Source organism: Ascaphus truei, chromosome 7 (genome assembly GCF_040206685.1).
Source record: "Ascaphus truei isolate aAscTru1 chromosome 7, aAscTru1.hap1, whole genome shotgun sequence".
Classification (NCBI taxonomy): domain Eukaryota; kingdom Metazoa; phylum Chordata; class Amphibia; order Anura; family Ascaphidae; genus Ascaphus; species Ascaphus truei.
Window position 1 is genome coordinate 88698822 of NC_134489.1, and position 72089 is coordinate 88770910.

The 72089-nt window shown below is 41.2% G+C and overlaps 2 protein-coding genes across 6 annotated transcripts; one reads left to right on the forward strand and one right to left on the reverse strand.

Annotated features, from left to right (window-relative positions):
• Positions 1–8513: 8513 nt before the first annotated feature.
• On the reverse strand, positions 8514–42154 carry LOC142500006 (protein mono-ADP-ribosyltransferase PARP15-like). The gene is made up of 18 exons (XM_075610062.1): positions 42025–42154; positions 34934–35067; positions 34714–34834; positions 33398–33460; positions 31753–31929; positions 29243–29415; positions 28883–29003; positions 27174–27236; positions 26713–26889; positions 25731–25903; positions 25090–25210; positions 24488–24550; positions 24049–24225; positions 18755–18927; positions 17332–17359; positions 15359–15486; positions 13881–14055; positions 8514–10497 (listed from the first exon to the last, which is right to left on the reverse strand). Exons 3-18 carry the CDS (start codon positions 34826–34828, stop codon positions 10193–10195), a joined length of 2232 nt encoding a protein of 743 aa, XP_075466177.1. The 5' UTR covers positions 34829–34834; positions 34934–35067; positions 42025–42154; the 3' UTR covers positions 8514–10192.
• A 2224-nt stretch (positions 42155–44378) lies between these two features.
• NMI (N-myc and STAT interactor) lies at positions 44379–57182 on the forward strand. 5 transcript variants are annotated; one of them, XM_075609410.1, is made up of 10 exons: positions 44379–44612; positions 46754–46870; positions 47811–47880; positions 48206–48364; positions 51609–51725; positions 52055–52226; positions 52755–52864; positions 52951–53137; positions 54246–54352; positions 56422–57182. In XM_075609410.1, the coding sequence occupies exons 3-10, from the start codon at positions 47836–47838 to the stop codon at positions 56620–56622; spliced, it is 1098 nt and encodes a 365-aa protein (XP_075465525.1). In that variant the 5' UTR covers positions 44379–44612; positions 46754–46870; positions 47811–47835; the 3' UTR covers positions 56623–57182. The 5 variants fall into 5 exon arrangements, with proteins under 5 accessions (XP_075465525.1, XP_075465526.1, XP_075465524.1 ...); XM_075609411.1 differs by having other exon boundaries at positions 44379–44608; positions 46754–46890; XM_075609409.1 differs by having other exon boundaries at positions 44379–44608.
• Positions 57183–72089: the final 14907 nt, after the last annotated feature.

A 72089-nucleotide genomic window follows, 5' to 3' on the forward strand; every position in this document is an offset into this window, starting at 1 on the left:
GGTCTTAAGGGTTCAAATACCCACTACATAAATTAGTAGATAAGCTGTAAGGGGTACAGATAAGTAACCGCTCCCAGCACTGTGAGAGGGCAGTTACCAGTAAAATCCAAATGGCCAAAATAATAAATACTTTAATGATAAACCAAAACGGCGCATAGCTCGTGACGCATACTCAGTTCAAACGTAAAAACAATTAAAACACACATTAAGGGTGGCATCGCGTCGTCGTCGTGGAGGAGGAGTAACGGGTGAGATCGCTCTGATGCGGTGGGTGGGGAGCGGTTTGGCTTTGAATTGTGCATGTTCTGTGCTTTATGCTGTTTGCAATTCTAGCATTACTGATCGCGGGACCTATTGATAAGGATTGATCCCTGATATGTTTCCCTAACTTACAGCACTTGCCCATTGATTTTTATCCGTACCTGCACCCCACCCCGAGATAGGAGGCTATGACTACATCCTGACATAGATTTATACACTCTGTCTCACTATCTGCGATCAGAGTACCTAGTAAAGGGAATTATACCTAGTTATTGCGGATTTACCACAGATATCCCTCTATCGGGTGCCACCCTTAATGTGTGTTTTAATTGTTTTTACGTTTGAACTGAGTATGCGGTATCTCACAAGTTATATACATATTCACGTTGATATTGCTATATTAACTTCTGTCCGGTACCACTTAAGGCAGCTTCCCTGGCCAATTTTAAAGTTAATGATGTGTTGTAGTATGAAATACAAAATAACAAACTTAGTATTGCAACACAAACATACAACATTCTAAAATATAAGTAACATCAGTAACAGGCTAACTGACTCACATGATGTCACAGGTTTCCTGAATGTATGGCCACTATGTATGTGTGGAGATATGGAATCATGCTGCCTAGGATTTCTTATGATGGAACCTGGTTTATTTAATAAATACATAAGAATGTCTAAGACCACTATTGGCCAGACATTTCCCTTAAGTCATCGTCCCTTGCATGAGCAATTTCCACTCCCTCACACACTGACTCAGGAATCTGCACAACATACCTTTGACTGCTAAGCTTGAATTGAATGATAAAGGCTTTAGCATAAACATTTGGAATTGCACAATACAGTCAACATATTTCTGGGAATAGAATACACCCTTTACACTTGAATATGTGTCACAAATCTATATTTAATACATGAAATAACTGGAAAATTAGATCAAAGTGCAGGTAGAGAAATCCTGAAATCTTCCATTTGTATATCGCGAGGTTGAGCTTAATACTGGATGCCAAAAAGTCAAATAATTAGAAGAATCTTAACTTATTAGTGTACTGTAATTGACCTTCTTGGAAAGATTGTCACACTTGAAGTAAAGGTTTTCATTTTTATTGGTGTTTTGACTTTTTATCTCAGTCTCTTGTTTAATATGCTATGAAAATGTATTTCCAATTCATTTGTGTTAAACTTTTAATGAATTAGGTTTTAGTCATTGTTACAAGTGTAACCATGCTGTAAAATGGCTGCAGTCATCTCTCCTGCTGACAGTAAGGCCTGGTAAGTTATGGGCATGCCAGCAGTAATCATGGAGGTTTGCCCTCATACCCTGGTAAGGTGCCCTATGTATGGATGGGAGTGGCCACATACTCTGAATCCATGATTAGTGATGTCAGAGTTGTGCCAGCTCCCAGAGGATACATAAGGCACAGCACTGATCAAAAGTTAGTCTGGAAGGAGGAGTTAGAAGTAAGGAGTAAGCCTGCGTTGAGGCTGAAGAGTAGAAGGCTGATTAGTGCTGTAACTAATAGCCCAATAATGATAAAGAGACATTAGGCTACTCAAGCCTAGACTGTGACCAGGGACCTGGCACAGGGAAGATCTCCCTGAGGGGAGATAGGGAATCCACCAGATTGGGAAGCCATACCTTTCAAAGGGGAGCACCGTGATCATGAGTGGCTGAGAAGAATCACTGTTAGGGGCAGCTGGCCCACATCACCTTGCAATAAAGATGATCTTGTTAATTCATACCCTCGTGTGTAAGTGTGGAGTGATTACACAGAGGGGTGCACCACAGAGGAGTTCCTCACCAGGACCATCCACAAGCGGACGCTGGGATCCTGATGAGGTGGAGGTGCTGCACTGGATCTAGGTAGGACTCAAGCACACTACCTCAGCTGCCTGTCTGGGTTGGCAATCCCCACACAACATCATGCGGGAGACTCAGGAGTCCTGTTGCCAACGGGTGCACCACCAGACACTACACTGTAATGGGGACTGGTAAGACCACAGGGGCCAATGTGAGATTGGGTGGGTCAGCCCAGGTCAGAAAATCCGTTACATTTACAAACAAACCTATTTTAAGTTTTGCATGTAGCCCCTGCTACATGTGCATACTGTGAACAATGCAGAATTGGTCTGCTCCACCTATTACATGATGCAATTGGGAATGGGAGACACTGTCCCTTGTCTGCCTGGCAACACATGACAGGTGACAGTGTATGGGATTGGATGTCAGGAAGAACGTATGGAATGTTGGAGCAGGTGGTCAGTTTGATAGATACAGAGAAAGAGGGGGATAGAGAGAGACAGTCCAGGTGACAGTGAGAGGGGTGTCAAAGTGCAACAGGATGTCAGACATCCAGGAGGCCTATCCTGCAACCATTGAGTATCCTTTGTATGCTGTATTGCATGCACACACACACAGACACACACAAATGTGTAACCTGTAAGAGGCCTGCAACGTGACTGCACACCGTTTTGATACGAGCGCCAACGCAGTGCTGGCAAGAAGAGGAAGGAGGGAAAATCCTCACCCTGGCTCAGGAACCCGCTATAATGCCTGGGATCCATCATTACATATTTCTTTTCATAAACCCCTAACAGTTCCTGAACTCACTTCTATAAACACCTACTATAAAGGTAAAGGGGAGAGACTTTCTACAATAAATACAGTTTTATTTAAAAGAACTAGTGGAGAACATACTTTACTGTAAATACGTTTTCATACACCTCTCATATTCATGCCCCCTCCTTGGGACTTTTTTCCACTTCTACTTATATCATCCAATTACTGTGGCACCCTCTTAATTTCTGAACAATTAGGTTAATTCAAATCCCTATAAATCACGTTTGATACTGTATATAAACCCCATTGTTTTTATCTTTGGTTTACAGTATCTCTACTAGTAATAAATATGTCTGGCATATGTGCTGCTGGGATTCCACCCCAGAGGTGGCTGCTGCTGACATAATTGTAAAGTGCATTGAACTTGAAAGGTCCTTTATGGTATTTAATAGGACGCTGTCCACACATCTGTAAGGATTACACTTTTATTTGTGACAATACTGTACATCTCAGCAACACCTTCTGACTTTTTCTTCAGCTGTTCCTCCCACACCCGGCTCACACGGAGAAGCTTTCTGCACCAGAGTATGGTCACCAGATGTCCGTTTTTTTCCACACATACACTTTTTAGGGGCTGTGTCACCGTCCCGGCGGATTTCTGACAAACGTTGTTTTTGGCCGGGCACTCTCTCGCATGATGCTCATCTCGACGTGGGAAGAGCTTTCCAAGAAGCAGCACAGAGGGAATCCCTCCTAAGATACTGAACTTTTGTGCATGAACCAATAGAGATTCTTGAAAAGCAGGCATTTGTCTATCATTTTTAAACATATATGACTATATATTTATATATTCCTAGTGGTGTTGTTCATGTTTTATCAGTATCAGTATACGACTGGCACCCACTCTGTCCACCTTTACGACATCTAAAAACACACCTTTTTAACAAAGCATATCGGTAGCTCCGCTGGCTAATATTATACGTCTGAAATGCACTGACCTTGACCGCATGCAGACACACTTCCCATAACACTCTCCTACTGTCTCTGTAGATTCTCCCTAATTACTATTTAGATTATAACCTCTTCATGGCAGGATCCCCCTTCCTATTGTTACTGTCACGTCTGAAGCGCCTATTCCCATTATGTTATATTATTATGTCCTGTGTATTACTGCTGTGAAGCGCTATGTACATAAGTGGCGCTATATAAATAAAGATATACATACTGTACATACATACCGTAGAATACCTTTGCTCTCTTGGCAGTTACTTACGGCTCAGATATAATAGCGGATGCTCTTCGTCCTCAAGAAACAGAGAGAAGCGCTCTCAGACCCACTTCTTAAGCATCGGTTTGTAAAAAAAATGTTTTGTGAAGTCAGGGGCCACTAAGACAGGGAAATAATATCAGGGACCGCCATCATGGCTGTCCTCCCTTGGCACTAGCACATCCCTGAGGTATCTTGCATTAAACGGCAATGGATGGAAGGGAAGTAAACGTAATTATTCAACATTATAAAGCATTAGTAGAGGAGAAGGAGTGGCTCAGTGAGTAAAGACACTGACTGCCACTGAGTGTGAAGCAGGGGAGCCTGGTTCAATTCCCTATGTCGGCTCCTTGTGACCTTGGGCAAGTCACTTTCTCTCCCTGTGCCTCAGGCACCAAAAACATGTATTGTAAGCTTCACGGGGCAGGGACCTGTGCCTGCAAAATGTCTCTGTAAAGCGCTACGTAAAACTAGCAGTGCTATACAAGAACATGCTATTATTATAATTAGTAAGACCACACCTTGAATATGGAGTACAATTTTGGGCACCACTCCTTAGAAAATACATTATGGAACTAGAGAGAGTGCAGAGAGGAGCTGTAAGAAATTCAGATATATGTATGAATGATTACAGGACAATTATTGAAATGATGTCTTACAAAGATGAGATGTGTTTTAACACTGGAATGAGTTTGAAGGTTCTTTTAGAACTTATAATGTAAGATCTCTGTAGATGCAATTACATGTGAAGTATTTTAAGTAAAAGAGGTACAGTATGGTCAATCCTATTCTAACAACCAGAATTGACACAAAAGGTCATACTATGGTTTAAAGTTGCTTAAACTGCTCTGTTGACACTGAATGATTGTTGACAACTGTAGGTCCGAGCTGAGATAAGAGGCTGCGACAGACAGTTGCTATTTAACCTGATGATATGCTGAAGTAACAATTTTCTTATATGTTCACAAGGAGATCGCATGACATCAGTGGTATTGAGAATACTTAACTTTAAGTTAGCTGACTGGGTGGTTTTATCTGTATAAATAGACAGCAGTTAGCCTTAAAGAAAGGAGACCAGGAGGGAGAAAATGATAACACCATGAAGAGAAAGATTTTAATATCTGGAGAGGATACCAACAGAAAGCTACTATGTGCAACGATTCTTAAGAATATCATAATTTATTTGGAACGTCATCATGGCCAGTCTTACTATTTTTTTATATAAATAATTATTTTCAAAATAAATGTTTTGTTTTTGTGTGCAAAGACTAGAATGCTGTATTCTGTTATGCTGGAGTTAATCTATAGAAAAGACGTAAAAAGGACATGTAACAAGAGCCACTAAATTAATAAAGGGGATGGACAATCTGACTTATGAGGAGAGACTAGCTAAATTAGATTTATTTACATTATAAAAGAGACATCCAAGAGGGGATATGATAACTGTATACAAATATATTCAGGGTCAATACGATGAGCTTTCAAAAGAACTATTCATCCCACGGGCAGTACAAAGGACTCGGGGCCATCCCTTAAGGTTGGAGGACAGGAAATTTCACCAGCAACAAAGGAAATGGTTCTTTACAGTAAGGGCAGTTAAAATGTGGAATTCATTACCCATAGAGACTGTTATGGCAGATACAATAGATATCTTCAAAAAAAAAAGGTTAGACATCTTTTTTAGAAAGGAAAGGTATACAGGGATATACCAAATAAGTAAACATGGGAAGCATGTTGATCCAGGGAGTAATCTGATTGCCAATATCTGGAGTCAGGAAGATTTTTTTTATTTTTCCCCTTATGGGATATCATTGGATAATGTGTCACTGGGGTTTTTGTGTTTGCCTTCCTCTGGATCGATATACTGTAAGTATGGATATAGGATAAAGTATCTGTCGTCTAAATCTAGCATTCATTGAACTTTGATGGACGTATGTCTTTCTTCAACCTCATCTACTATGTAACTATGTAACTACTATATAACTATGTAACTACTATATAACTATGTAACTACTATGTAACTATGTAATATGCCTTTAGTATAGGTACCTGCTAAAATGGAGTTTACCGTGACAGGATTAGCAGGCTTAAATCATTTTGTTGTTGTTGTTGTTTTAATCAAAAGATGCAACTAAATGGCACCTTTATTATTAAACTTGGGATGAGAATGTAGAATTTCACTAATAGATTGCAAACCAATTGGGGAAGAGTGTAGGATTTGTGGTCCATAATGGGGAAAAATACCGAAGATATAAACTTCCACCAATAGTCTTATAGATTAGATAACAAGCATAAAGAAACCTTTAAACCTATGGCAGCCAAAAGAATATTGTACATTTTACAATTCCTTATTTTAATATTGAGATCAAGTAATACAGTTGCGGAAAAACAAGGTTATAAACAGTATGAATGGCAAACAAAATAAAAAGGCGTTAACATTCATTAGACAGACAAATTATTAATACTTAACGATAATAATTCAAAAGTCTACGTGGGGAGAAATATTCAGCCAAAACATTTCAAGGAACCGAGATCAGCAAAAATTGTCTTTAACCTGATGTGGTTTTATTTGTTGTATGCTTATATTAAATCCAAGCTTGCAAGATTGCATAAAATATAATAGTTTTCCATTTTCAGATTATCCCTAATACAGCCAAGTAAGTGATCTATTGGGGCAGCAGTAAATTGCTGCTAAAGTGCAGATATAGTGCATGATGCCAGGAAAACAACTAGAGATATCAGTGATTCTTTTATGTGAGAAGCCCTTTTCCATCTCTCTCCCCCAAAGTAAAATACAGGGGTGAGGGCGGAAGCTCTCTGCAGGTTAATTTAATTAGTCCCACCCACCCTTATTCTAGAATAAGTGAATAACTAGTTCAGGGGTGGCCAACTCCAGTCCTCAAGGGCCCCCAGCAGGAAAGGGTTTAAGGATGCCACCTAACCCAAGTACCTCAACAAAGAGGTGGATTCATGAAGCTCCAATAACTGGTATCTGAGCTTAATTGGCATTAATAACCATTCAAGTCAATGGCCGTTAATACCAAATCGGGGGTGGCCAACTCCAGTGTTCAAGAGCCACCAAGAGATGAGGTATTGGGGATATCCCTGCTTCAGCACAGATGGCTCAATCATTAACTCAGTCCTTTTGATTCAGTTATCTGTGCTGAAGCAGGAATATATTTAAGACCAGATGGTGCCCCTTGAGGAATGGTGTCGGAGAGGTGAAATACCATCTAAATAAAATATTGTATGAGTTCTCTAGGGCTTTAGTAGTACTTACAATATTATTTAAAATGCTCCATGTTTTAAACTAGCCATCTACATCCATATGTTCCCCAACATTTGTTTTCTTGAAATATGGCATAAAATGCTTTCTTTCTGGTTTCATTGAATCAAAAAACATGAATTTACTTACCGTGTGTGTCTCTGATTTAAAAAAAAACATCAATCATCCAGATTAAACCCACTAAACATATCAGTCTCCTAAATCCACTTTAGTTTTAAGTGGGGTCCCCCTTTATTACGCAGTTAACAGTTCTTAAAGTCAATACAAACACCAACTCTAATTAAGAAATATATATATATAAGAAAAATGGGGGAGCACAATGTGAGGGGGGGTAAATGGGTGGTGTGTCTTCTTTGACTGGTGATCAGTGTGGTGAAAACACCTCTACTGAAACAGCTCAGTGGTAGGTGGCAGGGGGTCTCTTTCTCCGCGTCCGGATGGAGAGCTGCAATTTCACCTCTTGCCTCTTGCTGTGAACTAAAAAACTGTCCATTGAGCATGAGGAACCCCTGTACAGGGCGAAAAGCGTAGCTCTCCACTTGGGACAGTTTTTTAGTTCACAGCAAGAGGCAAGAGGTGAAGTTGAAGCTCTCCATCCGGACGCGGAGAAAGAGACCCCCTGCCACCTACCACCGAGCTTCTCCCTGTGTTTTAGCATTCCCCCAGAAGCAAACAGTTGCTTTTGTTTTATCCCCATTTTTTATCTGTGCCACCACATTTAGTTTGTATATCACTGTTTGTTTTAAATAAAGTTTTACCCATCCATAGACCTTAGTGTCCCATAGTTCATTTTTCATCAGCAGCGAAGCGGATAAAGAAAAAGAAAATAGAAGCAGAAAGAAACTTCTACCAGTGTGTACTCATACTGGCCCGTGTGAGTATTCTGTTATATTTATATTTTTCCCCATTCCATCTCACCACCACCATTGGGTGACCATAAGGTCGAACCTTTCTATTTTATCTGCAATCGTATTGCAAGATACTTATAGATAAAATATCTGAAGTCCTGCTCCTACATTTGATATGGGAGATAACAAGATACCGTGATATGAGAACACTCACATTAGCCCGTGTGAGTGACATACTATACCAATAAATTGCAATAATATATTGCCTCACCACCCCCTCCTATACCGCAGTTGTTACTTACATACCCTGATCTAATCACCTTTTCATTTTCATGAGAGGAAAATCACGGAGGAACGTCTCCAAAGAAGAATATTGAAGAAACAGCGAGCAAAGAAGAACAGACGGAGGGAAGATCAACACCCTAAAAGAAGATTCGGAAGCTAAAGAAAGCTTGATGGGATTGAACTTACACAAGGCCGTGTAAGTTATTTACTCATATCTTTCCACCCTCATACACAAACCATTATATGCTCACCTCCCATTCACGAAGTCTATTACATACACTGATGTTTCAATAGAGGTGTTTTCACCACACTGATCACCAGTCAAAGAAGACACACCACCCACTTACCCCCCCTCACATTGTGCTCCCCCATTTTTCTTGTTTTCCATTGTCATTAAGGGTCCCGGATAGATCCTGTTGGGGGTCCGAGTCACACGAGGACATCTTAAGAACATTATCTTAAGGCTGTATTACATCCCTTTTTTTCTCCCTCCACATAATATTTTATGAGCACCTAAAGAGATAGCGCCCGGGTACTTTCTTTGCAAACTACAATTTAAGGTCCATGCAGCGTAATGCACTTGGGTTACAAAAATCGAAAAGACAGAATACAAAATTAGTGGCACTATGTCCATTACAGAGGAAAGGGACCTGGGAGTCATTTTTTCAGCAGACCTAAAAGTAGGCGAGCAATGTAACTATAATTTAGTTAGGGGATTGGGAGCAGAGGGTCCTTTAAAAAAAAAAAGTGACCCGGGCCCAAATCATTTCTATTACCGGCCCCGTCAATTTCCAATAACAATGTGTTATGTTCTTATTCAATCAAAATATATATTTTTTTTACTTTAAAAAAAGAAGCTATTTACAATACATTATTGCTATTTTTAAACAGATTAGGAAGATGTATAAAATACTCAATTTTATTAACATTTCCACTGCGTATCTCTTTCACTTTGGATCTGTAAACTATTAAGATGTTTTGAAACACTATCCACACTGTATTACTCTTCCACATCAGATATTTCAAGTGAAACAATGTACAGTATTGTTTAATATGGCATTCACAATTTGACCCAATTTACATCTGACGGGGGGTCTACGTAACATACCAATTGTGAAGCAAAAAGGCAGTAAAAAGTATCATTTTCATTTTGCGCCTCTTAGCGTCAGTATGTCAAGATACTTTGCTTCAATTCTGTCCCATGTATGTCTGCTTGTGATTTGAAGAGTTTTCATAGTGCCCGTTATGAAGAAGTAATGACACCTATGATTTGAATCCACTTGTATTCCTCAGCATTATACTGTATGTTGTCGCCATTTCTTCAGTGACAATATATCTGCCTGGTCTGAGGTTGCATTAACATCCTTGATTAAAAATCTGTGCCTAATGTACAAAGCTTAATTAACAAACTTGCTACATATCATGCAGCTTGGAGCATGAAATGTATCAATATAAACAGTTCTGTGTACTGATAGATAGAGCCCATGAGACCACTTATGCTTATTTTGAGACAAAAGATGCTCACACTTAATGAATGAGATAACGGATTTGGAGCATTATTGACCCTTATTTTTTGTTTTTTTACTCTTTTCAAGACTACAGTATAAAAGCAAAATCCCATTTGCTTCACACAAGGAAAATTGATAAGAAACGGCAGTGAGATTTCGCAGACATCGTTGAATTGTTCATGGCGTGGGATTGGGGATTTTGAAAGTGATCAAGTATTCAGGATATGCACCATCATCGCAGAAAACAACAAAAATAGAGGGATGCTGGACATTGTCCACCACACAGCCATAAAGGTCTGCATTAGGGTCCCCATCGATGTGTGGGGGTTCTTTATATCCTGGTTTTCCGGCGCAATACTTTCCTGTTATTACTGCCGCTTGGTAGACATATTTCTGTCCGTCTTGATCAGGAACAGAATACTGGTCCTGGCAAGAATAATGTGCTTTTTTAGCGAAGTATGTCCCATTTCCATATGCTGTAGCTGATGGAATTAAAAACAAAATACCAACCATTCTTTTAACACGCATTGCTGTATCTCTTTTGAACTATTTTTGGTACTAATGCTATAATTCATTAAACTCCGATGAGGGACGTCAGAGCTCAATCCGTAGTTTACTGTAATTGAATGGCAGTTAATTCTGGACTAGCTCCGATACCCTTTGTCAGAGCTCAGTGAATTTCCCACCCCAAAATTCTCCGTGAAGTTGTACATAAAACTTGGATATTGGTAACCTCATACATTAACCATTTCTATTTCTCTGTTTAAAAGAGGTTCACTACTTCAAAGGTTTAGGGTGAGAGAGATGCAGGCACAGGTAAGTCTTTCTACGCTGTATAATTCCATTTCATATTATTCAAGTTTCTCTTTTTTAAGGACTCTAGTGCCTTACATGCATTTTCAATAATTTCTCTTAAAGAGGCAATCCAAGTCTTTTTTTAATTTAATTTAATTTTTTTTAAATACAAAATTGAAGCATGGGGTCTCTGGAGCTGAACCCCACTAATTTCATCTCCTGGGACCCCCTGCTTCCACAGGTACTTGCCTCTGTACGGGGTGCCAGTAGTCACTCCAGGGTTCACATTGTGGCTGCTTTTCCAAGCTCCCGGGACCTGCGGACCAATAGGAAGCCGTTACATCATCAGGGCGGCTTCCTATTGGCCTATGTGAGGAAACTGAAAACTGCAGAGAGATACTGACACCCCCTTCGGATTTATGTACCTCCAGAAGCACGGGGTCAGTGGAGATAAAATTAATGGGGTTCAGCTCTGGGGACCCCCGGCTTCAATCCTGATATTAAAAAAAAATGAAGAAAAAACAACACAAAAACTAAATGGCTAGAATTGCCATTAAAAATTGGCATTGCACAATATACTGAGGTATGACAGAGACATTAATGCTAAGATCTAGTTAATGGTCTTTAAAGTGCCTTATGTCTTGGCTCAGTTGAGTAAATATGGCCCTGTAACAGCCACATACAAAAGTACTGTGGAAGAAAAAGCATATACAAACGCTAACACTATATCATACCTCTAAAAGTAGATTTTATAGGTTGTTAATAACCAAGTGATGATAATACACAAAATCACGTGATGAAGAGTCCAAAATTAAATGAGTCACTTAATTAATAAAATGTCTTGCAGCCTAAAACAATTGCTGACCGTAGGTTCTCTTGGGCGCAGGATCCAGATGGTTTATGGAAACAAAAGGAAAAAACATATCAAGCACTTATCGGCCAAAATGCCTTCTGCTATTCAGAAAGCCTCGATAAGTGGGCGATAAAGGCATAAATCGCCCCAAATTTCAGCCGTCAAAAAAAATCGCCGGCTGATCGGTGATAAGCCACTTATCGCCAGGTTCTTAAACTCATGCAATTCTAGTAGCCTCGATTAGCTTAGTTTCTCCCAAAATCCTCACGCCAGGAAAGGTTGGCGTGAGGCTGGGGAGAACCTGCAGAGAAGGCGGCGAGAGAGGGAGTTAGAAAAATAAATTGCTTTTTTCCTGCATCGGATTGATGCCGTGGGTCTCCTGATACCCATTAATATCAGAACCGGAGGCCCCTGGTATGAATCACATGCAATAAAAATGCATTTACAGGCAACTTCATTACCGTAGCGGGTAACTGCTAAGGCAATGAAGGGGTTAACTATTGTGGGTAGCGGGGGTGGGTGAGGGTGTTATTTGGCCCTTGGGTGTTAAGACCTTGCAGGGGGGGGGGTTCAAGTGGAGTTAACTCCTTCATTACCTTAGCGGTTAATACCACTAAGGTAATGAATAATAATTATAATAATAGCATGTTCTTGTATAGCGCTTCTAGTTTTACATAGCGCTATACAGAGACATTTTGCAGGCACAAGTCCCTACCCCGTGGAGCTTACAATCTATGTTTTTGGTGCCTGAGGCACAGGGAGATAAAGTGACTTGCCCAAGGTCACAAGGAGCTGTCACCAGGAATTGAACCAGCTTCAAACTCTCAGTGCCAGTCAGTGTCTTTACTCACTGAACCACTCCCTCCATCTCCTGCTACCCACCCGGTTGGTATAAACACCCACCAAGAGCCAAATGCCAACTTCAACCATCCTCGCTACCCACAATGAAAATATTTTTAAACACAAAAACCCTACTATACACCTCCTCTACCCCCAACAACCCCCCCCCCCCCAAACACATACAGTAGTAATGGGCAAAATCTATTATTCACATATGGATAATAGTGCATTTGCCCATTATTAAATAAAACATTAGCCAGCCAGCATTAATAAAGTAAATAAAATGTTCAACTTACCCCTGCCATCATGAAGGACATCCTCGTCAGCATACTGTACTGTAGGTCCATGTCCTTCGATGCCAGCAAGAATACCTGAAAATATACAATCTAATAGCACCTAACCCCTTAATCACCTTAGCTGTTAATAACCACTATAGTAATTAAGGGGTTAACCCACCCTCACCCGCTACCCAAAGGGGGGCCTAACCACCCACCCCGGCACCAATATAACCACCCTGTACCCATTGATTGGCTCAGTGGTATATCATACCCATATAATATGGGCATGATAAGCTACTATATCACTCAATGGTCAACCTAATAAAAATAATTAAGGCCAAAAATGAACAATAATCAAAGACATACACAAGCACCTAAACACCCCAACAATAAAAGAACTAAATAGCCTAATAGTACACATCACAAATAATTATCTACCACCAAAATAACAAAATTACTACAATTATGTTATTCCAAAACAATACAATTATATAAACAACTATCCAAGCAAACTATTAAACATATAAAACCACTATCCAAACAATCAATGAAATAAATAAAAGCACTAACCAACAAAACAAATTATTAATTTAAACCAGTAGCCAAAAAAAAAAAAAAAAAAGCACATCGTACAGTCTGTCTGTCCACAATTAGAAATAGAGTCGAAATATTTTTTTTGGTCTCCCTGCATGAGAAGTACAGTAGACCTGAAGCAAAGATAAGGCTGAGTGACCATTTATTCTGCAACATTAATGTTCCAAACATAAAACTCAAGATAACCAAAATGTGAGTTCAAATTTTGTAGATCCGACAGAAAAATTGTGCCATTCATGTTAAAACATATTACACTACAGGTATATGTTTTTTCCATTTGTTTCCATATACCATCTGGATCCTGCGCCCAAGAGAACCTACGCCCAGCAGATACAAAAGTACTGCTTCATTTCAGCAATTGTAAGCATACCATTGTTCATAGCTAAATCTGCAATGCTGCATTTTCAAACGGACACATGACAAATCCACATTTGGGAGGGTTTTGTACACCTTAGAGTTAGGGTTTTAAACATGGAAAAACAAATATCAAATTAGTATATCGTACCATTTTTACCACAAAAGCTCCGGTTAAATCCATGTCGATTAATTTTCTTGGTTGCATCAAAACTGGTGCCATGATATAGATGATGTTTATTCTTCTGATTGGGGTATTTCCGGTCAATGGACAGTTTTTTAATTGAGTAACTTTGCCATTGCTTCTCGTCCTGAATCCTTTCAATCTAACAAACAAAGTTGAAAAGAAAGGGTGGGCACTTTCGCTCGCGTTCTGGTTCTAAAATAAATGTTGTTTTGATTTTGGATATGGGATATTGGTTCCAATTTTTGTGTGCACTTTGGTTCTGGTTTTGCAAAAACTTGATGTGTTTGGTTTTAGATTTTTACCAAATGATGTAAAAAACTCAAAATAAACACGAAAATGCTAACATGGCATAGCAAAGCGCGAAAATGGCTAAAAATTCAGAAACGAAAATTATTGTAAAACTTTCAATAATGAAAAAGATATGGGCAGAAACACAGAGATGGCACATGGCGTGGTGTTCTGGTTATAGTTCAAATTCATTTTCGGGTTATGGTTTTGGTTCTAAAAATATTGGGGGGGGGGTAAGTTTTGGGTTTGTGATTGGTTTTGGAATGTAAGAAAGGTTCTGATTTCACACGCCCAATTTTTCTCAACTCTATTGAAAAGTGACACATCATTTTCTTTACTTTATACCATATCTCCTGTGCTACTGACAGATAACATGTTCAACTTCACAGGAAACTGAATTGTAATATTTCCAGTCTTATATACGAATGTTAGGAAGGGGAATTTATTTTACGGGAACGGTCGTGTTTTTATCATGGTATTATTATTTACTGTATGGTGGAAGCCGGCAGGGCCATCCTTAGGGCATGGTGAGAAAGATGGCTGCCTCGGGCCACGCACCTCCAGGGACCACGTACTCCCTCCTGTCGACACAGGATCCAACTTTCACCCGAATGGGGGGTGGGGGAGATCTGGAGGAGGGAGCACGGGCCCCATCCCCCTCCAACTCCCCCCACTGATCGAAAGTTGAATCCCGGCGCTGAAAGGAGAAGGAAGCACGGTGCCTCAGGACCGGCAGAGGGGTAGGTGTGGGGGCGTGGGGGTGGTGTGTGTGTGTGCTCTTACATTCTTCGCAGTGGGCCGCCTCCTGAATCATCGTGTTGCCATGGCAATGTGATGTCACATGACACCGTGACACTGCCGGAGGAGTGCTGCTGGCCTAGGCAAGTCCCTTCCCCCCTTTTGTTTTTACATGGTGGGCCCTGCTGCCAGCATGCTGCCTTGGGCCCCGTAAAGCCTAAGGGCGACCCTGGGTTTGTGTAATTTTTGTTACCCGCCATAACTTTTTTGATGTCTGTTTTGTCATGAAAGACGCATAAAAATGGTAAGAAAATGTTGTTTCTGCACCATATACAGCTGGATTATCTTTATTTCTATAAGAGTTGATTAAAATTCAAGTTTAAAAACTTGAGTCACCTTTAAATGTACCTTAATCACTTGGATTGATTTATTCCGACTTGTTTTATGGAAATTCTTTGCAACTTTTTCAAATTCACGACAATCCTTACTGCCATGAAGTCCTTTGGGCTCATGTCTGCCCATGAAGAAGGGATGTCAATTATTACTGAAATATTAGAACGTTTATATTGAGGAGCACTGCAACCAATAAAAACAGAAGAACTACATCTGGCTTATGGTTGGAAACATGCCCCAGGGTCGGTGGGACAGTTTGCTTGACCTCTTGTCTCAAGTAAAGAAAATAGCTCATCTCAAAATGCGTTGAGAGAGAAGTGAAACAAGCAGAGAACCAAATTGTTGTACGTGTTTCTGGAGCAATACTCATAGCAGTGTGATAAATGCATCCTACTTGGTTAATTGCTCTGGAACTGCATGCAAGTAATACAGAAAGAGATGACATTGTGGTCAAATCTTATCATGCTAATAAATGAAGCAACCATTTGTAGTCGTCATAGCATTTTTAGGCATTTCTGTTACCACACATTCTGATTTTAGCTAACCCATGCAAGAGTGTAACAAGATTTGTTGTACTGTATGGCCCATGTCTTCTCAGTGCGTCTGTTTTCTTCTTTTTTTTTCAGATTATGTGCACAAATAGTCAACTGCAATTTTTTTTTAACATCCATTGCCTGTAATTAAAATGCCCCATCATCAATAATGCAAAGGCAAGTTAAATTCCCCCTGGCTAGGTTTGTTTTATTAATAAATGTATACTGTATGTGTAATAGTACAGAATTATGCTGGAAACATAATGAAATCATTATTACGATACAGACATGTCAGATAATGCAAAGCTGAGAACATAAATAAGGCAAGAGCATGTCGTTAGCTTTTATTAAATTGAGTTCTGTAGGTCCAATATGGCACATGGGCCTGTGGAATTTTGCGGAGGGGCCCTTCAAGTCCTGAGGCAGAGGGATCGGGCCCTTGCATGGGAGGGGGGTGGGGTGTTATGAGAGGAGTATTGGCTACATATTATAGGTATGGACCAGGTGGGATATGTCGGAGGGGGGGGGGGATGGGAAAGAAAGAAGGTGGTTGGGGTTATGGTCACTAACACAAATAGACACTAGGACAGGGACAGACAATAAACACACAGGGCACAATACCATACACACACAATAATGAAGGCTACAGGGAATAAGTACTCCTGGTCTGGATCCTAGGTAGTCTATCTGTATAATCAACTGTCTGTACAGCCAGCAAAACACATTTTCCCCACACTGCAGAGTCTTATAATATCCTCTATTCCCGCCCAGGCCCTAATTCGCTCTCCTTCTCAACAAATGTACGAGTGTGTGTATTTTTACTGCTTGGATGACCTGAGGGGGCCTGGGCACCTTAAGTCACCGGGCCTAGGTCAGCACATAGCTGTCCCCCTCTGTCGATGGCCCTAAACACATTATTACTTATTCCTGCATTCAGCCAGTAGGCAACTGATATAGTAACACGTTCACTCGATTTATAAATAACCCTACATTTTCTTTTACAAAGAGAGAACAAAAGGATAAGAAAACAATAACACAATTTCATGAGTATGTCACAATTAGACTTTCGTGCCATTTATAGATAGCTGGCTCCCCCTAGCTGTCAAGGATGACAGTGGAACAAATCCTATTCCAGATACAGTATGTAAAATGGAAAAAAAAAAAAATACCTGTTTATTAATATTCACTGTATTCTTACAAGGGAAAAACAATAATGATAAAATAGTGAATATATTTTAGTAGAATGATTTAAGCAATTCCATTATTCTTGTATATTTGATTAATATATCAGCTCCATCTAACAAATGTTTTTAACATTCTTTCCTTTAAAGTACTACAGCGCTATTTCTGAGTCTCTGCATTATAATAAGTTGTCTGTGCTCCTTTACAGTGACTTATGATGAAATACTGAACAAATATGTACCCACGCAGAATTTATTACAAAATACTTGTTGTGTACTTACTTGAATTATGCGTTTGTTGCTGCACAACCTAAAAATAAATATTTGAAAACGAAATGTAAATATGAATACAGATAATAGCTTTAAAGCAGTGGTCCTGCTCTTACTCCCAGTCCACCCACCTTGCCCGAGGGTCACTGAATGTGGCCCCTAAGTTATTTGTATTTTGAGGGCTTTGCTGAAATCCGAAATGGTCCATTTCTATTTCTAATTCACATTTGTGTAATCATTGAGAGACAAAGTCATTTAAATTCCCTTACACATGTTACATTTGCTTGTTCTAAAAGGGATTATTGAAACTCTACAATTCTATCATCATTTTGATAGCATTTGACATTATATAATAGTTGCACTTTTCACATTGAACGATAGAGGGGCAATTGCTAGATCAGTTCCATCAGCCAAACGCTTTCATGCTGCAGGAGCAAAAGAATACTGATTGTGAATATAAACTGATTGTGAATATAAACTGATTGTGAATATAAACTGATTGTGAATATAAACTGATTGTGAATATAAACTGATTGTGAATATGAACTGATTGTGAATATGAACTGATTGTGAATATAAACTGATTGTGAATATAAACTGATTGTGAATATAAACTGATTGTGAATATAAACTGATTGTGAATATAAACTGATTGTGAATATAAACTGATTGTGAATATAAACTGATTGTGAATATGAACTGATTGTGAATATGAACTGATTGTGAATATAAACTGATTGTGAATATAAACTGATTGTGAATATAAACTGATTGTGAATATAAACTGATTGCGAATATAAACTGATTGCGAATATAAACTGATTGCGAATATAAACTGATTGCGAATATAAACTGATTGTGAAGAGATCAATAATGTGCACATCGAAAACACTTGCATATAAATGAATAGCCACTTGGGGCAATATTTTATCATTGTAATTAGGCAGATTACAAAACGTAATGTCATTTCACATATATCAATGTACTCTAAAACTTAATGACACACTTTTACACACCACTGCTATCTGGATGACACCTCTACTCGAACATATCAATATTTATTACAAATTGAAGGCATTGTTCCCGAGGTTAGGTGTAGGATGTAGCAGGGCAGGAAACATTAGGGGAAATTCAGTTGGTTTAGTTCCCTCGCATTTGCCAGTATTCACTAAGCTCCAATACAGAGTATTGCAGCGCGGTCCCATAGTATCTGCCATCGCCTGGAATGACAGATAGGGATTGCATTGCCATACTACATATCGAAGCTAAGTGAATCTCCTCTTTGTTCCTTCTGCCGTGGCTCTCACAGGCTCTCTTTCAGTGTGCAAGAAAGTAAGACCTACGGCTGGATCAGGGAGATATGTAAAAAACAAACTGACTTGTTGACCGGAGCTGCTGAATAGTATAAAACAGACTGCAATCAGCCCTGGTTTACCTGTAAATGCCGGCTTCTGGTTTGAAAAACGTCTAAATATTTCTGATAAATGTCGTCGGTAAAAGCAATTATACAAATCTCCTGGAGACAGCTGGCAGTCGTTTTTGTTAGATAGCTATTGATGCCATCCAAAATGAATGAGATTGAGCTGTGTGGGTCAATGGAAGCCTTTCCTGTAACACAAAATAGTATTTTAAGTAATGGTTTGCGTTGTTACACAATTGCCCAAGTTTCGTTCTGCTGTTTTATTTTACTGTTGTATATCTTATGATGCATATTCACTTCACCAACATTAAAGGAACACGGAAAACATAGGAGGAGTTAATTTAAAGTCTCCCTGCTGAGAAAGTAATGAGAACCAGGGGTAAGAATTGCACCAAACTTATCAAAGAAAACTAAAAGACAATAGTTTCTGTACACTGACACACAGAAATGCAAGATGAAAGTGACGCAATTTGCATCAATTTTCTCCTAATTTTCACCCCCATAGTATTAGCAAACATTTGTAGAGATGGGCACATTTTTGAGGGGAATTTGAATCTGCGGCAGATCGGACGGTTTCTATGGTCCGTGGATTTCAGCGGATCAATCTCAAAAAGGGCGATTCGTGGTTTGTGGATTTTTATTATTATTATTACCAATACACTCCACAGATTTCACAACCTGTGGACGGATTTGAAGAATCCAATCCGTGGATTCAGCAATCCACCAATGTATTTTAGTTTAACAACAGAGTATTGAAGCAGGGGATCTCCTGAGCAGAACAACATTAATTTCAGGTCCCTGCTTCCCGAGTTACAGGCCCCGGTAAGGTGTGCCGGTATCTCCCTGCATTGTTTAAATCACCCGCTTCACGTGACCGGGACATTTAAATGCACAGGAGATACCGGCACCCCATACCTGGGCCAATAACTCAAAGCTACTAGAATGGGCCCCTTAGTCTGACTATATCTGTACTTGTACCGTAGGATTCAGGAACAAAACATTATATAGTATGCTGGATCCACTGCGGTGCATGCACTGCTTGGCCCTTTATTGTGTATTGTGTTTCTTTAGAACGGTACAAGTAGAGATGGGCAAACGTGAGGAAATTTGATTTGCAGGGGTATTTTCATCATTTTTGGAACATTTTAAAATTCTCCAATATATTTTAAATTGATTCGCATATATTCTCTCATTTTGAAATATTATTTCACTTTTTACCATTTTCATTTGTATTTTACATTTTTGAATGTTTAATTGTCTAACTTTGTTTTCTTTTTTGTGTGCAAATTTTCGATTTTTCTCCAATTTCATATTTTTAAATATTGAAATGGGAAAAAAAATAGTGTCGACTTTTTTTTAACTCCAACGAATTTGTGAATAATAAAAAATGGAATGAAGAGCTTGTGATGGCTTTGTTTGTATGGGGTAAGTGTGATGGCTTTGTTTGTATGAGGTAAGTGTGATGGCTTTGTTTGTATGGGGTAAGTGTGATGGCTTTGTTTGTATGAGGTAAGTGTGATGGCTTTGTTTGTATGGGGTAAGTGTGATGGCTTTGTTTGTATGGGGTAAGTGTGATGGCGTTGTTTGTATGGGGGATGTGTGATGGCTTTGTTTGTATGGGGGATGTGTGATGGCTTTGTTTGTATGGGGATGTGTGATGGCTTTGTTTTTATGGGGTATGTGTGATGGCTTTGTTTGTATGGGGTATGTGTGATGGCTTTGTTTGTATGGGGTATGTGTGATGGCTTTGTTTGTATGGGGTATGTGTGATGGCTTTGTTTGTATGGGGTAAGTGTGATGGCTTTGTTTGTATGAGGTAAGTGTGATGTCTTTGTTTGTATGGGGTAAGTGTGATGGCTTTGTTTGTATGAGGTAAGTGTGATGGCTTTGTTTGTATGGGGTAAGTGTGATGGCTTTGTTTGTATGGGGTATGTGTGATGGCTTTGTTTGTATGGGGTATGTGTGATGGCTTTGTTTTTATGGGGTATGTGTGATGGCTTTGTTTGTATGGGGTATGTGTGATGGCTTTGTTTGTATGGGGTATGTGTGATTGCTTTGTTTGTATGGGGATGTTTGATGGCTTTGTTTGTATGGGGGATGTGTGATGGCTTTGTTTGTATGGGGGATGTGTGATGGCTTTGTTTATATGGGGTATGTGTGATGGCTTTGTTTATATGGGGTATGTGTGATGGCTTTGTTTTTATGGGGTATGTGTGATGGCTTTGTTTGTATGGGGTATGTGTGATGGCTTTGTTTTTATGGGGTATGTGTGATGGCTTTGTTTGTATGGGGTATGTGTGATGGCTTTGTTTGTATGGGGTAAGTGTGATGGCTTTGTTTGTATGGGGTAAGTGTGATGGCTTTGTTTGTATGGGGTAAGTGTGATGGCGTTGTTTGTATGGGGGATGTGTGATGGCTTTGTTTGTATGGGGGATGTGTGATGGCTTTGTTTGTATGGGGATGTGTGATGGCTTTGTTTGTATGAGGTAAGTGTGATGGCTTTGTTTGTATGGGGTAAGTGTGATGGCTTTGTTTGTATGAGGTAAGTGTGATGGCTTTGTTTGTATGGGGTAAGTGTGATGGCTTTGTTTGTATGGGGTAAGTGTGAAGGCGTTGTTTGTATGGGGGATGTGTGATGGCTTTGTTTGTATGGGGGATGTGTGATGGCTTTGTTTGTATGGGGATGTGTGATGGCTTTGTTTTTATGGGGTATGTGTGATGGCTTTGTTTGTATGGGGTATGTGTGATGGCTTTGTTTGTATGGGGTATGTGTGATGGCTTTGTTTGTATGGGGTATGTGTGATGGCTTTGTTTGTATGGGGTAAGTGTGATGGCTTTGTTTGTATGAGGTAAGTGTGATGTCTTTGTTTGTATGGGGTAAGTGTGATGGCTTTGTTTGTATGAGGTAAGTGTGATGGCTTTGTTTGTATGGGGTAAGTGTGATGGCTTTGTTTGTATGGGGTATGTGTGATGGCTTTGTTTGTATGGGGTATGTGTGATGGCTTTGTTTTTATGGGGTATGTGTGATGGCTTTGTTTGTATGGGGTATGTGTGATGGCTTTGTTTGTATGGGGTATGTGTGATTGCTTTGTTTGTATGGGGATGTTTGATGGCTTTGTTTGTATGGGGGATGTGTGATGGCTTTGTTTGTATGGGGGATGTGTGATGGCTTTGTTTATATGGGGTATGTGTGATGGCTTTGTTTATATGGGGTATGTGTGATGGCTTTGTTTTTATGGGGTATGTGTGATGGCTTTGTTTGTATGGGGTATGTGTGATGGCTTTGTTTTTATGGGGTATGTGTGATGGCTTTGTTTGTATGGGGTATGTGTGATGGCTTTGTTTGTATGGGGTATGTGTGATTGCTTTGTTTGTATGGGGATGTTTGATGGCTTTGTTTGTATGGGGGATGTGTGATGGCTTTGTTTGTATGGGGGATGTATGATGGCTTTGTTTGTATGGGGGATGTGTGATGGCTTTGTTTGTATGGGGGATGTGTGATGGCTTTGTTTGTATGGGGGATGTGTGATGGCTTTGTTTGAATGGAGGCTGTGTGATGGCTTTGTGTGGGTGTGTATGTGTGATGGCTTTGTGTGGGTGGGGTATGTGTGATGGCTTTGTGTGGGTGGGGTATGTGTGATGGCTTTGTGTGGGTAGGGTATGTGTGATGGCTTTGTGTGGGTGGAGTATGTGTGATGGCTTTGTGTGTGTGGGGTATGTGTGATGGCTTTGTGTGGGTGGGGTATGTGTGATGGCTTTGTGTGGGTAGGGTATGTGTGATGGCTTTGTGTGGGTGGGCTATGTGTGATGGCTTTGTGTGGGTGGGGTATGTGTGATGGCTTTGTGTGGGTGGGGTATGTGTGATGGCTTTGTGTGGGTGGGGTATGTGTGATGGCTTTGTGTGGGTAGGGTATGTGTGATGGCTTTGAGTGGGTGGGCTATGTGTGATGGCTTTGTGTGGGTGGAGTATATGTGATGACTTTGTGTGGGTGGGGTATGGATGATGCTTTGTGTGGATGGGGAGGAGCATGTGATGGCTATGTGTGGGTAGGGTACATGCTATGGCTGTGTGTGGGCAGGGTATGTGTGATGGTTTTGTGTGGGTAGGTTATGTGTGATGGCTATGTATTAGGTAGGGAGGGGTGCTTTGCATGGGGTGGAGGAAGGTGTGTGGTGTAAGTAAGGGAAGGGGGCGATGATGTGATCTTTGATTAAGAAAGAGGGTAAATCTGCTCTGTGAGAAGGGGATACATGTGGAGTGTGTGTTGAGTAAAAGGAAGAGTATGATGTGACAGTGAAGAGGGTGTGTGCATGTGAAAAGGAACGGTTAGCATGTTGGGTGAAAACGAGGAGGGAATGTGAGGTCTAAATAACACGGATGCCTTGAGATTTAAACAATCCTTCAGGAGTGCCTCTGCTCAAAGAAGGCAGAGAACCACTGCTGTAAAAAGGTCAAATTATGAAAGAAGACTGGGCAAGAAAGAGATAAAACAGAAAAAAAGATACCGTAGTAAAGCCGACTCTACATGTAGAGATTACAATGCTATGGTTTTCATTTATGAATAGAGATGGGGGAATTTTGGATTTGGATCCACAGCGGATCATCCGGTTCCTTTGATCCTCAGAAATCCGTGCACCAATCTCAAAAAGGACAATTCGCGATTTGCAGATTTTTTTTATTATTATTGCCAATACAATCAGCGGCTTTCGCAATCCGTCGGCGAATTTTTAAGAATCTACCAACGGATGGCTGAATCCGCGTATTGGATTCTACAAATCTGTCACCGGATTGTAGCCAATTGTGATTTTTCATGAATAAGTGCAGATTAAAACCGACCAAATCCGTTTACGGATTTTACATCACAAAATAGTTTTGGGGGGGTGGGGGGGGGGCGGACGAAATCTGGGAAACGGATTTGGGCTGATTCGCCAATTTCTATTTATGTAACATACAGTATATGTCATTAGTTTTCTATTGGTGTGCTATATTTCTTGGAGACTTTGCCTTGTAGAACATAAAAAACTCGGTGCATTCCATTGTATATGATTTCATGCTTCTGCATTGAAAAACATTTAAAATAGTATTGATACATGTTTTGACTAAAAGCAATGATAGAAATATCTGGAAGACAGCTTGCAGTCGGCTTAAATGGATGATTCCCCATGCCATCCCAAATTGGCCTAATTGAACAATATGAACCTGGCCTATAACAGAAAAATGTGTGAAACCAAGAAAAAAACAACCAAGCCATACAAAAGACAAAGCTAACGGTGCAATCTTGTTTATGAGTTTATGACTTTGTATTTACCTGTTCCGATTGCGGGAATTGCAACAGTAGTGAGACTATTTTTGTCACATTCTTGTAATATTTTCTCCACTGATGACACAATTTCAGTCGTCTTCTTTGGACCAATCACATGAATAATGTTTTTGCACTTAAGATTCCCACCTCCAGTTACAGCTATTCCATCATCAGGAAGTTTACCTGGATCAAAATATGCAAGTAAAGCAGGTTTTAAAATCAAACACATTTGAAAACCTTCCCTGGCGTTATACTGCTGGTATAACAGATCTCAAAATAGAGAATTTAATTTATTTTTTTTCAAACACGACTTGTTTATCTGAGTGTTAGAGATTTAGAAAAAGATGTCAAAAACTTTCACATTACCCAAGTTATGCAAAGTATTATATTTTCTTGCAAAGTTTTCACGACATAATATATACAGTAATGAAATATTATCTTATACCTAAACGTTGACATTCTTCTTTTACAGAAGTCCCAGCGGCAGAGAATACTGCACCAGATACACCTGCAAATTAAAATTAGATTGAATTTGTAAGCCCTTCCCATATTAAAATTGCTAGCTGAGTTATAATCAGACATTTAATAAGTAGTGTCCCAATACTATTAGAAGCCCAGCTAGAGAGGCAATGCATTGAAACAACTCTAACTCTTGTAGACTCTTTATAAGACCATTGATGAATACGCTGCATGAATTTGTCCCATTCAAAGAAACTGTGATTGTTAGTGAACGAGACTCCATTTTTTTTGTGTTTTCCTCACTATACACTGACTACTGTTGGTGACATTAGAGTAACAATCTTTAAAGGAAGCAATATAAACAAAACTTAAAAAAAAAAGTAATTTAATAACTTATTCACCAAAGAAAATTGCCACAAATTGATACCACTCCTTTGCTACAATCTTGTGTGCAACTTCTAAGACCCATTTCTTTCCCAAGCATTATTACATGAATGTAATCAAACAGTTAGAAGATAAATATTTACATTTAAATGTAGACCTTATAAACAATAAAACACAACAGTTTGATGGTGAGTCTATGCTTACCAACAGTATTGTCTAATGTTTGGTTGGTCAGGTTCACAATGCCCTCAACATTTTCCTGAGTGATGTCACCCTTTTTTAATTTGACAGATTTATCACATATTGTCAGGTGACATAGGGTGATCTAGATAAAAACAGAAAATAAATATAATGCTATCATTTTAGTACTAGTAATAAAAAAGACAGTCCAGTACACAGGGCAAATACATATATAGGAAATATAATCTCTCTCTCCCCCCCTCTCTCCCCCTCCCACTCCCAATAGGCCAACTCTCTCTTCCTTCCATGCTGTACATTAGGGGTGCACAAACCTTTTCCCCTGCGCCCACCTGCCAGCTCTCCCCCCCGCTCGCGCCCTCTCCCGCCTTACTTTGTCCCCGGCGTTCTGACGTCATGACATCACATTGCCGTAGCAACGCGACTAAGCCGCCGGAGCCAAGGTAAGGAAAGTTACAGAGGCCTTCGCCGCTCCCCTGGCATTTAATTGAAATGCCTTCGGGAAGAGCGCCTCTGTAACCGCCGCGCCCCCTCCCCCAGAAAATCTCACGCCCCCCAGTTTGCGCACCCCTGATGTACATAACCCCCGCGACTTGCTCTGTTCTGATGAAATGAAAACACAATGATCGCAGTGTATTTCCTCGTACCTGCGGATTTGTGCTTCTGCAATGAAAAGCATTGAAATACTCCTTATAAATGTTTTGCGTAAAAGTAATGATATAAATCTCTGAAACACAACTCGTGTTGGACTTTGACAGATGATTTTCAATCCCATCAAAAATGGACTTAATTGAACTCTTTGCATCTATGCCAGCTAGGCCTGTAACAGAAAATAATATGTTGAAGTACTTTTCTGAATAAACATGCTTTTCATGAGCCTGACCATGCTTTACAACAGCGTAGCATTTCTTATGCTCCACATACCGTACCCCACAGGTTTAGAACATCTGTTTTATGTACAGTATGTATGTACAGGCATACCCCGCTTTAAGTACACTCACTTTACGTACACTCGCGAGTAAGTACATATCGCCCAATAGGCAAACGGCAGCTCACGCATGCGCCTGTCAGCACGTCCTGAACAGCAATACCGGCTCCCTACCTGTACCGAAGCTGTGCGCAAGCAGGGAGACTATAGAGCTTGTTACAAATGCGTTATTTACATCAGTTATGCACGCATATGACGATTGCAGTACAGTACATGCATCGATAAGTGGGGAAAAGGTAGTGCTTCACTTTAAGTACATTTTCGCTTTACATACATGCTCCGGTCCCATTGCGTACGTTAATGCGGGGTATGCCTGTATATCTTTATTTGTAGTGTCATCCATGTACATAGTGCTACACAGCAGTACCACACATGTGACAAAATAATAAGAGACATAATGCAAGAATAAGCACTTCCGACATAAAAGTAACATTAGGAAAAGGATGCCCCGAAGAGCTTACAACCTAATTGGTAAGTAGGCAGAACTTACAGGGACAGTAGGAAGGTAAGTGGCACTATTTACTTTGAATCTGACAGGCTAACTGAAGATGATGCAAGCTTTTACATAGAAATGAACCTGAGCAGTATATTACTACACCTGGGCAATGAAGCAGTTTTACCATGTAGCACTTTCTATTTACCTGTCCCAATAGCTGGAATTGCAACAGATGTAAAAGAATTATTTTCACATTCTTGTAGTACTTTCTCCACTGATGTCACAATTTTAGCAACAATAGTTGGCGCAACCACATGAATTATATTTTTGCACTTAAGATTCCCGCCTCCAGTTACAGCGATTCCATCACCAGGGAGTGTACCTGAATCAAAATATGCAATAAAATAGGTTAGAAAGCCAAACATAACAATATTCAACCCATATGGCAGTAAAGACGATAATATAAACAGTATCCAAATTACAACACTGATTTATGTTTTTTAACCACATACCATTTTAGCAGTCATGTTAAAAGACATACTGTACAGTAGGTTTTTTATCTGGGCACTAGAAAATGATAATTAACAAAGTTAGGCAAAATCCTTTATTCCTCAATGTTTCCCATACATGAAATTCCAAATATTATAAAGCCAATATACTGTATACCGAAACTTTCACATTCGTCCTTTACAGAACTCCCAGCGGCAGATAAAATGGCTCCCGATATTCCTGCAAAAAATATAGAAACGTGTAATAAATATTGACACTTGGCGCACTAGTTTGTCATTAAAAATAAGAAGGTTTCAAGACAGATTCATAAACAGCACATCTCAAATGCGTCACAATTTTAGACACTTAGAAATAGGATATAAACCGTATGATCGTAATGCACTGTGACTGTTTTTCTAACACCAATTGAATGACTCTGCTGTAAATCTGAATATCAGTTACAGTACAGCAAGATTTGGGGCAGACAGGGTCAAGGCTCATGAAAGTGCAATATACATCATGCAAAAGACTATTCATTTGAATTTTCTCGCGATCACACACATTGCACATTAACAAAAGCTAAAAAGGTCAACATCAGACACTTTTGATCTGCTATTTCTAGAACTAAAAAAATTACGATGGTACCAAATCAACACTTTTTGAGGAAAGAAATCTCTGAATAAGATATAATGCCACATACTGTGCAAGGCTATGTTGTGCTAACAGCCACTAAACACCTGTGGATGCCAGAAAACACCTTAAGACCCATTTACTTCAATGTGCTATAAAGTTTCTGTCACGCCTGCAAGGATCAGAGCCCACAACCTCTGCTATTCAGGAAAGCAGCGCTAGCAGTGAGCTAAACCCACTGCTAGATAGCTCCACAGCCGCAACATACGTTTGAGCTGTACTGCTCACACCTGGAGCTAATTATACTCATGGATTCGGCCCCTGGCTTCCTTTCAGAGCAGTCCACTTCCACTTACTCGTTGTCCGTTCAATGGAGCTTTGCATTGAATGCAGCCAAGATACTGTCTCTGTCTGACCTTCTGCTTGCCAACGCTTGGGAGGCCTGCCCTTACCTCGGCCTACCTGACAACGTGTTGCTTTCTGCCTGCCCTGACCCCAGAGATGGAAGGTGCTTTATAGCATAGCACTGTTTACTAAATATGGGCCATTGTGTTTCCAGTGTCTGTGCAAACTGCCATTTCATTACTGATTAACTTTAATTAGTACACATCTGAAGAAGGTAGTGCTCTAAATTTGATGGCACCATGCACTTGGGTAACTAAACTTTGTCAAGCAGGGAACACTGTTATTGTGAGGTCCTCAGCTATAACGTTTAAGATCAGATTTAGTTTTTTTTAAGCTTTGAGTTAACCAATGTCTCATTCGTGTGCAAGAAGATATCGTGTAAGAAAAAAATAGCAAGTGTTGGATAAATGTAATATATGATTTAAGTAACTTATTTTTGTCTCTTTGTTAGACATTTGGAATTAAGTTATTAATAGTCATTCTCTAACTGTGCGCTATACTTTTTGACTAACGTATAAACGGCCGCAGATTGTGTCCTGTTGGTACAAAGATACAAGCGGAAGGAAGACGTTTAATGTCTAATGCAAAAGATTTTGCTTTTCAATAACTGTTTTATTTATATTCATGGGACAGTTGTACAGTATGTCTGTAAGTTTATTGTTATGGTTTATGCTATTTAAAATCGTTAACTTAAATTACAAAAAAATAAATAAATGTATTAGTGTTAAATACTGTACAGCAATAGAACTACAAATGTGAAAATCATGAAATACATGTACAGTATCAGAGACACATGTTCATTAAGCATATTACAATTGGCAATTTTTTTAAATTCCCTATTAAAATCTTACCAATAGTTTGGTTCAATTTTGCGTTAGTTAAATTCACGACAGCATCAACATTTTCATCAGTGATGTCCTCTATTTTTAATTGTACAGATGTTCCACATATTTTAATGTCAGACGTGTTGATCTACAAAAACAATAAAATATATGTAGTGATAGATAATATTTTGCTAGCATTTATTTCAGTACGAGTAAAAATAAATAAGGCAAGCAACGTCTTTGACTGAGCCACCTGTGCTGAAGCAGGGATATCCTGAAAACCGGACCTGGTGGTGGCCCTTGAGGACTGGAGTTGCCCACCCCTGTCTTAGAAGCAAGTAGATGAAATGAAAAACAAAACAATGAATGCAGTGTACACAATTTTACCTGTGAAGTTGTGCTTCTGCTCTTGAGAACATTTAAAAAGGCTTGATGAATATTTTCAGTAAAGGTAATTATATTAATCTCTGCAAGACAGCTGCTGGTGAAAGTAGTTAGATGCTTCTCAATCCCATCCAAAATTGATGTAATTGAACTATCTGAATCCATGGCAGCCTGGCCTGAAACATACAAATGTTTTTTTAATGACTTGGTTGCATTACGTTAATTGAGGATGAGTTCAATCTGACACAATGCGTAAGCCAGTAGGAAACTGAAATATTATCTGTTGTGGCTTCCTATTGGCTGCATGAAGTGGGGGAGGAAAGTTCAGGCGCTAACATTCTCGAGAACCATGAGGTCCCCAGAGCTGAAATCAACACGGGTTATGCTCCGGGGACCCCCTGCTTCCCACCTATGTAACAAAAGGTTCCACAGAAATCTATCATCAGCTTTCCCAAATCTCCTCTCAATCAGAGTAAATTATGGGCACAACTCTGACCTTTCTATTTAAAAGCATCAGAACTGGCAATTACCAGAACAACACAGGTGTAACCAAGCTGCTCCAGACACTGAGTACTGTGTACTTGGCCAGTACCTTATTCCTGACCCACTCTGTTCCTGAATCAGACATGATTACTGCCTGGCCATCTATTTATTAAGATACAATAGGGCTGATTTTACATGTGCCAAAGCGAGTGATCAGGTGGGTTCGGACAAAATTCCCCATTGAAGTCTAGAATTTTCGGCTGAAAACTGCTCGATCGGACACTTTAGCACATACAGGTGCGCCGACGATTATTCTAAATCTTGCCTAAAACTTGCCTTGAAAATCTGGGGCAAATCTGAGGCTTTCACCAACATGACTCAGGTACATGCTGGGTACATACTGTAACATTTAAGTGACATTTCTGCAGAGACTAATGGCCCATTGGATTAACTCAGCAGGGGTCCCTGGCAGTCCCCTTCAGTTTGAATGGGACTGCCAGGGACCCCGCTGTTAATCCGATGGGCCATTAGTCTGTCTGCAGAAATGTCACTGGAATGTTGCAGCATGTACCCAGCATGTACCTGGGTCTTGTTGGTGATTGCCCCAGGTTTGTTTTAGAATACTCGTCGGCACTACAGTATAGAATCTGCCCCTATTTAATTTGTTGTATATCTGGTGTATATCTCAGGGAATTCTCTCACACTGTGCCCCAGAATGTAACCTTAACAGGCATTCAACGTTAAAGCAGCAGACCAAGCAATATCCTACATGTTTAAAAAAAAAAAAAAAATCAGTTTTGTACTATGAGAAAATACTTGTAGCATTAAAAAAACAAACAACTCTGAATTACATTTTTAATATATTATAATGTAACAAGCCTTTTTTGTTTCTATAGTGTAGCCGGTCCCCCATTAGCCTCCTGGGGTAGGCTAATGCGGAGTTGCGGCAACCGGCGGGAGAACAGGAGAGAGAGCTCCGGTGTTGGGGAGCTCTGCGGCAGACGCCTGAGCAGCGCGCCGCCATTGTTAAAGTGCTGCGCAGAAGCATATTCTGTAATGCTCCGTAGGGGGACTACACTCCCCAGAGTGCTCTGGGGCATATGCTCACATGGGCAGTGTAAGCCTATAGGGTTCTCCAATTCTCCTGAGGTAAAGAAGATAAATTTGCCGCGCTTGGAGCGCGAGGCTTCAGTCGGAGCAGGGATGCAGAGGGGTAAGGTAGTGTATGGGTGCAAGTGGCTCCCATACTAGGGCAGATACACCCCTTAGGCCCCAGCTAGGCCACAACTCACACTAGATTGTGGCTTCTACAGGGAAAGCCCATAGCTAGGGACAGTTCCCTAGTAGCTGCCAATAGTTAGGTTATATCATCTGTGAGACGCGAAGCGGTGATTGCGGCCTGTGGTCTGGGACCAGACCACCTTCATAGTACGAGACTCTTTATGGTGATACCATCCAACAGGAGGTCACTCCACGTGGAGGCGGACACCATCGCGGACGACGTCGCTGGATTAGCGGATCCCTGTTGCTAAGTTGGCCGCACCGAGTACTGGAGTACTCGGCAGGTACCTCAACCACAAGCACCAACATTCCACGGGATAGCGCTATCTCTTACACACTTGGGTGGCCCCTAACATTGGGGGAAAGGTCATCCGGTTATTGGTGCCAAGCACCCTATGTACTCTGGGTTCCTGTGAGGGGCTTATCCCGCTACGCTGGGATCCTTCGCAGGTGGAGGCGCTGCACCAAGGCAAACGAGCAACACCCCAGGCTCTCAGAGGCGGAGGCTCAGGCCTTCTGGTAGCCAGACAGGTATAGCAGTACTGGTAGTCTCTTAGTCAGGGGGAAAGAGAGCTACAATAGCAACCATTTACAAAGTCACCCTGACAGCAGAATACTCCTCTGCAGTCATTTAAATAGATTTTATATAGAAGTGAACTTGAAAAGGGATTTTATTATCAAACCAAAGATACGCCAATCAAAAGACACAATAATGATGGTGAAAACTTAGTAGATGGTTGTTTTTTTACCTGTTCCAATGGCTGGAAATGCAACAGTTTTGAGATCGTTGTCTTCACATACTTGTAGTATTTTCTCCACTGAAGTCACCGTATTAGCTGCATTAGTTGGACCAACCAGATGAATAATGTTTTTGCACTTGAGATTCCCACCTCCAGTCAATATTATTCCATCACCAGGCAGTGAACCTAAACCAAAATATTCAAGTTAAACAAAGGCATCGCCTTTAACCATGATATATAGGTGCAATTTCATCTGCAATACAAATACACAACTTGATTTGGGGGGGGGGGGGCGGAAGAGATTGATTGATTGATTGATTGATTGGCTAGCAGGCTTAAGACACTTTGGCCAAAGGTTTGAACTAAATGACCCTTTCTCTAGAGAATATATAGGTATTGCACTGTGTATTTTTGGCACATTGGAAGTAGCTTTGGGCATCTTGTTTGTTTTTTGTTGTATACATTTAGCCACGCCCACTAGCGAAAAGGGAGAGAGAAAGAGGGAGAGAGAGAGAGAGAGATTAAAGAGATGAAAGAGAGAGATGAAAGGAGGGGAAGTGAGAGATATAGGGTGGATGAGAGAGAGAGGGGAAGAGAATGAGCGAGAAAGAGGGGGTTGTGTGGGAGTAAGAGTGATAGAGGGGGTGGGAGAGAGGCCTACTCTTTTGTGCACAACTGTACAGTGTATGTAGCTGTAGCCATGTTCCTTTTGCGCCCCCCCCCCCCATTACCTCGGGTTACGGGAAGGGGGGCGGCTATTGGGACACCTCATGGGGCTGCGGGCGGAGCTCTGAGTTGTTGCAGGAGGCAGCAGAGGGGTGACTGGATTGCCAGGAGTGTGGACACACTCGGCAGGTACCTCACCACAACTAGTGCACCAACCAACAACTCAAATTAGTGGGCAGTGCTGTCTCACACATTGGGGTTGGATGTGGGACTCTTGGGACACGGTGTGGGGAACACGGTGGTGGGTTATGGCCATGCGAGGCCTGGTGGGTAGTTGTACCATATTAGTGACCATTAGACCTGTTAAGAGTTATACCTTTGCCAGTAAAGGTTATTGTTATTTTACACAGTGTGTGATTATTGTATTGGGTCCTGTGAGGGGCTCCTCCCACTACGCTGGGATCCCTCTCAGGTGGAGGTGCTGCACCGATACTATTATTATGTAACCCGTGGCACTCCGTGGCGGAGGCTTAGGCCACCTGGTAAAGGCAGCACCGGTAGCATCTTTACAGCATGCCCTCCAATCTCACTTGGGGGGGGGGGAGGGAGGGGGGATGGGGGTTTGGGGTACAAGGGCTACATAACAAAAGAAAACTTCTAAAAAGATGGGATTGTACCTTTAACACTACTGTTAAACTATACTACAGTACTGTACTAAATACTGTTTGGCTTTGTTATTAACACATTTTTTCCAATATCCCACTATTGGAATGTAAAAAACAATGCATTGTTCTTTATTGAAAAGAGTGCAAATGACTTATGTTATTATATAAATATATATATATATATATATATATATATATATATATATATATATATATATATATATATATATATATATATATATATATATATATACTGTGGCAAATCCAATTTTTCCTTTTTGTTGTGGAAAGTCATGAAACTTTTTTTTTTGTTACGGAAATACCTAATTTTTTACATTCCTCCGTCACAGAACTTCCAGCACCTGCCAAGATTGCTCCCGATATCCCTGCAAATAAATTGAAGTAACATAAGATCAATTGATTTAAGGTTTATGCTTGGAAAATTAAGCTAAAATCCATTTTTAAAACTTAAAAAGAAAAATAAACACGCCAAGAGCATCTGTTCATGTAGAGCACAAACTATTGTGGGACATATACAGCCTACACATTCTAATATAACAATAACTTTATTTCATATAGTTCTTTTCTCCAAATGGGACACAAAATGCTTCACATATGAATTTTTACAGATACAGTCCCTGTCCAGATGAGCTTACAATCTATGATTTTGCTGTGCCGTTCATGACAAGGATCTTTTAGTCGATGCTTATGTAGCTTTAGAACTCCACCTGGTGGGAGTAGCTTGGATTAGAGGGAGGTCCCCCTGGGTGTGGTTAGGAATAACCAGGAGAGCAAGCTACATTTCAGGAGCTCTTGACTTGAAAAATGTAGCGTCTTTCTGCTGGCATTTTAAGCAGGACGGCCAGGAGATGGATCATAAGAGTACTATGAAGCTTTTGAGAAAACTTCCTTAGTGCTGGCACAAAAGAGATACGAGAGACTCATGGTCCTCAACTCCAAACAAGGTAGACGTCTGTCTTCCCTGTGGAGGCCATCCTAACACAAGACTGAGCCCCTGTCAATTGGAACCCAGGAACCATGTTGTCCAGTGAAGTTGCTGTTTGCTGCTAATGTACAATAAAATACCTTTTTGGCTGAGACTTGCCACTAACAAATTCCAGTCTGAACTCCTAGTCAGTAGCAGAGGCAATAGCGACCATGGCCTAGCCCCCTCCCCACACATCTACTATGTTCTGGGACTATGCCACTATGCTACAGTTATATCATTAATTACACCACGAGAATTCAAGTTAGTCTATTCTGCCTTTCAGTATTTTGTATTCTTTTATAAGGTGCTAAATTCTTGGTAATACTGTATGATGCTTGCAGTGCAGCCCTCTTATATTTGCCAATGACACTACATCTGTTTGTTGTTTGTCATGGGCATTAAACGATGAAATAAAGTTGCTATAAACTGTCCTTTTTTTTTTTTACAGCAAATGTAAAAATAGTCAATTTTACTGTACATTTCCCACTACAAATTACAGCTATACAACTTAATATTGATCAATTATAGCAAACATCTGTAATCCTACATACAAATATGAATTTAATGTCTAAATATTACCATTTTAAAGTACTGCATCTCCAGATATTTACTTTCAAAGCAATCAATTTAATGACATTCATAAAGGCTTACCAATTTTTTGATCCAATGTTTTGTTTGTCAAGTTCACTATTCCATCCACATTTTCAGTTATAATGTCACCCTTTTTTATACATACCGATACACCACATGTTACCAGAGAAGACATGTTGATCTAGGTTAAAACATAACAGTTTTATTGTCACTTTATTGTAATTCAAACAGATCTCAAAATAAAAAAAATAAAAAACTATACCCATAGTAATGTTTTAACCTTTGCTCAGAAGAACAGTGAAGAAAAGTGTGCAGATGAGTTGATCAAGTGCAAAGTCAGCAGTTTCCAGCTTCTCACTAGTAACATTTCAATGTATTTTGCTCCAATGATTCTTCCGCCAACAAAAGGAAAATCTATAGTGGATAAGGGGTAATAAAAGATAACAACGGGAAATCATTGTTTTACAGTTTGTTTAGCATTTTCATGCACATAAAATATATCATTTAAAATGTAAAATAAACAACAATTAAATCTGTATTGTGCATGTATAAAGTAAATAGAGCTATATTCTACCTTTACAACTTTTAGTACCATATTTACAAGGCAGCCTTCCTACCGGAAGATATCACCTGGTGCTTGAAGACAACTTGCAGCCCATTCAAGTCAAATGTGTCTTATAGCAGCTTAGTCCACCAGTCCTTTTATCTCCTGTACCAAATGTTTCAATTTACCGGGCCTTATAGATTGTAAACTCCTTGATGCAGTGTCTCTTCTAACACTTTGCATGGTGTATCCTACCTCTCCTAACACAATTGTAATCTTGCCTGTAATTGTGGCATACGCCCATAATCATATCTGTAACTGTCCATGAAATGTCTGTGAATTGAATATGTAACCTCTGTTCATTTAACGTGACCATGTATTGTTATCATAACTTTGTGCCCTGGACATACATCTCAATGCATTACTTCCTGGTAAAACATTTTTATAAATAAATTAATAGTCCATACAGTGAATGTAACAATATCTAATATCATTTCAGATTTTTATTAATGGACCACAGTGAATTATTAGCCATGACATGTTTATGTCCAGAATATTACCAGAATAGGTTAAATGTAGGTGCTAAACTCCTTAAAAAAAATTAGACCAATATAAGTATTTTTAAGTAATATTTTACATTTGTAATGCTTATATACAAACTAAATGCTCTGGAATGTTTTCACTCTCCTTGGCTAATCTCTTTTGTGATAAGGATCTTAGAATTTACAGATGTAACCCCCCTCTGGGAACTACAAATGAACTCTAGGGATTAACAGATTTAATGGGTTAACTATGTGGGCTCAGTCAGGTTAATCTCCTCCTATCATGTGATGAATGATGACTATGCAGAAATGATAGCCTCGCCTCCGTATGTCTGGTGACCAGTGATGTCATCATAAAGCGATGGGAAGGTGTATATATAGTTCCCCCGAATGTTCTAGAACCAGGTTCCCTGAGAGTGGCAGTTGGAGGGGCCTCACCATGTGTCAGGTATATAGGTTTAAAGTATATAGTTATGTGTAGTAATAATGTCTTGTCAACTATACAGCATTCCAGAGGGTGGAGCTGATGAAACACAGCAGTAAGTAAACGCAGAGATTAACCCGTAGCACTCTGGTTATGTGTAGAGGGGAGCAGCTCTTGGGGAACCCCATTCAGGTGTCCGCCTTTGGGACGACGCAGATGTAGACTGAAGGGGTTCAGATTGAGTGCAGCCTGTAGGAGATTTCCAGTCCAACCAGTACTAAAGGAAAAAATCATAAGTACCTCCCAGTGTAGGTGTGAGAGCTACCAGGGGAAGACGCACAGAGTAACCATATTATTTGCTACCAGTTAAATGTCCGAGTTAAGTCTGTCTTTTTGTAAGTTGAATAGTAGAAAAGGAATGAGGCACAAACACCCTCAGGAAAAATCCTCTGTGGTAATTAAATGTGTACTAAAAGTGAACACACAGTACATATCCAAAACACCAATGGTTCCTCCAGGTAAAATCGCCAAATGACCTAATGAGAAAAGCCATAAAGAAAGGACATAATGTAATCTGTTTTAATGATGCCACGCATCGCATAAATCGCACTCACAACATTGATGATAAAAACAAGCAGTGGGTGTTATTTTCCCCTGGACACCTGCTCCTCTAAATAGCATGATCCAGGGCCAAGCTGGTCCCACAGCATACGGTTAGCCGATGCTCTTCTCAGCCGGCTAGTATCCGGTATGATGATAGTACCTGCTGGGCTGGAAGGTGCTTTCACACCGCGTCCCCCTAGATGTCCAATCAATGCAGGGCATTCAGAACTCCTCACAGTGGCTTTACCACAGGTAGCAGAACTGCACACGTCTGTGATAAAACTAGCTGGGTGCAAAACTGCAGCCAGGTGAACAAATGTCTAACTTCATGCACCTGCACAGAGGCAGATGAATTACCCCTACGCGTTTCACCGTTCTGACAGCTTTCTCAGGGGTTCTCCATGTTTGAGTCACACATGTCCCTATTTATGCCAATCTAATTATTCAATAACGCAATTACTTATAAAAATTGAAAATAGATGTGCTCATTCATTAGCAGCTAGCAAACTTCTACACATGAAAAAACTAGCAGACTTAGGCTACGATTATGCATGAGCTGCTGGGCGGCAGCGCGATGTGGTGACGTCACCGCTGCGATACGGCAAAGCGGCAAGTTGAACTGTAATCAGGAGGCAGCCTGAGGAGACAGGGAGGCGTGGCCGTGAGTGGTTTGCCCTCATTGGCTGAACTGCTCACGTGACGCAGCCATCGCCTGGCTTAAACAATTTTCCAAGTCTCCTCACCAGTCTGCCGCTTTGCAGTGCGGTGCTGTGTGGCCGTCACGATAGGTATGTATGGTTTCATTTGATTCATGCACTTTGTTTTTCGGTCGCGCGGCATCGCGCCCTGCGATTTTAGGTACAATCACTGCCTAATTGTAAGGACCCGCGCTGGGGGGACTCCCGCTACCAGCGCCTCCTTACCTCTTCTCCCCGCTGCCTCTGGTCCCTGGCGGCATTCCCTGGTCCTCGGCGTCTCCCCCGCGGCTGTTCCCGCACTTCCGGGTCGCGCGCGTGCGGACCCAAGCTTCCCTTTTCTGGTGCCGGGAGCCTGACCCCGCCTCCTCCAGTGCGGCGCGTGCATTGGCGCGCTTTCCTGCCTCTGCTCTACCAGGTCCGCCCCCAGGCTCTTCTCCCCTATCAGGGCTTCCCTTGGGCTGCACCTCCGCTCCTCCCTTTCACCTGATAGGTCCAAGCCCACTATTTAGTCTCCCCTCACCATTACCACATTGCTCTGCATAGCTTCTGTACCTTGGTGCTGTCTGCTCCTGCTTGGCTCTCTTGTGTTACAGTCCCTGTTCCTGTCCCTGGATTCTCTGCTGACCTCCCCGGATTTTGACCTTTGGCTTTGGACTTCGACCACGCTGCTCTCTGGACCCCCTTGGATTTGGCTTTGGACTCTCTATCTTGCAGTCTTCTATATCCCTTGGACTCGGCTTATGGACCCCTACTACGCTGCTCTCTCCGCTCCACGACCCAGGCTTACGGACACTCTACCATGCTGCTCTCCCTACACCTTGACCATTGGCTTACGGACTTTACCCTTCTACGCTGGAGTTGGCAAGTACTGAACTCTTTCTATTTTTGTTCTCTGGACCAGCGACGCTACTTCCACACTCCGGCCGTGCCCCCGTTTACTGGTAGGTGTGTGGTATTTCTCCCTTCCACCTCAGTCCCGGGGTCTTGTCTGGCTTGTGGGCAGGCCGAGCGTTACACTAATACACATAAAAACAGCATATAGCTTAATGATTGTATTAAGCTAAATGCTTAAATAAAACTTTAATAATAAGCTAAAATAAAACATGTAAAAATAACATTAGTACGGTGGGTGTTTTGGATATATGTGGGTTAACTTTAAGTACACATTTATTTACCACAGAGGGTGTTTCCGGAGTGTGGTTGCACCACATTCCGTTTTTGCTATGTCACAAGACAGGGAGACCAGTTTTGTGACAGCTGCACCCCCCGCAGGGTTTAATATCACGTTTGTATCACTTGTATTACATTTGGTGTATCTTTTTTGCGCTTTATGTTTTATATGTTTGTATGTTGAGCATTATCAATGGCTGTGAATAAAGTTCTTCTTTGTATTATAAAAGTTCCTGGCGCCCATCATTATTCTATCTTCAAGGATCCACGCTCAGCCTGCATGGACCCAGCACCCAGAACAGATATGAGAGACTGAGCATTGCTATGTATATTGTTCTATGTAAACTCCTTTAGAGACAGGCTGGGAGGGTTAGGCTAAGTCCCCGCTGGCGCTGAGCGCGCTCATGCTTGGAGAGCGCTCCAAGCCGGTGTCCGGCTTGTACGGCGCGTATCATTGCGGGTAGTTGAGCACGTGGGTAAGTATAGTTTTTTGATTACCTAAGCGCTGATTGCGACTGAGCGGGTGTGCACGCGCACGAGCGCCGCAGGCACCGCGTGAGCTGGGACTTACGTATATATATATACGTAATTCCCCGCCGCAAGCCCAGCCCGATCAGCGCTAGCGGGAGTTAGCCTTACACAAGTATATTACTAGTGACTTGTGTTGCTTGTTTGTAAAAGAATGACAAATCATTAGGAATTAGCTAAACAGGTAAAAGGTATTTTGAAAGAATAGATCCTGGTAAAAAGACAAACATGTAGATTTTCCACAGATCACAAATAAGTGTCTAAATCTTTCTAATAAACCAATTAAATCATTTTTAAACCTTTTTCTCTCTTTTCACAGAAAAACTAAATTAAATTGTGTTTCAAGCATTGCTTTGTGTCGCATTGTTACAATTTGAATGAAAACAGAATTTTGTGTATTTTAATTTTATAACTTTTATTAGTAAATATCAATGAGTTGAGGTTTTTTTCATAGTAGACCTAGCTACAGATGCAGCCACCAGTATTAGAACACTTGCCTGGGAAATGCTGGGGCAGTCTCACAGTAAATGCCTCAACATTGCCTCAACATTTCGGTGAGATTCTTAATGGCCCATCGGATTAACACAGCAGGGCTTCCTGCAGTCCCATTCAGTTTGAATGGGACTGCAGGGACCCCCCTATGTGTTAATCCGATGGGCCATTAAGAATCTCACAGAAATGTTGAGGCAATGTTGAGGCATTTACTGTGAGACTGCCCCAGCATTTCCCAGGCAAGTGTTCTAATACTGGTGGCTGCATCTGTATACTATGAAACTATTACATTTTGTTTATGTATATAATGGTATTGGTGATGTGCCAACATTTTTTTTATTGTTGATACACAGCAACTTAAGCACATTTAATTCTGTGATAACAAGATAAACAGAGAAACAGACGTATAGGATTTTCCCATATCTAACTATGTGTATGTTTTGACGTAGTTTTACTAAAAAAATGTACACACATATACAAATCCTTTTAATATATACCATTTATATCTGTGCCATGGGCATCCCAGCTGCTGGGTTTTCATTGGAAACCGACTGTTTTGTCGTGTGCCCCAATTAACACCTTATTATTGTGTTCCCAGAACATACTTGGAAACAAGAGGTAAGTCTCAATGTATTTTTTTCCTGGTAAAATATTTTTATAAAAAAAAAGCAAAAAAAAAACCCCCACCCACCTGTTTGTGACAATATGCCGGACTAAAAGGAATTGCTTATGCTTACAATGAAAAAGAAAAGGTTAATATACAGATACACACATGAGCAATATATCTCTTGGTTTTCTTGTGGCTATTTAACATGGAAAATTCTATTTGCGATGCTTAACCCATTGAGTGACAGACAACAGGAGCTACGTTCTGGGGCACCCAAAGGGTTAATATATGGACCCCATGTTGTGGGATAACAGTACATATGGAAAATTACAGACTGAAAAGTCTGTAAAGGAAATAGTAACAAACCAGGCACCCTAAGAAAAAAACACCGTTTGTCTAGAACAAATAATTGTTTCTTGTAACTTGGCAATAACAGTGATTTGATTGGTTCTGTACAGTACCTTATGATTTATTACCTACATCCCCCATGTACAAACATCACGAGAGCTGGTTAGTAATCTAATTCCCATATTACATCTCATGATGATATGTGGCTGGAAAACACCTGCTTTTAAAAAATGTCCTTTATGAACGTCAGAGATCAAGGGCAAAGGGTGCAGTGTTCGCTGGAAATTCCCACCATGGGGGATACTGTTTTTGGATCAATATTGCACCAGATAAATAACCCACCTTTATGTTTATTTCATTTTTTTCCATTTCAGAATCTTTGCATTCTATTAAAGCATTAGGCTGGGGCCATAGAGGGGGTAGCAGGGCTGAGGCGCGCTGACGCTGAGGCTCGCCTGCTGAAATCTGCGCGATTTCATGCCCATGCAGGCGAGCCAGCGGGCGCGATCGGGAGGCGGGGGGAGACTGAGGGAGGCGGGGCAGTGACGTCGCTTGGCCAACCGCCCGCGACGCACCGACGTCAAAGTCACGGCGCCGATGTCACGGCGCCGTGACGTTGACGCTGCTCCGCGCTGATTGGATGTTTTCAGCCGACAGCGCTCTGAAAAACTGCTTGGCTGTCGGCTGAAAAATCCAGTGCCTCAGCACGCCTGCGGACGCTCGCGTGAGCCCCCTCTAAAGACATCCTCATGGAGGATGCAGGGGCTCAGCGCAGAGCGTCCGCACGGCTCAGCGCAGCCTCCCCTGCTGTGGACAGCCTTACTGACCTTTACTCAGCCCACCATTTCCCTTTAACTTAAATATTCAAAGCACTTTATACATAGTTGACGGAATAACAAAAATACAGTACAACACTACAATACAACAGCAAGCTTATAGCTTTACTAAGGCTAGCGTTTATCTTACGGCCACTGTGTTTTAATATACTTCTGTTGATTTAAACAACACAAAAACATATTAGTTACTTATTTGGTCCTGTTTCTAAACATACAGTATGTGAATATTTCATTTGTTTTACAAAGTTTACAAGCACAGAAATATAACTGTAATTTAGTCTTTCCCAACAAAAACGTTGTTTTGCATAAAACTCACAGCTCTCCGTCTCTACATCACAATTTACTTTCATTTTCTTTGTTTTATTTTTAGAATATACAGATATGAATATATAGTATTTTATTAATTAAAAGATCACAAGCACATTTCATTATTTAATTTCTTTAGCACCAGAGAGTATCACATTACTTTGTTCTGCGATACAATACATGATCCATCCAAGGAAACAAGAGATTGATCGTATTTACCTATTAAAACAACTAGCACCCTTGCTCCTTAATTTCAATGAATAATGAACTTACCGTGAAGCATACAGACCTCAACCTTCTGAAACTTTAATAAAACATATTCTTAATGTCATATTTTCTTCCACCCTTTAATGATCTGAAGTTCGCCTTAAGTGCTAATGAATGCCCGAAAGATAAAAGTGAAAGTATTTTCTCTACGTAAAGGAAGAGGAAGTCACTCTGGGACATAGAGCGAGGGTGGGGCATATTTATTTTGTCAAGGATTGAAACTATTTAAAATAAACGTGATAAAGACAATATCATACAGAGTACAAAAAATAAAATATAAATATCCTCAGGGTCTCTCACAAACCTTTTACATTCTTTCATTTCTTAACTAGCTATTCTACCAGTAGGAACAGGTATCCTGGAACCTTAACTAGCTGTTCTGCCAGCAGGAACAGGTATCCTGGAACCTTAACTAGCTATTCTACCAGCAGGAACAGGTATCCTGGAACCTTAACTAGCTATTCTACCAGCAGGAACAGGTAACCTGGAACCTTAACTAGCTATTCTACCAGCAGGAACAGGTATCCTGGAACCTTAACTAGCTGTTCTGCCAGCAGGAACAGGTATCCTGGAACCTTAACTAGATGTTCTGCCAGCAAGAACAGGTACTGTATCTTGTCACAATAACTAGATTTTCCAACAGCTGGAACAGGTTAATTTATAAAATGTTTTACCAGGAAGTAATACGTTGAGAGTTACTGTACCTATCGTTTCAAGTATGTCCTGGGCACAGAGTTATGATGCCAATATATGGTTACATTAAATGAATAGAGGTTATACATTTCCTTTTAAATTAACCCTGTCCACGCTGGCTTAGTGGACTTGAGCAGTGAAGGGGAAGCCTGGTGGAGAGACTCGTATGATCTTATATCAAAGAGAGTCCTGCATCTTAACCAGAATTTCCGTCAGGCATCCTGGTACTATATACAGCAGTGTCGGCAGCCCGAATAAGTGTCCTGGCACCCACACCTACCTTATAGCCTGCATGCCCCTCTTCACTATCACTCCTGCCCTGATAGAATGGGGGGCTAACTTACACCTCTTTTGCTATCTGTTCTTTATTATTACTTACTGCCCCTTTCAGTCTTACTCCTGCCCTGAAAGCCTTCTCTTTGCCTGTAGTTCCTAGACCCCTGCGCTGTGTGAGTGCTGTCAATGTCCCTCTAGCAGCCTTAGATTACAGGGCTGAAGACCCTCCAGTTACCTCTCCCCGTGTAGGCAGACACACATGCCCCCTCTGACATTAATGTGCAGGCTGAAGCCTGTCAGCTGCAGGGGGCGCTTCCTGGGACACTGTTTGAGAGCCGTTCCTGTTCCAGAGAGGTTTCCGAATTGGTAGAACCAGAAATCAGACCCTCCAGCTTTTTGCACATAAAAATACTTACCACTGTAGTGCATCTACTGGTTCTGGATGGAGATACACTCAAGTGATTCTCATGGAAGTCCCCATACGAATGCAGCTTACCACACACACAAAAACAAGCAGTGTAATAGGCAAAGCTCATCTTACATGACCCAAAACATGTAGTGTACCTGCTACATAAGTACACTTGGAGGCTATGGAATGTCACAATGCCATATACAGGTAGTTGTCAATACTTTAATAATATCTAACATATGATCCATATCCGTACAATTCAATGGCAAATATGACAACACAATATCACATTTTAGCTTTCCAAAAATATAAATCAGCATTCTTTGTTGCTAATGTTTCTTGCTATTGGACTGGCTGTCTGAAAGAATACAATAAATGATAAAACATGTAAATATATGCTTTAATAATATCTATAAGTGTTTTCAAAAATAAAGTTGTCTCACATTTTAATCTGGTCTGTAACTGTTTCATACACCAAGTTAAAATATGTTTAATTGTTCATGCAATGTCTTTATATATATAATGTATAACCCTGCTCATTTAATGTAACCATGTTTTTGCTACCATATATTTGTCATCATAACTCTGTGTCCAGGACACACAAGAAAACGAGAGGTAACTCTCAGTGCAGTACTTCCTGGTAAAACATTTTATAAATAAATATATAACACCATATTTTAATTGAATTGAAAACCTGTTCTTTTCGTACATGCCTATCTAATATAAAATGCTGAAGTATGTGTCGACTCAATTTTATGTATTCGGACTGAAACAATTAGATATGTTTCAGTATGTCTAATACGTTGTTATAATGCATCAAACCCCTTCAAGGATTCACACTGCTGAAGCATGGAATGGTTCAGCGGAGTCATGCGACAAGCCTGAGTGAAAGGAATGGCAGATCATTGTACTGTATATGTATTGGCCATTGATCTCTGATAAAACAGAAAGTGAAAGTCACACAGCATTGCTCTGAGTTTCTGGTTTCGATTTCTGCTCTAGTCCAGAAGAGGGAGGGACAGATACAGGAACAAACACCACTCTCTCCGTCTACTACATCTGCTTCCTTATTTAGGCTAATTCTAAAAGGATAGTATTTTTGAGAATTACTACAATTATCATTAAGTATTTAGCAGGCAGTTACAGTCACAGAAATCCTGCTGCAATTAGGAGCCCTCCCGGATCAGAAACATTGGAAGAGCTACCTCTGGGGTAGGTACTGTATACTTCCATGTATTTTAACATGTATGTCAGAATATATATATCAGCTAAACTGCCAGTTTATGTGTTGCTTTTTGTGTGATGCTAAAGCAAGAATAGATAATAACTTTATTTCATATAGCGCTTTTCTCCCACTGGGACTCAAAGCGCTTCACAATTACAATACAGTGCACAGTACGCAGAACATAGGATTGTTACAGACACAGGTCCCTGCACAGATGAGCTTCCAATTTATGTTTTTGGTGCCTGAGGTACAGGGAGATAAAGTGACTTGCCCAAGGTCACAAGGAGCTGACACCTGGAAATTGAGCCACGACTCCCTCATTCAAACTTACTTATTAAAATGAGGTACAAGGAAATCACTGGTGTTATTAGTTTTCTTACAATGTATAAATGTAGGGCCAGAGCCACTAGAGGGCATTATCATACAGCATTTACAGTGATATAAACTGATGTTAACATGTGCCTATACAGGAAAGGCATACAGGCATACCCCGCTTTAAGGACACTCACTTTAAGTACACTCGCGAGTAAGTACATATCGCCCAATAGTCAAACGGCAGTTCACGCATGCGCCTGTCACCACGTCCTGAACAGCAATACCAGCTCCCTACCTGTACCGAAGCTGTGCGCAAGCGGGGAGACTATAGAGCCTGTTACACATGCGTTATTTACATCAGTTATGCACGTATATATGATGATTGCAGTACAGTACATGCATCGATAAGTGGGAAAAAGGGAGTGCTTCACTTTAAGTACATTTTCGCTTTACATACATGGTCTGGTCCCATTGCGTACGTTAATGCGGGGTATGCCTGTATTCACTAAATAAAATCATGTGGTGTCAATCATGTTTTATTGATGTGGAAAGGTCTTCCTGAGTTGCATTCTTGTTTTCCTTTTTACTGTCATCTCTGTATATTTTTTATTTAATGTTTTTATTAATAAAGAACATAAACAAATAGAACTGTCCTACAAAAAATACAATAACGTGTGTTTTTACTAATTTGGAGTCATCGTATATGCTTTTCGTTGTATGTTGGTGATTACATCAAACATTAGCCTCTAGTATTTCTCAAATTTCTTTAACTCCATATTGGTTATTTTCAAAAAAACGTTTTCCATTTCTTGATCATTTTCTTTTTTTTTTTTAAATGGGACCGTTTAACCATGAGTCCAACCCATCCAGTATGAACAGATTCATCACTTTGTTTTTGTACCATAGCTAAGGGTTGTGGTCCTGCATCATTCCATTTCAGAGTGATGCATCTTCTAGCAACTACAATAATTATTTGTATCAAGCTGTCCATGCCATTTTCTTTCTTTTTAACTCTAGCAACACAGTTACAGAGTCGCTACTGTAAGATATTGTAAATGCTTCATCTAAATATTCTATTTCTTCCCCCAAAAGTCCTGTACCTTGGGACATTACCTAAACGTGTGGAAGAAATCTGCAGATGTTTCTGAACAGCTGTGGCATCTGCCATTAGTTCATTGCTCCACTTAACCATATTTATCCTGCCAATCTAATATGCTAATACAATTAATTTGAGAAGTTATTTCTACGTTGGTACCACCAATACAGGAGGGATTAAACTACTATTAATTTCAATGGGAGTTTATTAGTGTTAAAGCATTGCCCCCTTTAGTGAATCTGAACTGTAGAGCTATTTAATGATGTTTACTTCTGCCTAGTGAATCTGGAGTTATCATAAATCTGAGAAAATAGCTAATTTCTGATTTAGTTAACATTATTTTCACTGATTTAACGCTACTTAGGGAATCTGGCCCTTAATGATAAAAGCAGTATGAGGGAAATGTAAAACAATTACATTAAGATAAATATAAGCAAACATTGTTATACAGTGTAAACAATATGTACAGCAAGAATAGTGTGTTTTTAGGTGAGGTATTTTACTATAACCTACATTATATGCATACCCCAGTCTGGTGAATCCAACTAGTTATTAAGAGTTGAATACAAATAAAAAACAGCTTTTAGCACACCTCCCCAGCAGTACCTTCTTTGCAAGACTTTTCTGTTTGTGATAATTTGTTGCCAATATTCCCTGCAGTTTGAGCTGCAAACTGTAACAATATATGATGTTACCTTAGTAATATTATAATATATTGTAGCTGCTGAGGTACACTGACTGAAGAATTGATTGAAACTGAAAGGCGGCCATTAAGTGAACCCTGGGAAGCAGTATTTTGCTGATCAATCACCGGAGAACGAATTGATCGGTAGCTTAGGTAATTCATTTTCAATAACGGTAATAAAAAGCACCATATATTAAAACAAACAAACAAATATATTTTTAAAGTGCAGTTTGGACAAGGTCTTTAAAGCAAAAATCCCTCCTGCTCCTTTTTGTATACCTAGTCTGTTTGGTTTTACAGGATTTGAACTGGGGAACCTCCAGAACTAAACCCCAGAAACTTACCAATGAAGTTACCTGTGATAAAACTCTCTTCTGGGGAAACATAATGGCTGCCAAATCTTGGACCAATAGGGAGCTGCAACATCATCATTTGCGCCTTCCTGTTGGAAGGGAATTTAAACACTGGTAACTTCACTATTAAGTATCTTATAAACAAGAGGGGAGGGGAGCATAGGGCTAAAAATCGCGCAATTTAGCTTTGGGGGATCCCAGAGTTCAATCCTGTAAAAAAAAAAAAAAGGGGGAGGTTAAAATGACAGGTTTGTTGCTTTAAGATTCTCTTTCCTTGTATATAAATTCTCAAACCAGGACAAATGACTAGAGCTAGAGATATATGTTCATTAGAGTAGCGTTATCTCTTGTTTAAAAACAAAAACAAAAAGCCTCTGTGGCAACAGCCTCTGAAAAATCAAATGTGACCGGCTTCCAAATTTCTCGTGTCGCCCAGTCGCGCTTACTACAAGCACACGCGACGTCGGCAATACGTTTGTTTTCTGGCGACCTTGCGTCGCCATCGCCGGCACTATAAGCGCAGACTAAGTTATAACTTTAACAACAATCGCTTGCACTACAATTGTAAATCCACTTGGCCTCTGGATATGGCAACCCTGGTTGGAGGAATATTGTTTTTATCAAAGGGATCTGTCTGCAGTACCGTAAACATCAAATACATTGTATTTAGATTTTGAAAGCCTCACTATACATATATATGGATTTTGTATTCATCTGTATGATTTTATCTTTCTATTCAGATTTTCCACAACCACAAGTACAATCATGGGTGACTTACACAGGCTAAAAGAAGAGTGTGAAGCGTGGAAGGTAATTTTGGACAATACTCAGTGATGCTAGTTTTACTATTGATGCTGATCTGTATTAACCCTTTGGGTGCTCCATGACGTAGCCACTGCGTGGTGGGATCTGGCACTCCAGGTTCCTCCGTGGCGTCGTGGCTACGTGTGCGCGCGTTATTTAGGGGAGATCGCGATCTTTAATGCAGGGAAATCCTCTTCCATACCTGGGTTAAGGGACGCCGCGATTCCCGGTCACGTGATTGCCATTTGCCAGAGCGTCTGTAGCCCTCTGGTGTCGCGGTGCCTCTGGAAACCAAAGTTTAAAAGTACTCTTGTGTTTTTTTGTACCCAAGGAAAAATGTGATCGAGAAGATAACAGGAAAACAACATTACTTATCCAGAAACTTGATGCAGATGAAAACAAAATAAAAGAAAAGGAGCTTGTGACAAAGCTGGGTGAGGAAGAAAAGGCAAATGAAGAAGACTTATCTGAAAAGGAACAACTCTACAAGGTAACACAATCATGTTTACAGTTTCGCATTATTTTAGTGCCATAAAGACAATATTTGGTGTTAGTTGTGCTCTTGCAGTTGTTTTAAATAGTTTATAGCAATCTATTCCAGTGTCCGGCAGTGTACTGATTTGGCTGCCCTCTGCCGGCTTCACACTACAGTGCTACTAGCTTACCCCTGCCAAGGGCAGGGACTAAAGGGAATAAGTATAATGTATTAGGCTGATCTCACAGGCCGGCATGACTAAGCAATACCAGATACTGTACGTAATGCAAGAACTTTTAGAGCAGGGGTGTTAAACTCAGTACTCAAGGACCACCAACAGCACAGGTTTCATGGATATTATTTATTTTTATTTATTTATTAAATATTTTACCAGGAAGTAATACATTGAGAGTTACCTCTCGTTTTCAAGTATGTCCTGGGGTTAAGACAAATAATACATTGTAACAAATACAGTTACATAAGTGAACAGGGTATTCATTATATACAAGACATTGCATGCACAGTTAAAGATAACATATATTATAGGCGTATGTAACAGTTACAGACCAAATTAAAATGTGAGCTTTAGTTTTGAAAGAACTTAAAGTGGTGGTGGATGTGAGCGTTTCCGGTAGGTTGTTCCAGTTTTGGGGTGCATGGTAAGAGAAGGAGGAGTGGCCGGATACTTTGCTGAATCTTGGGACCATGAACAGTCTTTTGGAGTCAGATCTCAGGTGATAGGTGCTGCATGTGGTAGGGGTGAGGAGCTTGTTCAGATAGATGGGTAGCTTGCCTATAAAGTATTTGAAGGCAAGACAGGAAAGGTGAACTTTGCGCCTAGACTCAAGTGATTACCAATCTAGTTCTTTGAGCACTTCGCAGTGATGTGTGTTGTAGTTGCATTTGATATCCCTGCTTTAGCACAGGTGGCTCAATCAGTGGCGCCCTTGAGGACTGCGTTTGACACCCCTGTTTTAGAGGATTTTTCAAGAAGTTTTTAGCGCTAACAGTGACTGTTTAATGTGCTCATTAGCATGCACATTCCTATAATCCTTTGTGACTGCAATTATTTACACTTTTATTGAAGCAGTTAAAAGAAGCTGCAAAAGTATTGTGTCTTTATTTATATAGCGCCATTAATGTACATAGCGCTTCCCAGTAGTAATACACGTGACAATTGTATAAATAACAAATAATACTAATAGTGGTCATGGGAATAAGTGCTTCAGACATAAAAGTAACATTTAGGAAGGGAAGTCCCTGCTCCGAGGAGCTTACAATCTAATTATAAAAAGTCATGTTAAATGCTCTGAAGTGTCTGGAGTATTACATAAAAGATATTGGTTATCCCACACAGAGAAACAGTGGGGCTATCTGTAGAGATGTAGATAGATCCTTTGTTTTAAAGTAAAATGTATGCTTGAAGGTTTTTTTTTTTAACGTGTCATTTATTGAGGAGAGGTTATAGGAGCAATTAGGGAGGAATAACCAGCACACAAAATGCAGTGTTTCGTTATATTACCTTTTCATTGGGGACATAGGTCTAAATTAGTATACACGTGCTAACACTCTGCTTTATACTGTATGCAAGAGTTTTAGGCTAAGGCCCCGCTGCACGCGCCCGCACGGCCGCTTTGCTTGCCGGCAGCGCGTGCAAGTCACGGCACCGCAATCTGCGGTCTGCAGTTAACTTTTTGCGGTGCGGGGGGGGCGTGGTCAAAACGCGTCGGGGGGGGCACATTCCGAACAGATTGGCAGGGCTGATCACAATCACAGCAGGCTGTCTAATGAGTCCCACACATTTTTTCACCCCATATTTAATAGCCGGTCTCCTGAGGGAGAAACTTGATTAGTCGTAGGTCTCATGTCTCGGTGAACCGTGCGGGAACCCTGCCAAGCCGCCTCCCTCCCGTCCTCAGCTCCAGACAGCTCCCCTCCTCATTGGCTCCCTGCCACACCACGTGACGCGTCACTGCTCCGGATCACCAGGGCCTTGTAGCTCCGGCCGGCTGACGCGTCACAGCACGTTGTGAGCCACGGAGGGAGGAGGCAGTGGGAACCACCGTACTGCAGGTAATGGGCTGGCGGTCCGCGCGAGCCGCCGACCGCATGCCTCAGCCTTACATGTCACAGATTACAGATGTGCAAATTTACCAAAATTCAGGTTGCAAATGTTTTTTTTTGAGCACATTTTCAAAAACATTTTGCCAAAAAAGTTTGATTGAAATTGGCCAAGTTCGGTTGAAAGTCAGCACATTAGTTCGAAATGGGAGAATTTCACCACAGAATCTACAATATAGTCAAGCGACATCCAGACCTGAGATACTGTATGGCTTTTGCGAGAGAGTGAGACAGTATGGGCATTTACCTCATTCAGTCTCTCCTGCAAAATCCCTATTTCATGGTCTGTTAAATGAGCAATCCAAGCGCTTTTAAAAAACATGTATTCCCCTCTCCCCCAGGATTGAGGCGGGGGATCTTTGGAGCTGGACCCCATTCATTTCAGCTCCGGGGACCCCCTGCTTCCGGAGATACTTAACTCCGTAGTAGGTGCCGGTAGCCGATCAGGCTGAGCTTGCTGGGCTTCAAAGTTTAAAGCTCCCACGTCACGTTGGCCAATTGGAAGCTGAACCTGATGACATCACAGCTCCCTATTGGCCCGCAGGGCGCGGGAGATTTGAACAGCGGCCATTATGTGATCCCGAGTGGCTAATGGCACCTACTATGGAGGTCAGTATCTCTAGAAGAGGGGGTCCCCAGAGTTGAAATTAATAGGACCACCTGCTTTAATGGGACCCCCTGCTTCAATCCTGGGTAACAAAAACATGTTTTTTAAATAAAGAGCTTGTATTGGCAAATTTTTGATGAAACTGTCGGATCTTGCTACATTTTACATGACTGATAATGGTCAAATGTCTCTCTCTCTCTCTCTCTCTCTCTCTCTCTCTCTCTCTCTCTCTCTCTCTCTCTGTCTCTGTCTCTGTCTCTGTCTCTGTCTCTGTCTCTGTCTCTGTCTCTGTCTCTCTCTGTCTCTCTCTGTCTCTGTCTGTCTTTCTCTGTCTCATTTAATGTATGTGCTAAATCACAAACATTCTTACATCTACCAAAATACATACTGTACACCATTAGTCACAGCGAATAACAGCTAATACTGCGGAAACAGGCAGTTTCTTTCTTCATTGGTCAGTAATGTCTTTTTTGACCCTTTGCTGACGCTGTTTTTTGTTTGTTGACTATTGATATCAACCATTTTTTAAAGAGAGAAGTGAATGAGTTAATGAACAAGAACTCTGAGTTGGAAAAAGAGATCCAGGAGCTTGAAGAACGTTTAGATGCCAAGGTGGCGACTTTCACAAAACATTCGGAACAGTTGCAGGTAATTTCTTCATGGTAATTTTTTTTTTAACACTTAATGGACCAGGTAAATGTCTATCATAGCTTTTACCTTATATCCTGGCAACGCTTGGAAAATATGGGCTTACATATGGGATTACTGTATATCTTGTATAGTATGGTGCTGCTTATATAAACATATACATACATATATACATACATGCATCTCAGTAGAACATGATTTTTTTACTGACATATATCTCACCAAACACATTTAAGTGGGTTCCAGTTGATTTGCACTTAAAGGTTTGTATTTGTATTAAAGGTTATAAATGGCGTTTCTCGTCTAATCATGTATTCGGTTTGCACTAGATTGGAAAGAAGTTGCCAGAAAATAATATCAATTTTACCGCGATTGAGCTCATGAAAGATAACGCAAAAAATGACACACCTTTGGATATTTCCTGCAAGTCTGTTGTCACTATAAACGGCGCCTTTGTGCTCCAGAATGGTCAAGCACTTTTGACTTTTGAAGATGAAGAAGGTAAGAAACATGCTGTTAAATGAAACAGATCTGTATATTAATTTACGGCTTACTGAGTGAAACTTAACAACCTTTGGATAAGGGTTATTGTTTATGCGTTAGATTTATGTAGTGTGAAATACCCTCTATGCTTCTTGCTGACCTTTTAGCAAAGTGGTGTGAAATACCAGGAGAGGTCAAGCCACTGAGTGAGTGGCTCACTGAGTAAAGACACTGACTCGCATTGAGAGTTTGAAGGAGGGGAGCCTGGTCCCGGTGTCAGCTCCTTGTGACATTGGGCAAGTCACCCTATCTCCCTGTGCCTCAGCCACCAAAAACTTGGATTGTAAATTCCACGGGACAGGGCAAAATGTCTCTGTAAAGCACTACATAAACCTAGCAGCACTATACAAGAACATGTTATTATTGTTATTATTCCCTTCCAATAGTCCTCATTAACATAGACCATACTGTTATACTGTTTATCAGTAGCCCTGGTAATCACAAATGCTTTGGAAAATACTAATAATTTCACAATTTTCCTTCCAGTTGCTCAAAGAGTTATTAAAAAAAGCAGCTATACGCTCAACTTCAATGGTGCACCTTTTTTAGAAGTGAGAGCAGGTCCTGTCCATTTGCAACAGACATTGAAGTTTGAGGTAAAACAAAATTGATTGAAGGTATTCTGACACCATGTATAAAAGGGGTTCTCTTTTCTGATGGTTTTTTGTGTTTCTTTATCTAGGTTAACACCTGCATTTCTACCAAAAAAGTGATTGTCCGCAATCTCCCCTTGGGCCTTTGTGATGAGTACCTGAAAGACAAACTGGAACTGACCTTCTACAAATCAAAAATAGGAGGAGGAGAGATAGAGAATGTGGAGTGTGATCAAATAAATAACTCAGCTCATATTACGTTCCTGAAGACTGGAGGTGCGCACAGGATTTTGAACTATTATTAATGACTTTCTTTAGAATTTAAGCTTGATCTCACAGTATTTGGTTCCTTTTTTTTTGGGGGCGGCCCTTATAGGCTATGAAGAACAGTTTAATGAACAAATATACAAATGTGGACTTGTAGGGAAGGATGCAACGTACCACAATGCTTATGAACTAGCTCACAGCTCTTTGTAAAGGTCATCGACAATATGATATATTTCTAATTTCCTCGCATATTTACACGTTCCTGTTTGTGGGTGAATGCCTCTTTGTTTGAACTTGCTATACTAGCATGCTTTAGGAATGTTATAAAAATATTTTTTAATTTTGTTTATTGTTTTTTTTTTTTTTACACGGTATAGAATTTATGCAACATAAATGATACTAATTGAATTAAGTTTAGAGGCTATGTCGGATTTTGCAATACCTCTTAATGAATCTGCGAGAGTCTTCTTCATAGATGACCAGTGTGGCTACTGCAACTCTGAACTTCACAATAGGTGAAAATATATAAAGTATAAATTATACAGAGCAATTATACATATATATTTCTAAATTGATATAGTGACACATAGACATGGGTTCAAAATAGCCTACGGTACATTACATGATCAAAATGCCCTTCATTCTTAACACACACAATGTCAGATACTATAGAAATGATTAACATTAAAGGTGAAATCTTTACTTCCAGCCTGTGGGAGAGTTTTATTTCTACTAGAAGTATAGGATGTAGCTACCTCTCATATAGGATTTCTGCCATTATATGTTTTGACCCATAAAGTCTAATTTTACAAATTTTGGTATTGACCTAACCAGCAGTTGTAGTTTTAATAAGTGCCGAATAACGTAAAGCTTTACACGTGGGTTGTTTCTACCAAACCCAGAAAAAGCAGCTATTAGTCATTCAACAGTTACTTAAAAGTTATTATATTGCCAGACTCATTTATACAATTGGAGGTTCCAACTTTGTGGCAGCCACATTTTTAACTTCAATATTGGGATAAAAAATGCCTTATCACCTTATATATTTACAATAGTATTTTGTGTTGGGGAAGGTTTAACATTTCTATATTGAAATATATATGTTTTTCTTTTTAAGTGGTAGGTCATTTAACAAAAAGGAGAACACATGAATTCATTGCCAATGGCCATGCTCATGAGGTTACAGTGGAACCATTCATAGAATGTAATTTGAACAAGCTTCAGGTACGTTTCACTTATTTCTATATACTTTACCCTCCTTTTCACAGTCTCCTTAATATTTTCCAACCTAACACTCCAAGTACCATGTAACAGATTTTCGGATTTATAATTAAGGGATTATTTACCCACTCGTATCCCATTTTTAATGCATTTTTCTTCATTTTATTTTTCTTATGGGTCATAATTGGATAATGTTTCACTGTTTTTTTTTTTGCTTGGCTTCTTCTGAATCCATGTAAATCCAAATATAGGATGAGTATTCAAAGTGATCTAAATTTAACATACAGTAGGTTGAACTTGGTCATATGTATTTTTCAACAACAATAAAAATAAATGAAAGAAAATAATTCATTTTGTAAGCCAAGCGGATGATTGTCTTCTTCTTTATATATATATATATATATATATATATATATATATATATATATATATATACAGTGTTCGACAAACCTACTGTATACATTTGCACGCCCCGGGCGAGTGGATTTAACATCGTGGCGAGCTCCTATTGGCCCAAGCAGCACATGTGTGGTACTAGGTGGTACTAGGTGGCGAGTAGATTTTTTGGTGATTTGTCGACCACTCTGTATATATATATATAAACCATAATACTGACAAAAAGTGACAAAAACCCTCCACAGGAAAGCAAATATGCAAATATAACTGTATGCTCATCTGCATGTCTTAGGCAGGTCTGCAACCCCGCCTTTCCCCATCATCACCCAGCATACAGCACTTCCACTGCAGCAAGGGATTCTGGGAAATGACATGCAAATGAGCACACAGTGTCACTTTTTGCCTCAATAACCATTTTTAACATGGTTCCCTATAGGCTTAAGCTTGCTGCATGGTCACAGCTTTGAGCACAGCCAGGGTTAAGGTGCATACCCAGAAAACCACCCACAGACAGCCGTTTCGACCTTGATGGGTCTCATCAGTGTGCGGTTGATTTTACTGGGAATGCAAGAGAGGCTATGGGATAGGCTAAACCATAATACTGAGTTAAGTTATGGTGAGTAAAAAAAGTGACAAAAACCCTCCACAGGAAAGCAAATATGCAAATATAAATGTATGCTCATCTGCATGTCTTAGGCAGGTCTGCAACCCCGCCTGCTGCATGGTCACAGCTTTGAGCACAGCCAGGGTTAAGGTGCATACCGAGAAAACCACCCACAGACAGCTGTTTCGACCTTGATGGGTCTCATCAGTGTGGGGTTGATTTTACTGGGAATGCAAGAGAGGCTATGGGATAGGCTAAACCATAATGCTATATTGGGACAACCAGCCAAAAAACTTAAAGGCAGAATGAATATGCATGGACACTCCATACTCCACCACGAAGAAGGAAGATACTGCTCACCTGTGGGGCATCATTTCCCATTACCAGATAATTCCATAAATTATGTAAAAATCAAAATCCTCAATGGAATGTTTAAATGCATCCCAGAACGAAAAACATTTGAACTCAGAATGATAAGACTCTTTGACACCAAAACAAAAGGTCTTACTGCGGATATGGGGTTTCTCAGCCACTATCACATTTGTTTGTAATCATCCTGCTTGCCTCTCTTCATATCCACACTCCCCCCTCCACCCCACAAAGCATCCCCTTCCCCTCCATGCTGTTCCTTGTCACCGTTTTATTACCCTTGTATGTCTTCAAACACAACTTTCTCACCCTACCTTATCTCCAGTACATCTCTGTTGTTTCCCTCCCCCCCCTCCGCTCTCCCAAACACTGTTTTAGCCATTCCTGTGTTAATCAGTATTGCAAACCTGAGGAAGAGAGGAGAACTCACGAAAGCTTGTCCTATGACATACATTATTTTTTTTTTAAACAAAAATCGCTTTGTAAACCGTCAAAATAAATGAATGAAGAATTACGAGAGTACTACATTTGAGTTAAATGATAGGAATTTCCCCCAGAGACATGAACGCAACATTGGAATATATTTATTAAGTAACAATGTAATCTCTACTACAGGTTAGATACATCAGGGCCTGTGGGTATCAGAGTTTCTAATTAAGTGAATTAGAAGGAGCTGCAATCATGTGTTTTTCCTCCTTTATAGCTATGTTCTGGGATTTCCACAAGAACAGTACTGTTGACAGGAATCAAAGAAGCTCAAGAAGCTGAAGAAGACATTCAGGACCAGATTGAGATTTATTTTCAAAAGCCAAGTAATGGGGGTGGAGAGGTGGAGGCCGTTGCATACTGCCTGAAACGAAAAAGAGTGGCTCACTTTGAGGAAGACTTGAATTCAATGGAATAAATATGCGTCTTTAATATATTACTTTACTCTAGAAGAATCCAAAGTCAATTTCTATATGTAGTTATAGAAAAAAACACACCAATTTTTGCGCCTTATAGCAACAGCAATTTCAATCTTTTTCTTTTACCAAGCTTACTTAATTTCTTGCCAATTTGCTTTCTATTACAGTGTGTCTTCATAAATGTTTATTTTAGCTAGGCATGCAAATGGGGTAAGTAACTGTTTTGGTATTAAAAAGGTGAAAAACATAAATTTTTCTCTAAAAAAACTAAATGTTACTTAAATTGCATTATATATTCATTTACATTTTTGTAAAGAATGATATTCAGCTTTTAGCATTTTTGATTGTATTTTGATTTTAAGACTTGGAGGGGGGCTCCTATATAATCTTAAGAAATATTCTGTAAGATTTTATTCTGGATGAGAAAAAAATAAAAATGTGATGTTTAGATGCAACCTGCACTGTCATTAAATTTTCAATGCTATCTACAGACTTTGAAGAATATGTTGTAATTGTGATCTAGAATGCAAATAATAAAAACATTCTTTAGTACAAAATAGCACAGTATATAGCTGTATATATGGTCTTTATGTAAGAAAATGTATCAAGGTTTACAGAAGATTCTCATTTCTACAATCAGCTTACGATATGTTATTACAGTACAATACTTTTAAGGGTATGATTCAATAAGCTCTAAAGCCCCATTGAGTCAATGGGAATAAACCCCTAAGAGATCGATTTATCCCTTGTAAATCTTTTGTACATTGTTTTTATCAACCATTAGTAGATAGTACATGCAAATGGCACAGAGTATAGTTAGTTGTTCTGTAAAATTGCTATTTGTTTTTAGCATTAACATCACCAGTAGATAACTGCAAATTCATGGGCATATACCCACTTCACATTCCTGGCAGGCACTTGGATTCAACCTAAACTATGTTATGCTAAATCAGGTTCAGAAAAATACAATATAATAATGAGGTGCAGTTAGCATTATACCCACAAGATGGCGCTTCATACCAAATAGTAATAGTAGTATTAGTAGTAGTAAACCAGTATAAACACAAAACAGGTTTCGCCAAGCTCTCGAATTTGGTGGTCTACACCTGGGGAGCGCAATCTTTTTCCCCTATGCCCCCCTGCCGGCTGTCCTGTTCTCCGCACGGCCCCTCCCTCATTCCTCCTTACCGTGGCTCCCGGCGTCTGGGCGTCACGTTGCCATAGCAATGCGATGTCACATGACCCTACAGCGTCATATGACGCAACGTTGCCATGGTGTCCCGTCTCCAGATGCCAACTGAACCACGGTTTACAGAGGCCTTCGCCACTTCCCCGACACTTAATTTAAGTGCCTTCAGGAAGCACGCGGGGCCTCTGTAAACCCTGCGCCCCCGCAGTTAATATCTGTCTACACCAGCGGTGCGCAAACTGGGGGGCACTAGATTTTCTTGGGGGGCGTGGGGGGTGCGGCAGTTATAGAGGTCCCACGTTCTCCCACATTTACATTCAAAGCCGGGAGACCGCACAAGCCCTCTATAACCCACTTACCTTCTCTTCAAGCGTCGAGTCGTCTTGGTAACTCGGCGTCAAATGACGCAGCGGGGTCACGTGATGTCACGTTACCATGGGAACGTGATATGTTACCACGGCAACGTAACATCACATGACCCCGCACATCATTTGACGCCAGGGTCGAGAAGAGGGGGGGGGGGCGCGCGTGGCGCCGAGGCGACCAGGCAGGGGTACGCACGGGGAAAAGTTTGCGCACCTCTGGTCTACACACAAGGTGCAGTTCGCATAATAGGAGCATATCTGACAATATTTATGACCATATTTTTCCAGAATCAACTTGTCTGGCGTATATATATATATTGACATTTTTGAATTTTCATTTAAATGAAAGTTGGAATCCAATTATTGGTTTATTTTGTAAAGCGCTAACATATTCCGCCGTGTGGTACAGTGGGGGTACAGAGTGACATCAATTACAGAAACAGAATGACATACAAGCAAGGACAGACACAGAAGGTAATGAGGGCCATGATACGGAGAGCTTACACTCTAGGGGGAATAGGGGGCAATGTTGAAACAAAAGGTAGAGTGGTTGATTGTTGTGGGATGGAGTGTGCCTCAGTTACACAGCTGGATATAATAAGGTTTGGGGGGGAGGTTTTTATAAGGTGGTGATATATAACATGGAGTTTGGTTCAGCCACACAGCTGGTACCAATAAAGTTGTGAGGGGGGAAATAGTGATTAGCACAGGAAAGGAGGGGGCAGTACTATCAGTGCAGGTGAGGGAGTAAGGAACATCTCCACGTCAGGAACATCTCCACTCTCTGCACTAGGGAGAGGGGGCTGCTAGGGTGGACAGAGGTCGGGGGCCCCAGGTGAAGCCCATGAGGTATATCGGGCTGCCTGTGGCCTGCCAGTGCTATAGCTACAGGCATGACTGACTGCAATTGACAAATTGCTTGCATGGTGTAGTGCTGGTCAGTATTGCTATTGTTTGTAACGAGATTGCCCTGGTATGCCAAATGGTGAAACGTTCAGACCGGCACTGGAAACACAAACTGGTAAAAGGAAGGAGCGAGGGCCATCATCTCAGAGACGTTCTAAAGCTGGGACGCTCCTGCTGGAGGCCACCCCGTGCAGAGGCGGATCTTCTGTGGAACAGACGGACCATTTACTTGGCCTTACTCAGCGACCCCCGGGGCTGGAGCTCTGGGCAGGTATTTTCCAGAAGTGCACCAACACAGCGTGGGGCAGCGCTGTCTCACACTTGGGGACGGGATAGACCTTCGTGGCCTGGACACTGGTACACTGGTGCTCCTGCACCCCAGTACTGTGGGAATACACCGCGGGTCGGTATAAGTTATACTGTATATGTATAGTGTGTGTGTTCATGGTTATTGTTTAGAACCTTCCAGTAAATACTGCTACCCATACTTATTGTGTGTATTACTGGGCATGTTGTCTTGGGGGGGGGGGGGCTATCCTTCCCTGGTGGAGGCGCTGGTAGTAGATGAAACAGTGTTTCCCCCACCCAATCACAGAAACTGGCCATTACAGGGTGTATGGTGCATATACCTGTGGCAACAGGAGGGCAAAGTCCTAATGCATCTTTGCACTATCGAGTGGACAAACACTTTCAATGCTGAGAAAACTATGATAAAATCAAGGGTTTCTTCACCTTTGTATCAAGATTTCTGAGTATTTTATTGTCTCATTAATGCAATTACTCCTATTCCCAATGCAAGAATACAATACATTTTATGATTAATCTAACCTTATACTAACCCTGCTGTGATTTATGAGGCATATTATTACTGCACAATGTATAAACAGTTTGGATGGATGGGATAATAAATGAGGGATGCTGAAAGCCTAACAGCTAAAAATGAATGCATCTGCCCACTCATATAACATTATTTAAAAAATGCCAAGGCAGGGGCGTAGCTATAGCTTGGGCAAAGCCCTCGCTCCTGGGGGCCCGCTGACAGGGGTGGAAAGCCAGGACATTTGGCCCAGCTGTGTAGCTGACCAACCACTGAAGTCGGGGGCCCCCTTCCTTCCCCATGCCCCTTAACAGACGCTTGCCGGCAGGCCCACTCCTGGCGGTGACTTTTAGTCAGTCAGTGCTCACAGCACAACATCAAAGCTGGATCGGGAGCTGTGAGCAGGAGGGGGGGGGGGGGGGGCGGGTGAGAGGGTTTGGGTGGGGGGAGAGGTGGGATGAGAGGGGGGGTTGCAGAGAGCAGGCAGCAGAGGCTGGGGGCGGAACTGAGGCAGAGAGCTGCAGAGCTCTGCCCGCCCTGCTCTCCATGGCCTCAGGGGGAGGAGTTACTATGTGCTGCTGTGGGAAGGAATGCTGTGTGTATTTGTGTGTCAGTATGCTGTGTGTATTTGTGTCAGTTTGCTGTGTGTATTTGTGTCAGTTTTCTGTGCATGTTTGTGTGTCAGTTTGCTGTATGTGTTTCAGTCTGTCAGTGTGATTCAGTGTGTCAGTATGCTGTGTGTGTGTGTAAATGTGTCAGTTACAGTTTGCTCTCTCTGTGTGCTATTTGTGATTCAGTGTCTGTCAGTGTGAGTGCTATGTGTGCCTTAGTGTCAGTGTGCTGTGTGCATCAGTGTCTGTCAGTGTGCTGTGTGTGCCTCAGTGTCTGTCAGTGTGAATGCTGTGTGTTGTCTCAGTGTCTGTCAGTGTGCTGTGTGTGCCTCAGTGTCTGTCAGTGTGCTGTGTGTGTGCCTCAGTGTCTGTCAGTGTGATATGTGTGCCTCAGTGTCTGTCAGTGTGAGTGCTGTGTGTTGTGTCTGTCAGTGTGCTGTGTATGCCTCAGTGTCTGTCAGTGTGCTGTGTGTGTGCCTCAGTGTCTGTCAGTGTGCTGTATGTGTCTCAGTGTCTGTCAGTGTGAGTGCTGTATGTGTCTCAGTGGCTGTCAGTGTGAGTGCTGTATGTACCTCAGTGTGCTGTATGTGTGCCTCAGTGTCTGTCAGTGGGCTGTATGTGTCTCAGTGTCTGTCAGTGTGCTGTGTGTGTGCCTCAGTGTCTGTCAGTGGGCTGTATGTGTCCCCAGTGTCTGTCAGTGTGAGTGCTGTATGTGTCTCAGTGTCTGTCAGTGTGAGTGCTGTATGTGTCTCAGTGTCTGTCAGTGTGAGTGCTGTATGTGCCTCAGTGTCCTTCAGTGTGAGTGCTGTATGTGTCTCAGTTTCTGTCAGTGTGTGTTTTGTGTGCCTTGGTGTCAGTATTCTGTGTTTGCATCAGTGTCTGTCAGTGTGCTGTGTGTGCCTTAGTGTCAGTGTGCTGTGTGTGAATCAGTGTCAGTGTGAGTGCTATGTGTGCCTCAGTATCTGTCAGTGTGAGTGCTGTGTGTGCCTCGGTATTTGTCAGTGTGTTGTGTGTGCCTCAGTAGCTGTCAGTGTGCAGTGTGTGTTCCTCAGTGTCTGTCAGTGTGCTGTGTGTGTGCCTCAGTGTCTGCCAGTGTGCTGTGTGTGCCTCAGTGTCTGTCAGTGTGCTGTGTGTGTCTCAGTGTCTGTCAGTGTGCGTGCTGTGTATGTGCTTCAGTGTAAGTGTGCTGTGTGTGCCTCAGTGTCTGTCAGTGTGCTGTGTGTGTGCCTCAGTGTCAGTGTGATGTGTGTGCCTCAGTGTCTGTCAGTGTGAGTGCTGTGTGTGTGCTTCAGTGTCTGTCAGTGGGCTGTGTGTGTGCTTCAGTGTCTGTCAGTGTTCTGTGTGTTCCTCAGTGTCTGTCAGTGTGCTGTATGTGCCTCAGTGTCTGTCAGTGTGATGTGTGTGCCTGTGTGTCTGTCAGTGTGAGTGCTGCATGTGCCTCAGTGTCTGTCAGTGTGCTGTGTGTGCGCATCAGTGTCTGTCAGAGTGAGTGCTGTATGTGCCTCAGTGTCTGTCAGTTTGCTGTGTGTGCGCATCAGTGTCTGTGAGTGTGCTGAATGTACCCCAGTGACTGTCAGTGTGCTGTGTGTGCCTCAGTGTCTGTCTATGTGCTGGGGGGGGGGGGGCGTAGTTGGTGAAACTTGCCCCGGGTGCAAAAACACCTCCACAAACAACAGTTACAGACTTTAGCCTTACAATTATTTTATTTCGGTATATACTGTACTGTGTATGTACATATTAAAACAGCAATCATGGCACTTGTTTTTTTTTCTTTCATTGTATTTTGATTTTGTAAACATGATTAGAACATGCTGTATGTCCAGCTCTGGGCACTCCTCTGGTTTCCCAGATATTTACAGTTTTAGCTGCCTGTCTTCTACCCCCACCCAGGGAAACAAAAATGGCCACCAAACCACAGGACAAGAGGAAGTTGCGGTGTCTCTGGGATTAAGGGTCCCCAAAGCTGCATATTGAGCGTTTCTGCTCTGGAGGGCCCACTGGTTCCAATCGTGCTGAAAACATGTACATCCATTTTTGTAGGGATAGTTGTTTTGAATCGTTTTCTTGCTTCCTGTGAAAACGTAATCTGTTTTTATTTTCACCAGGTGCTGTGTCATTCTAAGCTTATCTTATATATACTGTTTCCAGTTTAAAATACTTATACATTTCAGTTTTTTTTTCTTTTATAGGTGTCAGTCAGCTTCTTTTAACCTGCTGGAACAATTTACCTGAGTCCTTCAAATCCAAATTCCTGTTCAAGACTTTGGCTGTTTCCAACTCTAAACATGTTTGGAACTGTAACTTGTGATGTTGTCAATTTCACTTTGTGCCCAGGACATACTTGAAAATGAGATTTAACTCTCAATGTACTTTTCATGGTAAAATATTTTATAAATAAATAACTTTGATCCTAAGACAGGTAGTCCCTTTAAGCAATTATTTTACTGGTACATTAAGAAACATATGCTTCTAAAACAAATCCCCCCCCCCACCCCACCACCCCGTAGGTTGAAAGCAGGGGTCTCTGGAGCTGAACCGTGATACTTACTTCTGTAGGGGGCGCCGGTATCTCTGCAGGTTTAAATGTCCCGGTCACGCAGGCCAATAGGAAGCTGCAACGGATCATGTCACTGCTTCCTATTTGCCCACTTAGCACGAGACATTGAAAGCCGCCATTTCCATAGCCCCACCAAGCCCAGCTGGTGCAGCTACTGGCACCCCTTTCCAAGATAAGTATCTCGGTAAGCAGGGGGTCTTCAGAGCTGAAATTAACGTGGTTCAGCTCCGGAGACCCACTGCTTCCAAACTAGATGGGAAAAAAACATTTATTTTAAGAGCATGTGCTCCTTTAAGAACCGGTAATATCATTGCTTAAAGAGAATTTTGTCTTAGGATCAAAGTTATTTGTTCGAAAACTCCCATTCATGTCAATGCAGGTTATTGGTCGATTGGCCACTTCGGACAATATAGAATTACCCCCTTAGTGTTAGGAAGAGGAGTTAGAAGTCAGGAGGACGGTCATTAATGACTTTTTGCCGTTGGCATTAACCCCTACCTGTGGCGTAGCTAGACATGTGTGGGCTCCCGGGCAACAGTTTTTTAGGGCCCCATTATGAGTGAACATATTCTGTAGGTACAGGAGTGTCCTTCAGCCCCCCCCCCGCGTGTTGGTGGCCCTGCGAACTCGCCCCCTCTTTTACATTTTTACATCTCCTCACGTATTTCTCTCCCCCTCTTACACCCCTTCCCTCACTCCCCTCTTTTTCCTCTCACACTCTACCCTCCTCCATACTCATTCCAGCTCCCTCAATCCCCTCCTCGCATTCATTTCCCCCTCCCCCTGGCCACACACACACACACACACACACACAATTTCCCCCCTACTATACATTACCCATCCCCACCACCACAATACACAAGTTAGAATAACCACCTGCATGCACACTACTATAACCTCTCCCCCCCCACACACACTGCAATAACCCCCCCCCCCCACACATACACTATAATAATCTCCCCCCCACACACACACTGCAATAACCACACACACTACAATAAACCCCCCCACACTAAAAATTACCCCTCCACACATGCACACAGCCCCCTGAGGAAAAGGGGAGTCTGACTGGGAGGATGAGGAGCGGGGGGAGGGGGGGAGCTGAAGGGGGCTATGACTGTGCCTCTGAGGAATGGAGCAGGAGCATTCCTATTGGACAGCCAGCTCCTCCCCGACTGTCCAATAGGAACGCTCCTGCTCCAGCCACATGGTTCCCCGGCTCCCACCAGCACCAGCTGTGTGCTGTGTTTCACTGCTCCTGCCGGCTGAACAAGCACTTCTGCTGCTGTCACCGCCACCAAGACGTCTGCTGCGGCTCCAACGATGTCGCTGCGGTCCTCATCACCCTCCGCAGAGGTCTTCCTCACCCTGCGGGTAAGTGCCGTCGGTGCAACCGGGTACCCTGCCAGGCAAAATGATTCAACACTAGTTGTCTCCCCTGATCAGATAAAAAAGAAAAAACAGCAATAATAATAATTAAAAAATTCAAAATAGGTTAAATTAACATTGTTTTCTTTTGTTAAAAATTTATTTGGCAGACTTTCCCCTGAAAATCTGATGCATGATCAATATACAGTATGTGGCTTAGTGAACAGAGCCAGGCCTTGTCTGAATACAATATGTAAGTTAAATCGTTTTGCTGCTGCACAGTACAAAGTAACATATTTGTGGCTATATCTGAGGAGAATGACAGACACAGGCTATACTCAACATTTTAGAACAACAAACCCAGTTGTTCTCTATGTTTTTGGACTTGCGACAGAGAATGATTCGGGATAGTTTGATGCATGTATACACTAAATCATCAAGAATGGCAAATTACCTACTTACTATTGTTTGATCATCAGAGGTAACAGAAATAATATTTTGTGAAATATCAGTAATCAGAAATACATTATTAAAATGTCAACACGTTTCTACTACATGGTAATATAAACCCTCACCACGCACACACGTACAGTATGAGCAAATACACGTGTGTGTGTGCAGATGTTTCATAGATGTAAACATTCTGTTACCATAAACAATTGTTGTGTCTTATTTACCAGAATTAAGCTAATAAGGGCATACATCAGTTCTACGTGTTCTGTGTATGTTCCTGACCTTGACAAGTCATTAAAGCATTGTTAGTGATGTGTTAATATTTAGTTAAAAGTTAAAGCATTGCTAATGAATCATTCAGAACGTAAGTTCCAACCATAGTGAATAGGGTGTAAGCAGAAACAGCAATTTTCATTTAGTTTTTTTACTACATTTTTGTGTCTGTAAGTGCTGATATAAATTTGGAATTCATCCAAAGGGCAGTACGGTTGGAGGAAAGGAGATTTCCCCAACTACACAGTAAGGGCAGTTAAAACGTGGAATTCATTACCCATGCAGACTGTGATGGCAGATACAATAGATATCTTCAAAACAAGGTTGGACATCTTTTTAGATAGCAAAGGTATACAGGGATATACCAGATAAGTAAACATGGGAAGGATACGATCCAGCGAGAAATCTGATTGCCAATATCTGGAGTCAGTAAGGAATTTATTTATCTCCTTATGAGACAATATTGGTTGATATTTCACTGGGGGGTTTATTAGCTTTCCTTTGGATAAAAATACTGTAAATACAAATATAGGATAAGAATCTGTCATCTAAATTTAGCATGCTTGATGGACATGCTGTATGTATTGTTACAACTTCATCTACTATGTAACTATGTAACTCAACTGTGTGTTAAAATGAACTATTTACCTTACAACCCCATGAGAAACATGGGGACACAGGACGGGGAAGGTGGGGAGAGCCTAGTCATGCTGTCCTATCGCCTAAGGTCTCAAGGCTACTTTACTCTCTCAGTTAGGCTGCGCTTATAGCGCCGTCGCCGGCGACAGTGACCTGACGGCGACGGTGACATCACACTGCGGTCGCTGGGAAAATCAAATTGACTTGACTTCCAGCGATCGCCACCAAGTGCACGCGACAGCGGCAATACATTTGTTTTGCCACAACGTCGCGTCGCCGGCACTATAAGCGCAGCCCTAGCAACGAGTCCAGAAATTATATATAAAATGGTCCATGTCAAAATGGATTTCAGGCAAAGGTGACACAGTGTGCTCATTTGCATGTCATTTCCCAGAATCCCTTGCTGCAGTGGAAGCACTGTATGCTAGGTGATAATGGTGAAAGGCAGGGTTGCAGACTTGTCCAAGACGTGAAAGTGCTCACAAGTGATACTTTTATTTGATTATATACATATATACACACATTGCAACTTTAGCAGTATTTGTAATGGCATTATTTGGGCTCCCACTTTCAGAAGATAATTTAGTGCGCTTTACAAGCACTAAAGTATTGAAGAAAGTGTAATGAGCGAAGGCTTCCATTGTATCTCCAGTCTACTCTACTAAGTGGTACAGGTGCTTGATATGGCAGTACCTTATGATGTTGCAGGTAGTGCACACCTGTGTTTAATGCACTCACTTGAAAATATTAGGAAGCAGGTGCACTGTACAGAAAAGAGACCAGTGCAGGAGTGGCTGTCACGGTAGACCAGGTCTATTAACACATTTATATTTTAGGGATCAGTCAACAGACAAAACAAGACAGTGAAATAAAATTAGGTTTATTTGTATAAAGGGAAACAGAAAAAAACAGCGCAAAAAAACCATAGTGTAGTATATTAAAAAATCTATTTATAAGATAAGGGTGAGTGTTGCACGTACATCAATATACAAATTAAACAGATGTATCTAGGACGTCCTCCCTCTGGCTGCTGGTATCCAGGAACGGTAAGTACAGCTCCACTTTAAGAAGCCTTCCCGTATGCTGAAGTGGAGCTGTACTCACCGTCCCTGGATACCAGCAGCCAGAGGGAGGACATCCTAGATACATCTGTTTAATTTGTATATTGATGTACGTGCAACACTCACCCTTATCTTATAAATAGATTTTTTAATATACTACACTATGGTTTTTTTGCGCTGTTTTTTTCCGTTTCCAATTAGGTTGTAATTTATTATTTTTTAAGTCACTATCACCTATCACTGATCACTAATGAGTGCAGTTTATTTTTGTTTCAATTCTTATTTGTATAAAGACCTCGGATACACACAGAAACACAACATTCAGAAATATACACACTTACTGGGGCCTGGGGTATGAGATGTAGCCTTTCTTAGGTGCTGGGTGCCCGCTTGCGAGGGCTTACCCTGATCGGAACCTTGTTCCGAATGTCTTGGACCGAAATCAGGCAGAAAATCTTGACCGGGACCTACAGTAGTCCTGAATCCCTTGGAACCGATTTCGGCACGAAACCCTGACCGCGACCGCTACAACGATTTGTAGAACTTAGCCGCAAAAGACAGGACTTAGTCTCTGCGAGGCAGGCTTTTCTAGCTTCAAAACGAAGTCGGTTGCTTTACTATTTCGAACAAAGCAACTTTGAAAATCCCGCCTTAGCTTCATCGACTCAAGTCAGAGGAAGGTCTGGTTCTCTGACTGGGGCTTCTCCTTAGATACATTCCGCTGTTCTATGTTCAGCATGGAGGTAGGAGAAGCAACCAATCAGAGCGTGAGAATTCCTCCCCGCCAGCCAATAGGCATAAGGGGCTTGTCTTTTGGCTGATTTCAGAGGAGGGGCGTGTCAAGCCAGCTCATGAAGCCCCATGGGCGGGACAGACGGATTGACCAATGGGAAACGCGCCGACATTCTGCCGCTTCCCCCATTAAATCCAATGCCACCTTCTGGGCAGGCACCACTGAGTCTGGCAGACCAGAGGGCCCTCTCTGCAGGGGGTCTCTGTTCTCCGGACCAAGGGTTGCGCCGGTGTAATTCACCCCACGTATCGGCAAATCATGCCTGCTTGCCGGGGAGAATTAAACGACTACCGGTAACTTTGGACCCACGAACTCCTGCAAACAAAATAATTGCATTTCTACCCAAATACCCCACCTAAAACGGACACACAAGAAATCTCACAGTTCTAGGGCCAAGGGAACATGAAAACAGACAAAAGCACGGGTCACTTTATTTTCCAAATGTATTATCCCTGGTCCCTGGCTTATGGAGCTACCAGGGACCCCACGGTTTCAGGGGTAACCAGAGGGCTTAATATTTATTGTATAGCCTGGTTACCCCCGCCCGCCAACTCCAGTCCTCAAGGGCCCCTCGCAGGTCATGTTTTCAGGATATACCTGCTTCAGCACAGGTGAGCCACTGAATGAGCCATCTGTGCTGCAGCAAGGATAGCCTGAAAACCTGACCTGTTGGTGGCGCTGGAGGACTAGAGTTGGACACCCCATGTCTAGCGAAAGACTAACATTAGCATGCTGTTTTCCTGATAGTTATCCAATAAATGCTGAAGATATTAGAGCCAGGGGTAATTAAAAGCAGCAATATATTTTTAAAGAATCACTAAATCACATGGGCAATTACATTATATCTAGAAGGTTTTAAAAAAAATGTATTTTAATTAAGTAATTGCGCAATTAAAGACTGTTTATAGGTCTCAAATAGGCAAATGACCCTGTAAACAAGGGATCTGATTAGCAGGTGTTTGCACTGAAGTACAGTTATTACATAAATATTGGATTTTATAGCTCTAGATGTATTTTGCATAACTAAAGTGCGTAATGAACATCTCTATGGTTATGAAATGATTATCGTATTCACAGATCTTAAGTTCTGCTTCCCTTAGAAACGGCATAATATGTATACATTCATTTATATTTAGTAATATAATATGCATCATTTAGGATGCATTCAACATTTTCAACTCAGCGGCGTGGCATTTTATTATTAAAATGATATTCTTTCTATGTATTCCTAATTGCTTCAGTGATTCCTTCAAATAGCTGCTTGAAACTTGTCAACAAGATAAATAATTAACTAAAACACCTGTCTTTTCATTTTTTAACAGTCACCCTGTCAATAGCCTGAAGCAGAATAAAAGATAGGATTTTTTTTACTTTCCGTCAACGGGCAAAGAAAGATCACAAACAATGGTGTTGACTAGAAATGTCTGATCACGTATGCATTTATCTGAGGGAGAGACAGATTATGCAAATGGAGAGTACCCCATTTAACCACTGATGGTGGTCTTTTGCACTAGTGATAATACATCAGCAGAGAGAAGTTCTGTTTCCTGTAGTGTAATGTCATTTCTTCCTGACCCATATTCAATATGCTGTCAGGATACTTCCCACTGTTGGGGAAGAATTCAGCTCCACCCAAAAGATTGGCCCTAAAATTCTCTCCAGCAAAGGGAAGTGGCTGTGAAATACCCATCAGGTAAAAACATTGACCATGTAAAAACATCCATTATGTCTCTGTATTTAATGGTTTCTAGGGGTTGTATAGGCATGAGATGAGGTAATGTGGCCTATCTATAACATTTCTCACAAATAGCAGTGCATAGTTAATACTACCGGAATATCATACTCTGTGGACTGTGAGGGTGCAAGGTAATATGGGGCATGGAAACCCCTACTGTGTAATATAGAAACACTAACTTTGACACCCTAAAATATAACAGTAGCTTGTTTAAAATTGAGCTTTCTACATTAACATATCTTGTTAATGAGTGCAATGTACCGAGTGTTTCAATGAACATGTAAAAGTCCATCTCCTACCTCAGTTAACCCCTTTTTGTGAGTATTTGAAACAACAGTGACACACACTCCAAACCATTGGGAAAGAAAGCAGAATAGCTAGGACCGTAAGAAGACATAGCGACTGCAGCACTCCATCCTCCTTATTTGCAAGTAATGGTATGTTAGGCACTTCAATGGAATCCAGTTGTAGTCATTTTTACTTTAACAATCAAGCTATCATGCTGCCATATTGCAGCAACCCTATAGCCACAGGACTATGTCAACACTGTGTGTATTTCTGGTACCAATTTCTAAAAAGGAAATCTCTATTTAACCTTTTCAACCTTTTATTTTTGGAGAGGATATTCAAAGCAGGAGGAAGAGAAATGTGCTAAATTGTGGCACTGAGGTCTTTAATAAAGGAGAGATTTCTTCCTTCCCTTCCTGTCTCCCACTCCTGGTATTTGCCCTGCAGAGCTTCCTGTGGGTGATCCTTTAGTTACAGGGAGAGTGAAGTGATTATATGAGTTTTAGTTAATTAGTTTAAAGGCCAATTGAATACTTTAGTGCATATAAAACAAAGAATTGCTTATGATCGCCTTATTAATAGCAAACCACAGAATGTAGATTGCGTAAAACATACAAAGTCGCTGGTTCCAACTTGTTTCTAAACTGTGCTTAAAGTTTGTGAGCATAATTTTACCAGTAACAACATTTCTCCCCCAAAAAGGTAAAACAAAATGTTCTTAACTATGTTTTCGGAATCTTTTGGGACATTGTGTCCTGGGAGAAGGCTGCCAATTTTTTCAGATAAAGACAATCTGACACCCATTGTTAGATGAAACCCACGTCTCACTGACCCACGTCTCAATGACCCACGTCTATATCCACCCACTCCTACATTTAGCGTACGTAGGGTTGGATCTTTTGAAGTCTGTTAAATCTGGGCTACTAAACTTGCATTACCTAAGTAGGTAACATCCGTTAGTTTCCCTGGGTTTAACAAGTATCCACCAAGGTAAATACATGTAAAAACAATACAGGCATATCCCGCATTAACGTACGCAAGGGGACCGGAACATGAATATAAAGCGAAAATGTACTTACAGTGAAGCACTACCTTTTTTCCACTTATCGATGCATGTACTGTAATCGTCATATACGTGTATAACTGATGTAAATAACGCATTTGTAACAGTCTCTATAGTGTCCCCGCTTGTGCACAGCTTCGGTACAGGTAGCGAGCCGGTATTGCTGTTCAGGACGTGCTGACAGGCGCATGCGCGAGCTGGTGTTTTCCTATTGGGCGATATGTCCTTACTCGCGAGTGTACTTAAAGTGAGTGTCCTTAAACCGGGCTATGCCTGTAGTTGTTAGCTATCTCAATAGTAAAAGCTTAAAGCTATGTGAAGTTAGCACTGCTTTGCGTTAGCTTAAAATAACATGGCGTTAAGCAGGTCATACCTAAAGATTGTGTTACTTCTATCAGGTCAATGAATAGTTGTTTAATTCAAGTAAAAAAAGACAGGAGAGGAAAAGAACTCAATAAATAACAATATGATGATTAAATCACTGTGGTCTTACACTTATCAAGAGCCTGTAAAAGGCCTATTGCGTGGTCTGGATGTGAGTAACGCCGCCTTTTGCTGTGATCTAACTAACGCTACATTAAATCCCTGCGGTAACTATAACAGTGCGTCGGCCGCCAGGGGATGCAAGAGGATTGTGATCCCGAGCCGTGATGCGTCACGTGGTGCACTGGTGAGCCTATCAGCGCCGGGGGCTGGAACTGTCAGAGCTTCCCCCACCGCCAAAAGGTAGGGGGGAAGTGTGTGTATGTATGGATATGTGTGTGTGTTGTGTATATGTGTGTGTGTTGTTTGTGTTGTGTGTGTGGGGGGGACACCGATTGGGGGGGGGGGGCGGACGAATGGACCGACCGGGGGGGGGGGGGGGGGGGAGAGCAGTATGGAGAACGAGCAGCAAAGGGCATGTGTGGGGGCTGCACCCTCTTGCAGCCCGGGAGACCCCCGCTGCAGCCCTCCCCTCAAACCATGCCCCCCCTCCTCAAACCACGCTCCAGCTCCCGCTACCTACGGACCACAGGTAGCGGTCAATTGCCTCTCAACGCGACTCCTGCATGTAGTGCTGGCACCCTGACTGATGCTCTGCCACATATAACGGAAATTTGACAGATTTTAAAAAGTAGGAAAGGGAATTAGAATAAAGTCTAAGGGGTTTTTGCATTCCTCCGCAGGATAAAATAAGAAGTGGATATACTCGAATATAATAAATAAAGAATGTTCTTTTTTTTTTTTTATAACTTGTATTTTATTATACATAAATGCATGATATACATAAAAAAAAAGACATCAGGTGCATATTTAGCATATCATATACAATAACAAAAGCATAATAAACTCACGTAGTTTTTCGAGC

What these genes read in the sequence shown, in the direction of transcription:
- NMI (XM_075609410.1), top strand. Translation starts at nt 47,836, where the DNA reads ATGGGTGACTTACACAGGCTAAAAGAAGAGTGTGAAGCGTGGAAG. An exon ending in AAGAGTGTGAAGCGTGGAAG is followed by an intron (nt 47,881 to 48,205) that starts GTAATTTTGGAC and finishes TTTGTACCCAAG; the next exon opens with GAAAAATGTGATCGAGAAGA. An exon ending in GTAATTTGAACAAGCTTCAG is followed by an intron (nt 54,353 to 56,421) that starts GTACGTTTCACT and finishes CCTCCTTTATAG; the next exon opens with CTATGTTCTGGGATTTCCAC.
- LOC142500006 (XM_075610062.1), bottom strand. Translation starts at nt 34,828, where the DNA reads ATGTCTTCTCTGGTAACATGTGGTGTATCGGTATGTATAAAAAAGGGT. An exon ending in AAAATTGAACCAAACTATTG is followed by an intron (nt 27,237 to 28,882) that starts GTAAGATTTTAA and finishes TATTTTTTGCAG; the next exon opens with GAATATCGGGAGCCATTTTA. An exon ending in AATTCCCGCAATCGGAACAG is followed by an intron (nt 18,928 to 24,048) that starts GTAAATACAAAG and finishes TTTGTGTTACAG; the next exon opens with GAAAGGCTTCCATTGACCCA.